Genomic DNA, 71,298 nt, shown 5'->3' with positions numbered 1-71,298 from the left:
AATTCCTTTTTATGGCTGAATAATCCATTGTTTATATACCACTCTTTTCTTCATCTGTGGATGGATACTTGGGGTGCTATCATCTCTGGGCAAGTGTAAATAATGCCACTATGAACACGGGTATGAAAATATCTGAGTCCCTGCTTTCATTTCTTTTGGTTATGTAACTAGAAGTGAGATTGCTGGGTCACTGGTAGCTCTGTAATTTGAGGAACTGCCAGTTGCCTTCCACAGCGGCTGTACCGTTTTACATTCCCACCAGCAATGAATTAATTTGTTTCTATTTCCACTCAATAAATATCTTTTAGATTTCCTTTTTTCTAATAGTAGCTATTCTAATGGGTATGAAATGGTATATCATTATGCTTTTGATTTGCATTTTCCTAATGGCTGATGTTAAATATCATGTGGTTTTTTTTTTAAGTTTTTTTTTTAAGATTTATTTATTTCTCTTCCCTTCCCTCCTCCCCCCCACCCCGGTTGTCTGTTCTCTGTGTTTGTTCTCTGTGTCTGTTTGCTGTGTCTTCATTGTCTGCTTCTGTTGTTGTCAGCAGCACGGGAATCTGTGTTTCTTTGTGTTGTGTCATCTTGTTGTGTCAGCTCTCCGTGTGTGCAGCACCGTTCCTGGGCAGGCTGTACTTTCTTTCATGCTGGGAGGCTCTCCTTACAGGGTGCACTCCTTGTGCGCGTCAGCACTGTGCATGGGTCAGCTGCACACGGGTCAAGGAGGCCTGGGGTTTGAACCGCGGACCTCCCATGTGGTAGGTGGATGTCCTAACCACTGGGCTAATTCCACCGCCCCTCATGTGCTTTTTGATCACTTGTATATTTTCTTGGAGAAATGTCTATTCAAGTATTTTGCCAATTTTTAAAACTGTCTTTTTTGAGTTGTAGGATTTCTTTATATATTCTAGATATTAAATACTTGTTGAATATGTGGATTCTAAATATTTTATTCCCTTGATTAGTTTATATTTTTACTTTTTATGATAAAATCCTTTGTACAAAAACTAATTTTGAAGTCCCATCCATTTGTCTTTTATTACTTGTACTTTGGGTGTAAAGTCTAAGAAACCTTCATCTGACACAAAGTCCTGCAGATGCTTCCTTATGTTTCCTTCTAGGGGTTCTATAGTTCTGGCTCTTATATTAGGTCTATGGTCCATTTTGAGTTTTTTTTTTGTATATGGTATGAGGTATAGGGGTGAACTTTCATTCTCTTACACATGGACATCCTGGTTTCCCAGAATCATTTGTTGAAGAGGCTCTTCTTTCCCCATTGACAGGACTTGGCATCCTTGTCAAATTAGTTGATCATAGATGTGAGGGTTAATTTCTGAACTGGGTTAGATTCCATAGTCTTTGTTCTTGTAAGTACCATGCTGCTTTGATGACTGTAGCTTTGTAATAAGTTTTAAAATTGGGAACTGAGAATCCTCCAATTTGGTGGTTCTTCAAGATGGTTTTGTCTATTCAGGGGCCTTTACTCTTGTATATAAATTTGGTGATTGGCCTTTCCATGTCTACAAAGAAGTCTGTTGAAATTGACCGGGGTTGCCTTGAATCTGTAAATTTCTTTGTGTAAAATTGACATATTAATGACATCTAGTCTTCGAATGCATGAACACAGAATGCCCTTCCATTGACCATCTTGGATTTTTTAGCAATGTCTTATAGTTTTCTGTGTAAGTCCTTTACATCCTTGGTTAGATGTTTTTTTCCCTTTCCCATAGATATTTGATTCTTGTGGCTGCCGTTGAATGATTGTTCATTACTAGTGTATATAATCACTACTGCCTTTTGCATATTGATCTTGCACCCTACTACTTTGCTGAATTCATTTATTAGTTCCAGTAGCTCTATGGTTCTTCCCTCCCCTGCTCCCTCCATTTTTTTTTTATTTTTATATAGGATAATGCAATCTACAAATCAGGAAAGTTAATTTTTCCTTCTCAACTTAGATGGCTTTTCTTTCTAAGGCCTAATTGCACTAGCTAAAATTTCCAGTACAATGTTGAATTAACAGGGGGGAAAGTGGACATCCTTGTCAGGTTCCTGATCTTAGAGGGGAAAAAGCTTTCAGTCTTCCACCATTAATTATATTAGCTGTGAGTTTTTCATAGATGCCTCCTTTTGTGTCGCAGTTTCCTTCTGTTCCTAATTTTGAGTGTGCTTATGAAGTAGGAGTACTGGATTTTACCAAATGCCTTTTCTGCATCAATTAAGATGATCACTTAGCTTTTCCCCCTTCATTCTGTTAATGTGGTATATTCAATTAATTTTCTTACGTTGACCCACCTTTCATACCTGGTAGGAATCCCACTTGGTCGTGGTGTATAATTGTTTTAATATGCTGTTGGATTCATCTTGGTAGTATTTTGAGGATTTCTGCATGAGTATTAATAAGGGATATTGGTCTATAGTTTTCTCTTGCAGTGTCTTTATCTGGTTTTGGTATGAGGATGATACTGGCTTCCTATGCGTTAGGGAGTGTTCCTTCCTCTTCAGTTTTTTTTGGGGGGTGGGGAAGTGTTTGAGCAGGTTTGGTGTTCATTGTTCTGGAACACTGGTAAAATTCCCCTGAAGCCACCTGCTCCTAGGCTCTTTGGGAGACACTTACTGATCTGATTTCTTTACTAGTTATTGGTTCACTGCTATCTATTTCTTCTTGAGTCAGTGTAGGTATTTTGTGTTTCTAGGACTTTGTTCATTTCATCTAGGTTTTCCTATTCATTTCCGTGGGCTAGTGGTATTCTTTTTTCATTTCAGATTTTCTTCCTCTCTTTCCCTCTTTCTACCACTTTCTGCCCCCTTACCATCCCCCTTCTAGATAAATGTTTTTTTTGGTTTTTGTTTTTTTTTTTTCAGAGAACCAACTTCTGGATGATTTGTATTTAATTCTCATTTACTCCACTCTCATGTCTATTTCCTTCCTTCTGCTTGTTTTGAGATTAGTTGTTTTTCTAGATCTCGAGTTTTGAGGTAAGGTCCCTGATTTAAGACCTTTCTTCATATTTAAACATTTAGAGCTAAACATTTCCCTCAGCCCTGACTTTGCATCCCTTAAGTTTTTTTTTTTTTAAGATTTATTTTTTATTTATTTCTCTCCCCTTGCCCCCTCCCCCCCGTTGTCTGTTCTCTGTGTCTATCGCCTGTGTGTTCTTCTTTGTCCACTTCTGTTGTTGTCAGCAGCACGGGAATCTGTGTTTCTTTTTGTGTGTCATCTTGTTGTGTTAGCTCTCCATGTGTGTGGCACCGTTCCTGGGCAGGCTCTACTTTCTTCCGCGCTGGGCGGCTCTCCTTTCAGGGCACACTCCTTGCGCATGGGGCTCCCCTACGTGGGGGACACTCCTGGTGGAATGGCACTCCTTGAGCACATCAGCACTGTGCATGGGCCAGTTGTACACGGGTCAAGGAGGCCTGGGGTTTGAACTGCAGACCTCCCATGTGGTAGACGAACGCCCTAACCACTGGGCCAAGTTCGCTTCCCTTAAGTTTTTGTATGTTGTGTGTTTTATTTCAGTCACTTCAAAATACTTCCTAACTTTCCTTGTGACTTCTTTAACCCATTGGTTGCTTAATTTCCACATTCATGAATTTTCCATTTCTCCCTTGGTATTTTTAGTTTCATTCCATTAGGTTCGGAGAAGATACCTTGTGTGACTTGAATATTTTTGAATGAGACTTCTTTTATGACCTAAGATATGGCATGCCCTGGAGAATAATCCATTTGTATTTGAGAAGAATGTATATTCTGATGTTGGATGAAGTGTTCTGTTTATGTGTGTTAGGTCTAGTTGGTGGAGAGTATAGTTCAATTCTTCTCTTTCCTTATTGGTCTTCCATCTAGATGTTCTAGACATTATTGAAAGTGGTATATTGAAATTTCCTAATGTAGAAATATTTATTTTGTTTATTTCTCCCTTCAAATCTGTCAATATTTGCTGAATATATTGTAGGAGTCTGCTAAGTGCACGTATGTATTTATAACCGTCTAGTTGCGTTGACCCCTTTACCAGTTTCTAATGACCATCTTTGTCCCTCATAACTGCTTTTGACTTAAGGTCTATTTTATGTTATTAGTATAGCTATACCAGCTCTGTTGTTTGTTTTGTTTTGTTTTGTTTTGTTTTAGGTATCAGAGTTTGAACCCAGGACCTTGTATGTGGGAAGCTGGTGTTCAACCACTGAGCTTCATAGGCTGTCCTGAGTTGACTTTTAGTTTTGATTGTGTTTTTGTTTGTTTTAAGAGGTACTGGGTACTGAACCTGGGGCCTCCCATGAGAGAAGCAGGTGGTCAACCACTTGAACCACGTACATTTCCCTCCCTCCCCCTTTTTTATATTACTACTTGCATGGCATATTTTTTTCCTCTGTCATTTTACTTTCAACCTACTTATGCCTTTTGAATTTAAGGTGAGTCTTTTGTAGACAGCATATAATTAGGTGATACTTTATCCACTTTTGCCAATCTCTGCCTTTTGACTGTGGAGTTGAATCTATTACATTTAAAGTAACTGCTGATAATGCAGTACTTTCTTTTGCCATTTTCCTATTTTGAATTTGCAAGTTATATATATATATATATTTGACCCTCAATTGTTTTAATTCCTACTCTCATATTTGGCTTTTGGTACTATGCCATTTTGAAAAACATTTCTTTGAAGTTATTTTTCATGTGTTTACTTGGTGATTACCCATGGAGCTGAAATTTAACATCTTAACCCTAACAGTCATTTAATTTGGTACCTGCTTCAATAGCATCCACGTATACAATTCCTGTGTCTATCTTCTAGATCTCTGCCCTTTTTTTTTAAAGATGTATTTATTTATTTATTTCTGTCCCCTTCCCCCCCACCCCACCCCCACCCTGGCTGTCTGTTCTCTGTGTCTATTTGCTGTGTCATCTTCTTTGTCCGCTTCTGTTGTCAGTGGCACGGGAATCTGTGTTTTTGTTAACTCATCTTGTTGTATCAGCTCTCTGTGTGGGTTTTGCCATTCTGAGGCAGGCTGCATTTTCTGAGCTAATGGGCATCTCTTCTTATGGGGCGAACGCCTTGCGCGTCGGGCTCCCCTATGCGGGGGACACCCCTGCGTGGCACAGCACTCCCTGCGCGCATTAGCACTGCTCATGAGGTAGCTCCACATGGGTCAAGTAGGCCCGGGGTTTGAACCGTGGTCCTCGCATGTGGTAGGCAGACGCCCTAACTACTGGGCCAAATCTGATTCCCACTCTGTCCTTATTAATTTGCATTTTAGCTGCTGCGGTAAGAATTAGAATTGCGTACCATAAAACACGACAGCACTGGAGTAACTGCCCCTATGGTTACCTCTACCAGGAGTCTCTGTTTCTCTGTGTGTTTGAACCACTGTCTACTGTCCTTCCCTTTTACTCTAAATAGCTCCCTTTAGCATCACCTGTAGGGCAGCTCTAGTGGGGGTGAATTCCCTCAGCCTTTGTTTATCTGGAAATGTCTTATTTTCTCCCTCATTGTTAAAAGGAACTCTCACTGGATTTAAAATTCTTGGTTGGCATTTGTCATCTTGCAGCACGCTAAGTATTTCAACATACTGCCTCCTGGCCTCCACCATTTCTGGTGAGCTGCGCACTTAATCTAATTGGGACTCCATTGCACATAACATTGCTTTCCTCAGGCAGCTTCAGAACATTCTCCTTGTCCTTTGCTTTCCCCAGTTTGATCAGGATGTGACAGGGTGTATTTCTTCAACTTTATCCTGTTTGGTGTTCTCTGGGCTTCTTGGATGTTCATATTAACATCTCTTGCTGAGTTTAGGAAGTTGTTGTTGCTTTGAACATTCCTTCTCCCCTCTTCTTCTGGGAGCCCCAGAATGCAAATATTGGTATGTCTGGTGGTATCCCAGAGGTCTCTTGGACTATTTTTGCTTTCTTGAATTCTTCTCCACCTGGCTCACTTGTCTTGTGTTTAGGTTCAGTGATTCATTCTTCATCCAGCTCTGATCTGCTGTTGAAAGCCTCCTGGGAATTTTTCATATGCATTATTGTGGTCTTCAGCAGTTCTGTTTGGTTCCTTTTTAAAACTTCTAGCTCTTTGAGACTCCCATGTTCATTTTATTATTATTTTTTTTAATCCCCGAAAGCGTTTCATTCCTCCCCCCCCCCCCCAACTTCATCTCCTTGAGCAAATTGAAGATCACTTTAAGTCTGTCTAGTACATCCACAGTCAGGTCACCTTCATTGTCCTCTGGATTTGTATCTCTTTTCTTTGAATGCACCATTGTTTCCAGTTTCTTTGATTTCTCATAGCATACTATACATACTCATATATCAATGGTAGCTCAGACTTATTCCTTGACCTGTTTCTTGAGTTTGTACCCAGCTCATGATAGGACAGGTTCTCTTGTGTGTCAGGAGCTAAGAAAACCAAATAAACCTTAGCAGAAACCCTTTCAGCAGTTTGCAGATTGGATATGCATTGGCTGGACTTTCTGCAGGGGTGAGCCTTCTTATCAGGGAGGTTAGCCCGTGGTGAATGCAAAGTGCAGGGGCCTCCCTGTCTCTTCTGGCCTGTGTCTTGTGCTGGGCTTGTGCTTGCTAGTGGTGTTAGGAGTTCCCTGTTTATGGAGTTTGAAAGCACCCCGTCCTCTACTTCTCAGGCCACAGACAACCTCCCTCTCCCTGGTGTACCCCTGCAGGGGGTAAAGCAGGCCAGCCTTGGCAGCCTTTGACCCAGGGCACTGGCCTCCATGGTTTCTCTCACTGCCTTTGTAGTCTCCAGTTGCTTTTCCCTCGGGGGCACATTCTGGGAAGAGGTAGGAGGTACACTAGAGAGGAATTTCCTAAGTTGGTCTTTCCCAGCTGGAGCAAGGCATGGGCCCCACAAAGGGAGCACTGGCTGCCTCCAAACTGCCCTGAGGGGGCTGCCAGGCTGGGTGCTTAGAGTTGCTTCTATGGCTCCCCAAAGCTGTGCTTTCTTGATTTGGCATTTGCCTACCAAATGCGTCCCGTCCACTGTCCTCCAGCAGCTCTGAAGAGGAATGTCATCTTTTAAGTCTCTTCTACTGCTTCTGTCCAGCGTGGGTTAGAACATTGGCAACTCTCAGCACTGGGTGCCTAGCTGTTTGAAGTAGCTAATCCAAAGGAGCATTTGGACCATTCTCTTCCTCCCACCCCCTGGATCTTGGAACTAGCTTTTGTCCCCTTCTGGCATCAGCAAATTATGCCAAGGGCTGGACCCCAGTGCTGCCTGGCACGAGATTCGGGGTAGGGTGGTTATAACAGCTGTGCGGCAAGTGTGATTCACTGGCATTTATTTCCATGTACCAGAATTTTCTCCCCATTGTTCCCTGAAAGCTGTACGGTATTCTACTGGACTCCAGAGTGTGAAATAGTTGATTCAGATAGTTACTGTCTAATAGTTCCTGGAGCTTCCTGCTTTGCCATCTTCCCACAAATTTTGGCTGCCCTTTATTTGACTAAAGGTTCCTGACTCTGGTTAGAGTTCTGTCCAGCTTATCCAAAGAGGGTGGCTATGTAAGGTTTTCAGGATCCTGGTCAGTTACCCTAACTGGAGACCCGGTGCCAGCTGATATGACACATTGGACTGAATGCTGGTGTGCAGAAGGGCCTAAGATTTGGGAGGCAGTTTGCAGAGTAGATTATCTGGGAAGTAGAATCCTGGTGCTGGCAAGGATGGGCATTTATTGTGGGAGGCTGGGGGTAAAAACAGGTAGTACAAAATCAACGTCCCTGGAAGGCAAAGTCCTTAAAGTATATAAGAATTTGCTGATCATGGGGATGGAGATTGACTTGTGTGGCCAGAGCAGGTTCACTTGGGGACTGAATTGGCAAGGATGTGTGCTGATAGAGGGACTAGAGCTGTGTGTAGCCACAGCATGTGGTTTTGCTAGAGATGGGGATTAAAAAAGTCCAGGAGAGGCTCATGTAGAACTGGTGGAGTTTCAGGATGGAGGATTTTGCCATGTAGGGGTTGGGTATTGCTGGGTGGTAAAGGTGTTTGCTGCCTCACTTTGTTTATTCTTTGTCACTCATGGCTATGACATGGGTATTTCTTGTCATTCAAGAGTGTGAATTTTGTTCAGAATTATCTGTGATATTGTTGAGGCTGTGTTTCTGGAAAAGGGCCACTTGGGAAGTGGATGTGGCCCAAGCGACTGAGCTCCCGCCTACCACATGGGAGGTCTGTAGTTCACCATAGAAGACAACGAAATGGTGTGATGGATAGGCGGGGCAAGCTGACACAACAAGATGATGCAACAAGAGATACAAGAAGAAAAAATCATAATAAGAGACAAAACAATATCTTAGACCAGAGGTTCCCAGTGCCTCCTAAAGAAAATGAGCAAGATAACAAGATGACGTGACTGGCAGGCACAGCAAGCTGATGCAATGAGATGATGCAACAAGATACACAAGAAGAAAAAACATTAAGAGAGACAAAGCAGGGAACGGAGGTGGCTCAAGCGAGTAGGCACCGCCTCTCCATACCGGAGGTCCCGGGTCCAGTTCCTGTGTGCCTCCTAAAGACACAGCACACAGCAAGCACAAACAGTGTGCGGGTGGGGAGAAAAAGATCTTAAAAAAATAAATAATGCCATTCAGTTCTGGATGAGATGCCATGAGAGCTGGGGGGCACATATGGATGAAGTGGAACTGTCACAGGGACCTGGGTATGGCATAGTCAAACATTCAAGTGTTGGCATGTCACAGGAGCTTCCTTGGAAAGCTGCTGAGAGAAGGCTGCTCTGTGGGTGCTGGAGTCCCACTAACCCCCTCCTCAGGTTGTGATCATCGGTGCATAAAACTGATCACTAGGGAAACTTCCTTTAATATTAAAGCTCTGAAATGAGATGGCCTAGATAGTTGGGATAAACTTATTAGCACCCTGGAAACACCCTGAAACCTCCTTGTCTCTCCTATTCCCCAGGTAGGAGCTACTTGTGACAGGAAAATTTCCCCCACTGAAGCTGCCCTAGGCTTCTGCTTGGGGAGCATCTCATCTGCTCCAGCGTTCCCTCAGGGCAGGGCTTCTTAACAAGGGGCCCGAGAACTTGAAACTCAAATGTTCCTGTGGGGATATGTCAGTGTGGGTGTGATGTATTTATTAAATAATACATAGTATAGTGTGGATTCTCCAGGCTGGGGCCACTGAGCAAGCAATGAAACCAGACACCCAAGGGAGACTCTTAAGGCTGAATCTGACTGAGATAAGGAAATGTCAGAGGCTTCTATCTCTTGAACATAAGAGGGAGATTCGCTTTGTTGGAACTCATTTTTCTATGGGGAAAAATTGAAATCATTGTGGAATCTGTTTATGGTATGAAGTTTAGCATGTTGGACAAGAACTCTCACTGGTGTGTGCTGCCCAAGCTTGTCAGTGAGCTGAGCATAATTCAAAAAAGCCAAAAATTCTCTTTCTGATGTCCTGGGCCTGGTGGTTAAGTTGACTCTAGTTAGTCCTCATCCATCCTAGTGGACTTCTAGAGGAAATGTTTCTAGGAGACACTAGGAGAGGCTTTATAAAAGGCATGTCTTGTTTGGTATAGCTGTGGTGTCCAGAACAGATCAGGGACAAAATGGCTCCAAGGGCCATGTTAATGGCAGATCTTTTAATGGCAGGAAAAGGGGGTTATAAAAAGTAGATTATTTTAGGGGCTCTTTTGGTCCTCTTTGTATCACTTCCTTTCTCTTTGGAAAGATTTTTCCCTTTTTTTATTTAATAAAAGGTTTATTTATTTTATTTTATTTCTCTCCCCCTACCCTGTTGTCTGCTCTCTGTATCCATTCACTATGTGTTCTTCTTTGTCCACTTGTGTTCTTGTCAGTGGCACCGGGAACCTCTGTCTCTCTTTGTTGTGTCATCTTGCTGTGTCAGCTCTCCAGGTGTGCAGGGCCACACCTGGGTAGGCTGTGCTTTCTTTGCACAGGGCAACTCTCTTTATGGGTTGCACTCCTTGTGGACATCAGCACTGCACATGGGGCAGCTCACCACAAGGTCAGGAGGCCCTGGGTTTGAACCTTGGACCACCTATGTGGTAGGTGGACACTCTATCCTTTGAGCCAAATATTCTTCCCACTTTTCCCTTTTGGAATGTGTCCTTCAGGCAAATCAGGTGTGGAAGACAGGCCTGGGGCACCTGCTTTGTTGGGGAGACTTGGGGGGAGAGGAACAAAGTGGCAGAGTCCCCCAGCATTGTGAGATCTGGACCGGGACCTCAGGAAGAGACTAAGGCTCTATCAGGCTTGGTGGCCAAACCTCTACTTGTTATGAGGGGTTTGGGGAAGGATCATTTGCATGAATTTCCCTCTGGATGTGTGAAGGCCTGGCTGTGGCCACAATGCCTGGTTCTGGTCTCTGGTTCCTGCTGGACTTTCATGCACCCAAAGCAGGATTGTCAGTTATGAACATGACTTAGATGGGAAGAAAAGTAACTTTACTTTCTGTACCATCCTCAGCTTGTCAATGAGTTCCCTGATAAACCCTCATAATTCAGATGATAGGAACCTCTATCATCTTTAAGGCCCATCATCTTTGAGTAAATAAAGTCAATTAGCATTTGACTGTAATCAGTGAGTTTCTTCATGGTTTCAATATCTGAACTGCCTGATTATGATTTGAGTGACTATCTTTTTAATTGTGGATTCACTTTTCAAGTTGAAATTTCAGAAAATTGAGAAGACTCAGTGATCTTACCACCCTGGTAGAACCAATGACAGAAATACTCTAAATGTTGGTTTTTCCCCTATAGAACAGATTTAAATTTTCTTAGGGTACGTAACATTGTGTCCTGTTTTCTTTTATCTTTGGCATGTCCAGAGGCTACTTATGTAATCTTGCTAACAAATTTTAGTAGTCCACCAAATAGACAGTTCTCTGCTATTTAAATTGTCTTGTTTTCTTCTCAAACATGGCAAATAACTTGTTTTTCAGGATAGATCCTGAGAAGTGGAACTCCTGAGTCGTGGGGTGTAGGTCCGTCCTATGACTTAATGTACGGTACCACCTTCTAATACCAAAAGGCTCCTGACCTCCTCACATCCTAGGCAGCAGCGGGATATATTAAAGTGATGGGACTTTAATGGGTACGAAATGGTAACTTTAAAGTGAAGGATCTATTAGTGAAGCTAAATGTTCTACATTTGTTTAGTTACATTTCTTCTGTCTGCTTTTATCCTTTAGCTGTTTACAATAGCTTTCCTTCTGTTTCACCTTCCCCAAGTATGAAAGTAAAAAGGTCCAGACCTACTGTCTAGAGAAAAATAAGTGCAGTCTTGAAAGTTTTGGAGACTCTGAAATTTTTCGTGATAACTCATTTAATAATTACCCTTTAAATGACCTTGCCTGTGACAAACTTACTGAACTCTATTTTCATCTTAACTTTATAACTTGAAGAAATAAGCTTCAGGGCCTTTAGCCCTTGCAGTGTCCCCCAGCTCCCCTCCCACTCTTTGGGGTTCTCTATCTTCTCTAGGACTTACATCTAATATCTTATTCTATTTTCATCATTTAGGAATAAGGGACTGTTACCTGTCTGGGGAAACTAGCCTTTAACAAGAATAAAAACATAAGCTATAGTGTGTGGAGTGGTACACTTTGACCAATGGGAGTGAGAATTTAGGGCTCTCTAAATAAATACGCAGCCAGGGCTATATGGCACAATTGTGCAAGTTAGACACCCAAGGGCCTTGACCATGGAGACAGTCTTCACTTTTCACAATAACTAACAACGATGCAGGACTTAATGTCTGCTGGGTTTTGTTCACCATGCTTTGTACATGCTAATTTGTTCTCACAACAATCCTATGAAGGAGGTACCACTATCCCTGTCTTACACATGAACAAACTGGAACAGAAATGCTGAAAGACTTGCACAAGGTCACATAGAAAGTGGCAATTCCGGGAAACGGACTTTTGCCCAGTGGTTAGGGTGTCCGTCTACCACATGGGAGGCCCGCGGTTCAAGCCCCGGGCCTCCTTGACCCGTGTGTAGCTGGCCCATGCGCAGTGCTGATGCACACAAGGAGTGCCGCGCCACGCAGGGTGTCCCCCGCATAGGGGAGCCCCACGCGCAAGGAGTGCACCCATAAGGAGAGCCGCCCAGCGCGAAGGAGGGAGCAGCCTGCCGAGGAATGGTGCCGCCCACACTTCCCATGCTGCTGACGACAACAGAAGCGGACAAAGAAACAAGAAACAAGACGTGGCAGAAAGACACAGAAAGCAGACAGCCGGGGGAGGGGAGGGGAATTGGATGAATAAAAATAAATCTTTAAAAAAAAAAAAAAAATGAAAGTGGCAATTCCTTTGATAATAGCTACCCCCTGTTTAAAATTCCAAATGCATCATCTGTGGTAATACCTACAGTTGCCTTAAATTTTACATTCCCTCCAGCTTTACTTGTAATGCGGGATTTTTGGTTTTCTATCTATTGGATTTGGGCCTTTGTCTTCATTGTGGTCAGTGAATAGAAACAGAAAAGAATGGCAGAAAGATTGGGGAGAGCCAGCTTTCTTCATTAGAGAAGAAATGGTGCTGCCCATGGAAGAAATGAAGGCAGGAGGAAGGCTAGGGTTTCCTGATGGTATAAGACTAAGTTGGTTAAAGATTTGGAAACTTTCTCAAGGTGTTGGAAGTGGGAGTTCTTTTGACATGTGTGTCACTGGGTCTCAGGGCAAGGACAAGGAGGCCCCTACTGACGTCATACGCCCTAAGTGGGATCTGTGAAATGAGACCAGTCTGCTGGTTCTAGGCTACTGAGGGGCACTGGGGAACTAAGAGAACCAGAGTCCTGGGAACAAAATGCTCTGGTCTTTTGTTCGGAGGCATTAGCCCTAAGGCTCAACACTGACTCCAAGAGTAACAACTCCGGAATATAGTTAAGTCCTGCTGGGCAAGTCATCACTGGAAAAGGTTCTGAAACCTTTCTGTAACTTCCATGGGACTGGGAGGGAGGAACTAATAATGACAGCCTGGATCCCACTCCCATGCCATGAGAGACTTTTGTATCATCAAGCCTGAATACAGTTCTAGCTATAGCCCTTAACATTTAGAGCTTCCATGAGGGTGACAATTGGAATCTGTGGGTCCTTACTCCCGCTCCCCTGTCCCTGAGCCTCTTGGTTTTTCTCCGATATGGCTGGAGTTATAGTTGCTCATTGCCTCACTTTAATCAGTAATTGGACCATAAGAACTTGGTGTACCACTTTATTTGCATGACAATGCTGGGGAGTAGGATAGGAGGAGGGCAGGCACTGTTACCCCTTTCTCCTTATGCCATAAAGTCACTGGGACTGAGTCTGGAGCTTCAGGCTCTGGACTTGCTATTCTTTCCACAGGCCTCACCACAGAGATGGTTGAATGTTCATTTATCTGGAGGGTGGCGTCTCTAGGACATCTAGACTTAGAATTAGCCACTGTCTGGTTTGAAAGCACTGTCTTGCCTCTTATTAGAGAAGTTGTAGGCTTACATCCTGCTGAAGAGTTCCCATATACTACCCCCCATTAACACTTCTAGCCTTCTTAACCTTAAATTGAGTTCCCTCAAATGCAGACTCTGAGACAGAGCTTTAAGTAGTAGTTATTACGTGAAGCACCAACAGGGCAGAGGGAGGAAAAGCCCGTCAAGGATGTATACCTGAGCAGGCTACTGCTGTGGGCAACTCTGGGAGGCACTGTGGAATGTGCCCCAGCGTTGTCCCCTCAGCACTCAGGGATGAGGAAGCCAGGTGTATACTAAGCCTGACCATCATTGAACTTGGCCAGATCCCAGGGCATGTGGCTTCCTCCAGCACTTCTGGCCTGCCCTGGGGGAAGGCCAGCCAGAGTAGTGCCTTGTCACCCTCATATCTAGGCAAGATTAGCTACTACTGTGAAACCAATCACAATCTTAGTAACTTAAAACAATGTGTTTTATCTCAGTTTCTGTAGGTTAGGAGTCCATTTGAGCAGTCTAGCTACATCCTCTGTTCTGAGGTCTGTCACAAGGCAAAATTCAAGGTGTCAGTCATAGCTGGGGTCTCATCTAAAGGCTTGACTGGAGTTGTTACTGGGAAAACTCACTTCCTCTAGGACCCTTTGGCTGAGGGCCTCTGTTTCCAGCTGTCTGTTGGCTGGAAATCACCCTCTGTTCCTTGCCACATCGGCCTTTCCAATATGACCACTGGCCTAACCAAAGCATGCAAACCAACGAGGCTCTAGAGTGTGACAGGATGATGAATTTTATGTAACCTACACAGAATTGACATTCCATTCCCTCTGCTATGTTCTATGGGTTAGCAGCAAATCACAGGTCCTGCTGGCATCTCGGGAGGGATTCTGTAAGGATGTGAAGACCAGGAGGTGGGGGCCACTAAGCCACCTTAGAAAGCACCTAGCATTTGTGCTGCTGGAGTTTCCCATACTTCCACCTACTCTCCACAAGTGACTGAGGGCTAGAAGCACTTGTCACAAAGACTTGGTGGTTTAAAATCTTGCAAATCAGTCTACTGTAACACTAAAATCCTGACCTGGCCTTGGTGGCTAGCCAAATGTGAGTTTTGGGGTCTGACATTGAGTCTCCTGTGCCTGCTGTCCCTCGTTGAAGGCCAGGCCTCTCACGCTTTCTGCTGTAGGAGCTGTGAATCTTCATGGTCTCACAGGGATAGACTGTGGGGCCAAATAGTTAATGGTTCTCATTGAATTTCAAGGTGAGTTTGGATTTGGGTGGGTGGGTGGAAGGGTATGAGATCTTCAGGAAGAATTTCTGACAGGTTATTCATGCAGAAACTAACAAAGAAGAAAGAAGTCTGTTTCTTGTCAGACACTTGAAAAATTCCTAAGGACATGGACTTGTGCCACTTTCTCAGCACCTCTAATCAGGTGGTGCCTGGGAGGAGCTGGACACTTTAAAACTTTGTGCCATTTCATATAACACTTCCCATCTGAACCACTTCTGTGTATATAACTTGCAGGTAGTAACTACACAGTGTGCTGCTGCCACCACCATCCATTGCCAAAACTTCCCTCCCCCTAACCAGCAGCTGTGTGCTAGGGATTAGCAACCCATTCCCCACTCCCGCCTCTGGTAGCCTGTCATTGTTCCATGTGAATGTGTAGTCTAGTTATTTTGGGAGCTACTGTACGGTATGTTCTCTTGTGTCTGGCTTGTTTTACTCAACATGTCTTTGGTGTTCACACATTTTATGTATGTATTAGAGCTTCATTTGGATGCACTTTTTTTTTTTTAAGATTTTTCCATTTCCATTTTTCCATCTGTTTCCATTTGCTGTGTGATTCTCTGTCTCTATTTCTCTTTGTTATCTTCTCATCTTTCTCTAGGATTCAGAAGGATTCGATCCTGGGGACCTGTGCTGTGGAGAGAGGTTCCCTGTCAATTGTGCCACCTCAGTACCTGGTCTCTGCTGCAATTTACTTTGACACTCCCTTTGATCTTTCTCTTATTGCATCATCTTGCTGCGAGACCCAGTGGCGTGTGCACTTGGCTGACAGCAGGCACGCTTTCTCTTTTCACCAGGAGGTCCCAGGGGGTGAACCTGGGTCCTCCCGTGTGGTAGGCAGGGGTCTTATCACTTGAGCCACATTGGCCTCACTGGATGCACCTTTTTTTAGACCTGGTTCTGTTAGAGGACAGTCACTCCCACCCCCATCCATCCCCCCCTTTTTTTTTTCTTATTTTCCTTTTCAGAAGAGTACAGTGTGGCCAGTGTGTTATATTAGTTGCTTTTTAAAAAAAAATCACATTTAATAAAATCTTAGGGTAGCAACCTTAAATCTGAAACACAGCAGCATGTGGGAATGGGATAACCTAGAGCAGCTTTGCTCTTGTCTCTGGGAGGTCATGCCATGGAATGCTCTGGAACCAGGGCCCCTGAGTGGAATCCTGGCTGGGCCACCCTATAGTGTGACCTTGGGTGAGTTACCAAACCTCTGTCCACAGATTCTTCACCTGAAAAATGGGAATAATAGTACCACCCTCAGAGCTCTTGTGTGGGTTAAATGAGTAGAAATGCAGGGAAATCCTCAGAATAATGCCAGGAGCCACCAGCGGCTTGTGACTTGAGACCTGCATGCACCAGGGAGGGCATCTGAAGGTGTGTGGCCATGCAGTCTCAGACCTGGTATTTCTAGACTAAATGAAAACTCCTCATTTAGGGGCTCATTTTTTTTTTGGTCTTCACTTACCTGTGATGCCAGGGCCCTGCCTTCCCCCTGTTGTTGCTCGCTGGCACTAACAGTACCACAGCCCCCCGAAGGGTCTCAGACATGTGACCTCGTAGCTTGCACAGACGGGCTCCTCAGGGGAGCTGCGTTTGCCCTGACTCTTCTAGCAGGTTTTGACAGGAGAATGGACAAGGGCTTGTGGACTCGGTGCTTCTGGAGAAGAAATGGGAATGAGTGGGAAGCCCTGGGTGGGGGGAGAAGGTGCAGGAGTGGACGTGAGGACGCTAGAGCAGGAAGGAGCTTTCCCTGGCACTGGCCAGGGACCACCTGCTGTTGGTTCTAGGGCCCTTGTGGTGGGTTCTCTTGGTCAGTGTGCAAAGGGGTCACGTGGGCTGCTTGTTTCCAAACTTCAGTTCCTGGGCTCACTCCAGAGACTGAGCTCGGGCAGGCCCCATGGTGGGGTCTGAGGGCTGTGGTGGTTCAGATCCTTGGGGGGCAACGATCTGGGGGCCGTGATGGGGATTTGCCCTGCAGACACAGCCTTCCAGCCACTTAGAGGGAATGCTGACTGAGGGGAATATGAGGAGCTGGTAGAGAGCCTGGGGGTCTAACACCCAAGGTACCCACTGATGTCCTGCTCCTCGAGGGCACTCTTGAGAAACACTGCCAGCAAGTATTAGACGCTGAAGCTGCCTTTTTAGGTACACTGTCATTTTCCGGTTGAAGATGAGACCCAGAGAGGTCCTGGCTTTATCAAGGGCACACAGCGAATTAATGGCAGGACTCAGACTGCAACCAGATGTCCTGGCTCCGCATCCAGTTTCCTCCTCACTACACACCTTTTCCTGAGGAGTGGGAGGTCACCGAGGATGAAGGGGTGAGGCGAGTTAGTAACTAGAATTTAGGGAGCTGGACAACACCCATAACCCCAGAGGTCTCAGCAAGACAAAGATTATTGTCCTAGTTGAAAATGGAATCGGAATTAGTATAGGGGTAATCTTGGCTTTGAACTTAAATGGTCCAACAGTTTCTATTAAAATCACTAACAGCGTTACTTCTAAGCCCAGGATGTACCTACTTCCTGGACAAAAACATTCTAAGTGAGGCTTCATTTTTCACCCCAGGGAGGATTCAGATTTCCCGCTGGTAAGTTACTGCTATTAGCTCTCGGCTGCTGTGAGGGCTCCCTAGTGGGTGAAGGTGGGCGTGAGAGCAGGGGAGCTGCCCGCGGGGGCCCGGGACTGCGGCAGCGCGGGGCGGGCACTGCAGCCCCCGCCCTCCCGGCGCCCGCCCCGCGGCCGCTAGAGGGGGCTGTGCGGGCGCCGGGGCGCGGGCTGTCGTCAGCGCGCACGGGGAGGAGCGCCTTTCCTCGCAGCCCGGGGTGGGAGATGGATTTAGTTCTGATGGCAGCGCTGGAAGGGAGGCGCTGGAAGGAAACCTTTGTCAAGGAGCAGCAGCCTCTGTTGTCTGTGATCCCCACTGACCCGAAGAAGCAGCGAATGGCTGGGGGATTTCAGGCAGATGTGGGTAGAGAAACCCTTTCGGCCGCTCTGACCAGCGCGGGACTGCAGGAGGGGTAGGAAATATCTTCCTGCAGGTTAGCTGGGTGGATTTATTCAGCTGACTTAGAGGAGAATCCTACAGGGAAGACCAGAGATGGATGCGATGCCGCGCAGGAGGTAAGAACCTTAGGCTTGCCTTGGTTTCGCTAATTTTCATGGAATTTTCGAGCTTCCCAGCATCCCTCCCCTTCCCAGCGCTGCGGGGTGCAGATAGAGGAGTGCCCTGTCTGTTTTTGTAGGCATCTGTGCTGCAGCCCTTCCTAGTGGCTGGGTATGTATTTCACACCTACCGATTTCTGTTGGTGTAACATTGGAGGCCTTTTCGGAAATCGGGGCTGCCAGGCACTGGTCTCCGCATGGGGGGCTGTGCGCCGGTTTGTCAGGAGAACGACGTCTGCCTGGTGGGGCTTTCCTCTGGGTTCCCTGCCTTCCCTCTTGGCCGTCGCCCTGGGCGCGCTCCCTTGGGGCCGGGTGGGCATCCGCAGCGTGGTTGTAGCTGCAGATGAGCAGGTGTGAGGTCTGCAGCCGCCAGCATTTTGTTAAAGGGAGCTGGCAGGTGACCTGGCCTGGGTGGGTTTGAATTTTTGTGCAACTCAACCACTTTGGAGGGAAACAAAAAACCCCACGGTCCGTGAGGAGGTCTTGACAGTCTGTTGATCTCAGCTTCCATCTCCTTTCCTCACTTTCCCTGCCTGCCTCCCCTCCTCCATCCAGGGAGGCAGCGGGGAGTCCGGGTCCACGTCTACTGGTTTTGATAACCAGACTGCAGAGTACCTGGTGTTGGGGGTGGGGGCAGGAGGGGGATGGGAAGGGCAGGCAGCTTTAGGGTGCTCAGCAGGCGCTCTGGTCTGGCCTACTGTCTTGCCTTTTTTCTTCTTGCCCCTAATCTCCATCCCCTAAAAATGAAAAAAGCTCCAGCCCACATCCTATCCAATTCTTCCAAAAACTCTCGTTTATCTACAACATGACTATTACCCATCTGTTTCTTTACACCCACTCCTCCCTCTTGTTGCAGTTTGTCGTCTAAGATTTAACTGACTCAAATGAGTCTAATAAATAAGAGAAACCAAATTTCAGTTTTATAAATGGACGTTCTGTGTCTTCTGACTACCCCTAAGAGCGCTGGTCTGGCCTCCCGACAGAAGCAAATGCACTGTGGGTGGACTCAGCTCTTCTCAGGTTGGAGGATATGAAATGTTTAACTTGTGCAGCGTGAGGTGTTCTCATTATGGGATTTTGAAATTGTTTTAAGGGAAAGTATTTGGTCGACATTTGAAGTGATATAAAGAAACTAATTGTGGAATTTCAGACTTGCAAGTATCTCTTCCCACTAGCATATAAATAATGAATACTAGAGATTTTTTAAAGGGGTGTAAGTTATTCGTTAATAGTTTTACTTTATGATGCCTTGCCTTCGTTTTTGTAATGTGAGCAGACTCTTCTCAATGCTTGACCAGGATCTTGCCCAGCCCTCCTCACTGCCCCCAGTCTCCATTCCCCCTCCAAATAGGGCACAAGTAAAAGCAAAGTGTCTATTAGGATGTCTACATATTTGGAAAACCTCTGAAGAGAGACCATCTCTGGTCCAAAACCCATAAATCTACGTTGGTTCTTAGGTACTAGGTTGCCTAGCTCTCTCAGAAAGGGCTTGTCACATACACAATACACACAAATGACTGAAATGACACACCACATGTAGTTTCTAGGCTTGGAGCAAATTTGCTGTAAGAGGGTGGAGGACTTGGCCCAGTGGTTAGGGCGTCCGTTTACCACATGGGAGGTCCGCTGTTCAAACCCCAGGGCCTCCTTGACCCGTGTGGAGCTGGCCCATGCACAGTGCTGAAGCGGGCAAAGAGTGCCCTGCCATGCAGGGGTGTCCCCCACATAGGGGAGCCCGACACGCAAGGAGTGCACCCCGGAAGGAGAGCCGCCCAGCACGAAAGAAAGTACAGCCTGCCCAGGAATGGTGCCCCACAGATGGAGAGCTGACACAACAAAAAGAAACACAGAAGCGAACAAAGAAGACGCAGCAAATAGACACAGAGAACACACAACGGGGGGGGAGGGGGAAATAAATAAATAAATATATCTTTAAAAAAAAATTTGTTGTAAGAATTACCATAGTACTGGAACTAGCAAACCTCAACTATTTTTTTTGTAAAGATTTTGTTTATTTCTTTTTCTCCCCTTCTCCCCCCCTCCCCCCAGTTGTCTGCTCTCTGTGTCCATTCCCTGTGTGTTCTTCTGTGACCACTTCTATCGTTACCATCGCCACCGCGAGTCTGTGTTCCTTTTGGTTGTGTCATCTTGCTGTGTCAGCTCTCCATGTGTGCAGCACCATTCTTGGGCAGGCTGTGCTTTGTTTTGCACTGGGCGGCTCTCCTTACGGGGTGCACTCCTTGCATGTGGGGCTCCCCTACACGAAGGCCACCCTTGTGTGGCACGGCACTCCTTGTGGGCATCAGCACTGCGTGTGCGCCAGCTCACCACATGGGTCAGGAGGCCTGGGTTTGAACCTTGGACCTCCTGTGTGGTGGTTGGACACCCTATCCGTTGGGCCAAATCCACTTCCCCTTCTCGACTCCTAGACCCAGGTTTTTTGTTTTTGTTTTTTTTTAAGCAGTATATGCTTTTGCTTTCCAGAATTATTTTTGACATATTTATGTTTCATAACTGTATTATCAGCTGCTATTTAGACTGAGTTTTATATGGGCTACAGCACTCAATCCATATCCGATGCTTAATCTTTTTTTTTTTTTTTACTAATTCCTTGATTAATTGCATTTTTTTTTTCAGGAAAAGCAGGACATTTTCTTAGTTCTTGCATGTGTATAAGCTTTATATTATTCTCACACAGTAATACCATTATCTTGAGACATATAATTCTTCATCTAAACCTTTGCATCTTCAATTTTTTTTTCCTCTTCTGGCATTTTGTATTACAGAAAAGAAGTTTGTTGGCAATAGCTGTAAAATCAGTATACAAAAGTCCACAAAAGATTTTTCCCTTCTAATGCCTATTTTCTTTTAAAAATTTAAAAATATATAGCAATATACATAGAAAAATGCACAAAACATGTATAGCTCAGAGTATTACAAGGTGAAACACTAGACTACCTTTTTGTCTTTTTTTGTGGTAACTTGTAATATAAATTTTGCCATTTTAAGGCCATTTTTACTGCATTAAGTACATCATACATTTTTAGGTGTATAATTCAGTGGCATTAATTATATTTACAGTATCATACCCCCATATCTACCAACATTTCCAAAACCTTTTCATCAGCCCAAACAAATTCTTTACCCATTAGTAGTAATTCCCATTGCCCCTTCCCCTTAGCTCCTGGTAACCTTTAATTAACTTTGTCTCTATGCATTCGCTTATTCCAGATATTTCATTTAAATGGAATCATGCAATATCTGTCCTTTTGTGCCTGGCCTATTTCAGTGAGCGTAATGATTTCAAGGTTCATTCACGTTGTGGCATGTGGCAGCTCCACTACTTCTTATGGTTGAATAATAGCTTGTAGGGCTGTAGCTCGGGTCCCTGTTCATCTTTGGACACTGGCTCCCCCTGTTGGCTGTGGTGAATAATGCCGCTGTGAACATGGGCGTGCATGTATCTCAGTTCCTGTTTTCAAGTCTCCACCTGCCTGCCTTTTATGGTCATCATTTCCTTGCATTTGTAGTTTTGTACTCTGTAGATCAGACTTGTTTCTTTAAAACTTCATGAAACCGGAATTGTAGTTTGTCTTGCTCAGGGTTATGACTTTAACTGCTCCATGATGACTACTTTTATCAAATTCATCATAAGCATTCGGAGCCCTTTGCTGGTTCCCTAAGCTCAGCTGGTCTGACTGTGGCTGATGCAGCAGCACAGCTGAGGGAAAGAGGTTGTGCAGGACAGTGGCCAGTTTTAGACAAGCTTGAGGCGGGGATGGCTGGTAGAGAGCAGCTCCAGAGCAGACCAGTTCTCCTGCCTGCTTCTAGCCTGACCTCCCTCCCTCCAGAGTGGTCTTCCTGAAACAAAAATCTAATCTGTCCCTCCCCTCCTCTACGGATAAAACTCCAGCTCCTCACCCACCTCTCCTGCGTTACCTCTTCCTTCACGCTCTGTCCTGGGCACAGACTGAGGCTCATTGTCCTTCCTGACCGTGTGCAGCCAGCCTCCAGCCTACCTCAAGTACCTTCTGCTGTCTCATGTGCTTTCTCCCCACTTTTTGTCCTCCAAGTTGCTTCTTTTGGAAAACCAATAAAATAGAGAAACTTCTGGCAAACGTGTTTAAGACAAAAAAGAAAAAAATCAATATTGGAAATGGCATGCAGAGTGAAGGGGAGCAGAGACCTGAAACTGTAACACCATGCATTATCATATCCTAGCATGTGTGAAAAGCTTGAAAAATGGCCAGTGTTCACTGAAAATATAAAGTGCCAGTATTTACTCAAGAAATAGAATACGTTCCTGGGTGGGAAAATCCGATGTTGCAGTTGTCGATTCTCACAGTTTCTCTCACGTGGATGCTGCCCTCCTGATAACAAGAAGTGAGGCAAGTTTATTCCTACCTCTATATTCCTTTGGCAATTTTCTGTGGAATTTTGGAAGGGGTAGTTAAATGCTTGTGCTCAAATTCAAATCATCTTAAGGAAAAGTCAATAGAATTACATTTGTCACTGAAGTATTTTTCTTGAACAAGTGAGCTTATTAAACATTTTAAAAAACATTAATTTATTTAATGGGTATTTTTTTGTCTTTATTTTTTTAATACTACATTAAAAAAATATGAGGTCCCCATATACCCCCACTGCCCTCACCCCACTCCTTCCCCCATAACAACAACCTCCTCCATCATCATGAGACATTCATTGCACTTGGTGAGTACATCTCTGAGCACCGCTGCACCTTGTGGTCAATGGTCCACACCATAGCCTATTAAACTTTGAAATGCATGGGGACTTTATGAAGATAGAACTTCATTGAACAGCAGGCATGATTTTCTGTCCATGTTACTTTATCGAGTATGAGTTCTGTCATGTTTGCTTTCTCTACACGGCAAGGAGCTCACATAAGAATCTCTTGACTTTTACTCTTCAAAATCCATGGTGAAAAGACACAGGAAAAGTGATGGTGGGTTCAGTTCTTTCTTCCTTTTCTTGTGTTAGATGGCAGAGCATCTGTACCAATTGTCTCAGTATTCCTTTATTTAGAATTTATTTTCCTTCCCACTTACCACCACCTTTCTCTTAGATCCTTCCAACACCCTCATTTGTGTCCTAAATTATCTCCATCTGTTACCATAGTTATGCAGTGTCCAGCTTAACCTGTTTCATGCTGTCCCTACCGTACTGTGAGATTTCCTTTCTTTTATTGCTTAAAAGATGGCATTTTCTTCTCCTGTCCCCCAATTTTTATTTTTAGGTTAATGCATGTGCACAGTTCATCAATAGGACTGAACAATTCTAATGACAACAACCCCTGCCCCACCTCAATCCCTTATTTTTTTTTCTTACAGATTTATTTTTATTTATTTAATTCCCCTCCCCTCCCCCGGTTGTCTGTTTTCTGTGTCTTTTTGCTGCATCTTGTTTCTTTGTCTGCTTCTGTTGTCGTCAGCTGCACGGGAAGTGTGGGCAGCGCCATTCCTGGGCAGGCTGCACTTTCTTTCACGCTGGGCGGCTCTCCTTACAGGGCACACTCCTTGCGCATGGGGCTCCCCTACAAGGGCGACACCCCTGCGTGGCGCGGCACTCCTTGCGCACATCAGCACTACGCATGGGCCAGCTCCACATGGGTCAAGGAGGCCCGGGGTTTGAACCGCGGACCTCCCATGTGGTAGACGGACGCCCTAACCACTGGGCCAAGTCCGCTTCCCCCAATCCCTTATTTACAGGCATCCTATTTTAGCTATGTTTTTCATTCTGCTATAGTTACCTCTATATCTCAAAATAATATGCAAATACTGCAGTTTCTGAGTTTAACTTTGATCCATCTCCTTGCCTGCTTGTTCCTTCCTGCTAGCTGTACATTTATTTCTTTTCCATCATCAGAGTTGTGGTGTTCACTCTGTTTCATAAGCACGGCTGTGTTTCTGTGCTTTGTCTGTGGGTGATTCTAAAAGCTGAAAACAGTTCATTATCTGACTGGGTTGAAACTGTTCACTGCCTGATAAATAACGTGCTTGCTAGGATTTCATATCCTTCTCAGGGGCTCCAGTCTCTCAGTCCTTCAGTCACTAAGTGGAAAGCTTTATGGGGTCAAGTTCAAATGGGTTTTAGACTCGGGTGCCCTGAGTGACTGACTGAGAAGGGCTTTAGGCTGGGGCACCATCGCCAGCCGAGCTGCTCTGGTTCTCCCCCTGCAGTGTGTGCTGCTTCTCTAGAGAAGATCACTCAGCCAGTGCCTAACTGTAGGCCCCTGGAGTGGGAGGGGGTGTGACAGGGGGCTGGTCTGTTTCCTAGGACACCTGAAGTTCCAGATATTTTCAGGGCTCTGCCAGACAGATCAACTGCCTCCTTGGCTCAGTATCCTTTGTCTGAAATCTAGACTGAGGTTGCTCAAACATTGGTCACCAGCCTACCATCTGCTTTTCACCCTCCAGAAACATCTCCTTTAGTGATGATCCAATTCTTCATTGTTATCGCAGGATTATATATTTCTATATCCTTATGACCAGTTTTGTGGGGTCTAGGGTCAGAAGACGTAAGGGATTGGTGGAATAGGCCTGCCATCTTGAATTGGAAGCCAGGGGCATTAATTTTTAATCGAGCCATGCATAGCGATAAAGCAGACCTTTGGCATGGCCATGATTTAAATTCAAGGCCTAGCAGAAGTTAACTTTTCTCTGTTATGAATGTCTTCTAATCGCAGCAGTACCTGTCAAGTCAGCTCCAGCACGTTCTCTGATCTGGAATAGTCTAGACACTTTGACCCACCTTCTTCAACCTTCCACTCAAAGGTTAATGATATTTGGTTTACATAAAACTCTTAACAAGTTCAATTATTTCTCTTCAGAGACTCCAGCAAAGTAGAAGGGGGCAAAGTAAAAATAAGTTTGGCTAGTCCTCTAACAGGGAATAGGGTAAAAATGAGCAATGAGAAACTAAAAACTTCTCCTGGGAGCCTAGATGGTAGCTGTTGCCCGAGTGCTATGGAAGATATTGGTCAGGGTTTCCAACACTTGATTTAGACCAGGAGACTAAGGAATTGTCTCAGTGAACTCACATATGATGGGGAGTGGCAGCTGCCTGTTTTCACCTGGACTAGAAGGGATGTGTGTTCAGAAAGTAAGTCTGGAGTTTCTATGCATGAGGAACTACGGTTGTCTCTGTTTCCAGCTAGGTTGCCAAATTTTTCAACTTTAGCAATGATCACTAAGACCAAAGATGGACTTTGGGATCCTGATATATATATATATATATTTAAAATTGTTTAAGTTATAGACTGTCAAACTCTTGTTTTGAAGCTTGAATTTATATTTGGTTCTGAATTGAAGACATCAAGATTAAGGATGTCAAAGAATTAAAATCCTTTTAAAAAGTATTTATAGATGAAAATGAAATGTCTAGGATTTGTTTCAAAAAAATACTTTTTGGGGGAGTGATGAATTAGAGATGAATTATCATCTAAACTGGCACACTCCAACCAGTCTGAAACTGGATGATTGGTACTTGGGGATTCATTATAGTATTCTCTCTAATTTTTCATAGGTTCAAAAGTTTCCATAATTAAAAATTTTCCATAATGAAAGAAAATCCATGGAGCTGCAAAAAAGTCTGTTTTGCATTGTCTGTGTCTTATTGAAACGGGAGACTTTCATCCTGAACCATGATGTTAAAAATTAACTTAAAGCACAAAATGAAAATACCTAGATAATATTGCTAAAGGACAAATCTATTTAGTCAATTTATAATGGGACAAAAATCTATGGGCCCTGCAAGTGGGACATGCAGGAAGTAGTAATTAACTTGACAATGTTATGAAACAGATCTTTAGCTCCAGTTTATGCAAAAGAGCTTTTTCTTTAGTGTTGCAAATTGGGTTCATAGTTTATTTGAAAGATTTATTTCTTTCTCCCTGCTCCCTCCATTGTCTGCTCTCCCGGTCCATTCGCTGTGGTTCTTCTGTGTCTGTTTGTATTCTCATTAGGCGGCTCCAGGAACCAATCGTGGAGCCTTCTGGAGTGGGAGAGAGGCGATTATTCTCTTGCACCACCTCAGCTCCCTGGTCTACTAAGTCTCTTAGTGTCTCTCCTCTGTGTCTCTTTTTGTTGCGTCATGTTGCTGCATCAGCTTTCCACATTGGCTGGCACTCCTGCACAGGCCAGCTCTCTCTATGGGCCAACTCAGCACAAGGGCCAGCTTGCCTTCACTAGGAGGCCCTGGGTATCGAACCCTGGACCTCCTATTATGGTAGATGGGAGCCCAATTGCATGAGCCACTTCCGCTTACCACAGAGATTTTATGCACAGGTGGATGTAAGCCCAGAAAAAGCATGTTATCATTTTGTTCGTTCCTGGGGCAAAAAAATCCAGACTGCTTTTCTATTTGCTTACTTATGTAAGGCAAGCTTATTGAGATATATATACAGTACAATCCACTTTTTTTTAGATGTATAGTCTTATTGATTTTGACAAACACAGTCATATGACCTCCACCAATGTTAAGACATAGAACAGTTCCCCTGTGCCCCTTTGTTGTGGATCCTCTCGCTCCACCCCCAGCCCCGGGCAGCCACCGGTCCCTATAGTTTCCTCTATAGTTTCCAGAAAGGCATATAATGGAATCATACAGTGTTTGCTTTTGTGTCTGTCTGCTTTCACTGAGGACAATGCTTGAGATTCATCCAGATTACTATGGATGTTCTAAAATAACTATTGGATATACTACATATATACAATGGATCCATATGTATGGATTACGGATGGATACACTACAGTTTATTTAACCACTCATCACTGAAGGACATTTGGACTTGTTTCCAGTGGTTAACAATTATCAATAGAGCCACAGTGTAAATTGGCATAAAGACTTGTGTGTGAGATTCCAGTTCCCTTGGATAAATACCTAGGAATGGGATTGCAGCATGGTGTCTTTTGTGTATGTGTAACTTCACAAGGCACTGCCAAACTCTTTCCAAAATGTACCATTTTGTGTCACCGTCAGCAATGTATGAGAATTCTAGTTGTTTTTGTCTTTTAAAAATTAAATCACATTGGTGTGGAGCAGTATGTCATTTTTAATTTGCATTTCCCTATGCCAAATGATGCTGAGCATCTTTTCATGGGCTTCATTCCACAATCTCTCTTCTTTATTGTCTGTTGGTGTTTTAAGTGGCAGCAGACAGGGGAAGGGTGTTTGTTTCCTTAGTCTGAGAATAGGAGCAGGTGCAGCCCTGTAGGCCATCATGGGGGAGTGGAGGAGAGAGGCCAAAGGAAAGGCAATGTTCAGGGGATGAAGGCGGGATCTGGGGGATCTGAGTCCTGCTCAGGCTGCTTCTGGAGTTCTTCTCTGGAGGATTCTGTGGTTTGAATAATGAGGGGGCTATTTCCTAGGGAGAGAGGGAAGAGGGAGAGAGGGAGGGAGGAAGGGAAATGAGCTATAATATTGATTCCTTTTTTTTTTTTTTTTTTGCTTATTCTGATTTGTGAACTTTATACCTTTAGTAAATTTTGTGTTGTTGTTGTTTTTTTTTTTTTCTGTAAATTTTGGGCCAGGGATTAGACCTCAGACCTCACATGTGGAAAGCTCTTGGTCATCCACTGAGCCACATTGTCTCCCCCGAGTTGTTTTTTTTTTTCCATTTGTTATGCTTGTTGTTTATTTTTGTATCTTACAGGAGGCACTGGGAGCCCCAGGACCTCCCATGTGAGAGGCAGGGGCTCAAGTGCCTGAGCCACATCTGCTCCCACTGTAAATTTTTTTTTCTTTTGAGGGATGGTTTTATTTATATATTTTTTTAAAATATTTTTATTGTCTTTTTTTAAATGGAGAAATAGATCACACAAAATGTTACATTAAAAAGCATGAGGTTCCCATATATCCCACTCCCCACCCCCCACTCCTGCTCCCCCCACATCAACATCCCCTTTCATCAGTAAGGCACATTCGTTGCATTTGGTGAATACACCCTGGAGTGCTGCCACAGCTCATGGACCATAGTTTGCATTGTAGTTCACACTCTCCCCCAGTTCATCCAGTGGGTCATGGCAGGATAAATAGTGTCCTGCATCTTTCCCTGCAATATCATTCAGAACAACTTCAAGTCCCAAAAATGCCCCATATCACACCTCTTCCTGCCTCTCCCTGCCCTTAGCAACTCCCGTGGCCACCGTCTCCACATCAATGGTACAATTTCTTCCATTGCTAGCGTTACTACAGTTCTATAGTAGAATACCTGCAAGTCCACTCTAATCCGATTCTTCCATCTTGTGGACCCTGGGATGGTGATGTCCATTCCACCTCCAAATCGAGAGGAGACTTAGATCCCACATGGCTGATGGATGTGATTCTCCTCCTTGCAGTTGTAGACACTCTCAGTTTCATGGTGTTGTGGTTGACCATTCTCACCTCCCCATCAGCTGACCTAGGTGCATCCAATGAACTGGAGAGTAGCTGTTGCAACTCTGCTGAGGCTCAGGGCCCAGTTGGCACATGGACAGTTCAGAGATTCAAGTCTCCTGCATATACATAAACCCCAGCACCAGTCACAGGTTCAGTAAAAGTGACAAATGAGGCATGTGTAGAGAGGACACATCTGAGTCCAACTCCATCACAATCAGGAGCACAAATTGCAGAGTAGGACCCACTGGCAAGGCAGTGAACTCTATAGAGTCATTTGTTATGACATAGAACCAGTGTGTTTCATAGTTCTCAGGAGCACCACTACCTGGGGTTGTATCTTCATTGACTGTCTCTGGGATCCTGCTCAGATGTGCATAAGCGTGACCCCTCTGATGACCTCCTGACTAATTTTGAAGTCTCTTAGCCATATAAACTCATTTCTCTTTACAATTTCCCCCTTTTAGTCAAGGTCTTTCTCTAGTTGGATCACCAGCTGGTGATGGTAGTAATCCCTTGGTGCCAGGGAGGCTCATCCCCAGGAGTCCTGTCCCACACTTGGGGGAAGGTCATGCCTTTACATACTGAGTTTGGCTTAGAGAGTGGACACATTTGAGCAACATGGAAGCTCTCAGGAGGTAACTCTTAGGTACCCTGCAGCTCTAGGCCTAGTTGAAATTTCAAGCACACAGGCTCATAAGCATAGTCATCAGTATCAAGGGCCCATCACTGGACCATTCTTCTTCATTGTCTTTGTCCTTGCACTTGGGGGATTGTTGCTCTTCCACAGGGGAATGTGACCTAGCTCCCCAGGATGGAAACTCAGCAGTCCCTTGTTGTCATGTGTAATTCTATCCACTATGACAAGACCCAGTGAACATCTGAACATATCTAAACCCTATATACATGCCCTGAAGAACTCCCTCCCACCCATGCATCCCCCATCAATGACAACCCACTTCAGTGCTCCTCCTGTGCCACAGTTGAACCCCTCTGTAATCAAAAACTTCCTAAAAATGAAGCCTAATATTGCCAAATTCAATTACCAGGAAAATTAAATAGTATTGACAGGTTTAATTTAGAAATAGAATACATAATAATTTAGAAAAACTGAAAGTAAAAAATAAGTTGGGGTATTTAAAAATGAAGAATATCATGAAATCATTGCTGAGAAAGTAGGTAAAAGGTTTGATGTGTGGTGTTTGGGTGTTCCCTATATTGTATATGTGACTTTACTGTGATCTAAAACTTTTTAGAAGTCAAATTAAAAAAAAAAGGATGTAGACACTGAGGAAGGAATGGATGAGATTGCCTTGCCACTGTACGTGCAGGGCAACACCTATTACTGTGCTGAAAGGCAAAATGTCAAAAACAAAGTTTATGTAAATATTTCTTTAACAAAGATAAAGTTGGCCCAGATAGAAACCCTACAGTTAATTCTCCTGGGAAGGGTAAAGAAAGATCCCATAAAATATATCCATAATAAAAATTGAGATATACTAGCAACAATGAGTAAAGTATCACGTATAGCGGGCACTTCTGTATGGTTTAACCAGACATCTTCCTAAACATCCCCTATGTGCAGTTACTGTTCCCAGTGGTGGTGGCAGGGGCAGTGTTGGATGCCAGGAGCAGGCAGGCAGATGCTACTTGTGCAAACACAGCAACATGCTAATCACTGACCCCTGTTAAAAAGAAATATTCAGGTAACATGAAGGAGTGATTACAGGAGGGTGCTTTAGCAGGGTGGCCAGGGAAGGCCTCTCTGGGGAGGTAGCATTGAGTTGACTCAGGTGGGTTGGTGGGATTGGGTCAGAGGATTAGGTAGTGTGGCCAACTGCAGCCATTTTCATGATGTGATTTGAGATGATATCATGGGCTGAGTGGGGATAAGGAGGGTGATGAGATTTGAGGAGGAGGTGAGAAGGTGGAAAATGGTCCTCCTGAAGCGTCTATACCAGGGAAGGGCAGATTGTCTGGCAATGAGAAATCCTCTGAAGTGGATAGAGGTAATTTTGAAGTGAGTCAGGCAGCCCAGTTGTATGCAAGTGCCAACTGCTCAGATGCAGACAGGGAGCAAGGTGATGTTGGGTTAACCAAGCTGAGGACTCTGTGGGGTGGGAAGAGTGGAGGGAGAGAGGAGAGAGGAATTAGAGGTGTTTTACAAGGACTGCTTGATTTAAGTTAGATGAGGAGGGATGCAAAGAGTGGAGATTATGGGGAGAGAAGGAAAAGAGTAGGAAGTTTCTCAGACATCGGAGAATTGCTGCAGTGGAGCAGCCAGAGTACATGGGCTGGAAGGGGTTGGTCAGGGAAAGTAGGATGTCAAAATCCAGACTTTGGAAGTGGTGATCTTGGTGATGCGAGATCTGGGTAATATGACCACGGGGAGGCGTGGCTGAGGCTGCTGTCAAAGGAGGGGTGATGGGAGATCAAGTTTGAGGATAGATGCTTCCAAGGTGATGAGGGTTTTTGAAGGAGAAGAGGATGGAGGTGGCTGTAAGGCCCAAGGAGGTTATGTACCCTTGTCCAGGACCTGGGGCATGTGGGATGTGGGAGGTGAGCCAGCTGCCACAGGACAGTGCTTGTAGGGGACAGTGTGCCAGGGTGAGCCTGGCCAGAGAGGCTTGAATTTTGGATCACGTAAATGGGCTTTACATAGCCGGATTAGGGGGTGCTGCACAACATTATATGATTGTTCAATGAGATTGGTTTCCAAGCAGAAATGAAGGTAACCAAGGAGGCATTATTGAGTTTGGGGTCATTCAAAACTCTATTAAAAGCAATTAACAGTTTCTGGTATTGTTTCCGAAGTTTCAGTCTCATGAAAAACCTCCTAGCAGTTCTTGTGAACTGTAAGAAGAGGAGAAAAACTCCCTCTCTTGAGGCATCTGTTCTCATGTCACTAATTCCTGTATCCTTCCAGCCCCAGCCATAAATCTCATGGCGATGACAGAAGGTGTCTATCCTTTCTCATCATGATCTTGCTGTGGCTCCAAGATGACTCCCTTGTCCAGCTGTGTTCTCATGGTGACCTTGAATGTAATAAAATACTGATAAGAATAATGAGGATAGATGGGGAGATGCTGTATTTTCTAGTGATTGTGGATGTATGCCTTGGAACAGAACACTTCTTGAGGAATGAAACATGATAGAGGATAACATGGATTGAAAAATAATATCCATGCCCAGAATCTGAATACCCCACACTACCTGGCTTTTTGAGGTTCACTTTCACACTCTCCAAAAGGACTAATCCCTCTTTTCCAAATCTCTTTCCCTCCCCATTTCCTCTCTCCCTGCTGATGTCATTGCCTTTGACATGATTAAGAAATATTAAAGCAATGAGCCAGGTGCTCCCTTATCTTCTTACTGCTAAATCTACCAGCCTCCCTGCATCTGTACCTACTTTCCCACCTCTTGCTTTGTGTCAGATGACCTTCCTTCTATCAGAGGCCATCCTTCCCCCTAGGCTCTGGGCTCCTTCTTTGTCACCTTCTCAAATACTACTCCACAAATTGGTCCTGCTCCTTCCTGCATCAGTTCCATTCTTTCTCTTGTCCTCCCTCTTCCCATCCCCCTCTCTCTCTCACAATTTTCTCATTGGCATTCAGCCATATTCTAATATTGCTTACCTAAATAATTCCAGCTACGGTCCCACTTCTCTATCTTCCCAACACAAGTCCTTGAAAGAGTTGCCCTTGTTCACTGTCTGATTTGCTCTTCCTGCTATCTGCTCTTGGGCTTCTATCCCCTGCTCTTGCTAAGGTCATTGATGACCCCTACATTGCCATGTCTAATGATGACTTCTCTGTTCTTACCTTACTCAAGCCATCAGCAGCATTTGACATAATTGACCACTTCTTGAAACATTTATTTCTCTTACCTTCTGGGGTACCTCATTCTCCTGGTTTTCCCTGGCCTCACTGGCTGTTGACCATCTTTGTGGTTCCCTTCTCTTTCTCTAGACCTGTAAGGTGTGGGAAGACCAATGGCTCTGCCTAGGGTCACTTACTTTTACTACATGTTTTGTCTGGGAGAGCTCATTTAAGCTCTGGCATTAGACTCCCTTTGTATGCTAGTAGCCCACGATCTATCTCCCCAGAACTCTAGTCCATGGGTTCTCAAGTTTTAATAGGGAAGTTTTAATGTGGGAGGAATAAAGATTTTGCTGGTTTGGGACAGGGCTTGAAATTCTGCATTTCTAAGAAGATCCCAGTTGCTGCTGCTGATCCTTAGCTCCTACTTTGAGTTTGTGAGGCTGCAGACTTTTATATCCAACTGCCTCCTTTACATATTCGCATGGATGTCTTGTCGGCATCTCAGAATCAGATGAACAAGGCCCAGTTAGAGCTCCTGGCTTCTTTCTTCATAGCTCCTTCTCTCTGCATTTTCCTTATCTCAGCATCCCAGTCACTCAAGCCAAAAATCTTGGTGTTGTCCTTGGTTTCTCTCTTTCCTTCACTCTACCATCCAATCCATCAGTAAGTTTTGTTGTCTCAGTGACCCAAACATACCCCTGGTGTTTCCACTTGCTCCATAATCACAGCAGTGGCAGATGTTGATTACTTCCTGTACGTTCAGCTGTTTGCTAATGATAGATTTTTAAAATTTATATACATTTAAAGTCTAATAATAAAAACTCCATGAACTAGATGCTATTATTAATCCCACTCTTTTGTGTGAGAAACATGGACACATAGCCAATAAATATTTGTGGGTTGTATAAAGAATAAACTTATAACTAGATAACACCTACTTATGGTGTATGACTTAACCCCCATTCATTTTTTGGTTTGTTTTTCGCTTTTGTTAAAAATAAAATAGTCACTAGTGTTATTGATATACTTCGAGATTAGGGAGACAGTATCAAATTTTAAGTTGTCTGTGTCCTTGCTAAATGCAAATTACATTGAAAATGCCCACAGGCAAATATCCAAATGGTGTGCCTGTTAGAATTTATACTCACTGTGGCTTCCTCAAACCTTTTTTTGACAAAGTCTGTATGCATTTAAGACATCAAAAGTATTTATGTCTAATTATAGTATTGTAATGCACCCTACTAAGACTCTGTCTACTTGCAAAAAAGCAGTGATTCTTTTACTTCTCATTACATCACTGCATATTCTGTAACTTGTGGGATCTACTGAGAAATGACATTCAAGCTCCAATATTGTTTTCCTCTTCTATCATAATTTTCTTTTGTGTTCAGCCATTCTGAAACTATTGTGCTCTTTGTAAGTCATCATGCTTGTAAAGGTGATGAGAAAAGCCAGGGGCTCAGGAATAAGCATCCTAAATGGTCAAGCAGGTAGAAACTAGTTCATATGAAGAAAGTTTAAAGAAACTTGGATTTAAGTTGGAGAAGGGCAAGTTAAGGAAATACTTGATGCTGTTTACTTCAAAGGAAATCTTTAGTAAATTTGTTCTTAAAGACATCTTTTATAATGTGAATAATTTACCTAATTCTATATGTAAGTTTCTCTTAAGGGTAAGAGAGAGTTACATTCATTTTTGTCTTAGTAATTTCTATTACAGCCCTATCTAAAGAAACAGTCCTCTCATTTAGAACTCTCAATGCACCAAGGCACAGGGCTCTGACCCTAGGCCAGGCAGGTAACTAATGCCAAATGCAGGGTTTCTGAAAAGTGCCTCTTCACGGCTTTTCTTTTTAATGTCAACTTCTTGCTTGTTTAATGTCAGAATTCAAGATGTTATTTGCTTTCAAGGTAAAGAGAAGGAAATAATAAGATATGGCAGAGAAGATAGGTAGGGAAGAGACAGGCTCTCTGGGTAACCAGACCTTGGTGCTGACCCTAAGTTCTCATCCCTGGAGCTGGAAAAAGTTAAAATGATTTTAATAGTCTGCGATCAGTTTTACATTAAAACTTTTACTAAGAACTTATGCTTATGTCCTACAAAGGCATGTTGTTTCACTGGGCCCAGGAGAGAGAGCTGGAGAAAGCACCTGAAACACTGTTCCCTAAAGTACATTTGGTAGGACACTGGTCACAAGAAAGGTAATGTGAAATAAAAGCTTCCATAGTCAGAAATCAGGCGACACTGTACCTTCCTCTTGGACTGTCATTGAGCATCTCAGATAAAAAGGCTTGCAGAGGTCCTCTAATGAAGATTTGTGTTTACTCCATTATAATTGCCAAACATATTGAACAGGGTAATTTTTGTCTAACATTCTATGTTGGTTAAAGATTGCATCCAGCTACCTGAAGCAGAAACCCAACCACAGTGACTTAGCCAAATGTGGGTTTATTTCCCTCACCTAGGAAGGCCAGAGGGCAGCAGCCTGGGGCCTGGGCAGTGGCTCGTGATGGAAGCAACCTTCCAAGCTCCTTCTGTCTCCACTCTGCCACACTTAGCAGGTGGTGTCCCTTCTCATGGAAGTTTGCAAACCAGATACTCCTTTTCCAGCCTCTCATCCACCTTGTAGACAGGGAGCAGAAGGAAGAAGTGGTGAAGGAGAAGGGGCAGAATTGTTATCAGGAAAATGGCCTTTCTTAGACATTCCCAGCAGATATCCGCTTACACTTTATTTACCAAGACTGTGTCAAATGTCTGTAACTTCAGGGAAGGCTGGGAAATGTAGTTTTTCAGATGGGCACCTTGTACTTCTAATGAACCTGGGGTTCTATTAGGAAAGAAGGGTAGAAAACTATTGTCTGGGCAGCTAGCGGGTGACTGGGAATTCACCCTTGTTAAACATTTGTCTTGTCCTTCACAAGGGTGCTTCCTATAGATTTCCAGGTTTTTAGCATCAGCCTCCAAATTTAATCTCACCAAACATTTTAGCTGAGTACAGCTCAAGCCATTCATTCAAGTGCCTTTACTTGTATGGCTACGCTAAGTGTCTTTTAAATTATTTAATGGCTTGATGTGTGTTTACACTCCTAAGTTCATTTTCTTTAATGTGCTCCACTGGAATTTGAAACTGTCCTTTCTACACCCCTCAAGCCCCCTAAAGACATAACTACCATGTTTAAAGTACTATTCTTGGAATGCTCTTTCTTCTGGTCAACATTTAGAACAGTCAAAAGACAGAGGCTTCCACCTTCTCAGAGGTTTCCTGACAATGCTACTCGATCATATTTGTGCTCACGATGGTGCTGGACAGAGCCCCAAATATGATCAATCTGAATTCTTCCTGACAGTTGAAATAGCTTCTTTTTTTTTTTTTTTAAATAAACATTGAGAGCCTGCAGTATGTCAGGTGTGTTGTTAGGTCTGGGAATAGATAGATGAATAGGACAGATGTGGTCCCTGCCTGCATGGAATGTAGTCGGGAGACACATTGAGCAGACAACTAACAATGTGATGGATGATGCAAGGAGGATGAAGGACTAACACGCTAGTGTAGAAGTGGGTGAGGAATAGGCAAGTCACAGGCAAGGAAATCCCGTGGTCAACAAACACGTGAAAAGATGTTCGACCTCACTAGTGGTGAGGGATTTGTAAAGAAAATGAACAGTCAGACACCATTTCTTACTCAGCAGATTGTCCAAAATGAAAGAGTAACAATACCCTGTGCTGGATGTGGAAAGAGGGCCGGTGGCAACGGGAATGTTGTTGCCTTTTTGGAAAGTAATTAAGCAATTGCTCCTACTTAAAAAACACACACACACGCTTGTTGATCCAGCAGCCTCATTGCTGGGAATAATTCAAGTTTGTTTTGTGTTATTGTTTATGGTAGTCAGTAGTGCTTCTTTAACAGACTTTTCTGAACAGGAGGAAAGAGTAGTCTAAAAGCAAAGAAGACATTCTCACCTCCATGTGGAAAATGAGAATAATTTTGGCAAAAATGGTACCAAATGTATGTTTGTCCTGATGTGGATAGCACATGATGCTGATCTTCCTAAGAAAACAGCTGCATCCATGGAGCACTTCTGATGTTATGAAGGGAACACTTTGGTGGGAAGCTTACAGAGCTCTAGAACATTGACCTAATTGAATTTTATTTTATTTTTTAAAGATTTATTTTATTTCTTCCTCTCCCCTTCCCCCCACCCCCTCGTTGTCTGCTGTCTTTGTCCATTCACTGTGTGTTCTTCTGCATCTGCTTGCATTATCCTCTGGCACTTGGAAACTGTGTCTCTTTTTGTTGCATCATCTTGTTGCATCAGCTCTCTGTGTGTATGGTGCCACTCCTGGGTAGGCTGCACTTTTTTTGCGTGGGTCAGCTCTCCTTGAGAGGCGCATTCCCTTGCGTGGGGCTCCCCTACGAGGGGACATCCTGTGTGGCACGGCACTCCTTGCACACATCAGCACTTTGTGTGGGCCAGCTGACCACATGGGTCAGGAGGCCCTGGGTTTGAACCTTGGACCTCCCATATGGTAGGCAGATGCTCTATCAGTTGAATCAAATCTGCTTCCCAGGGTGTTAGTTCTTGCTACCTGCTTAATTCTCCCTTTCTTAGCTTTAAATGAAAAAAAAAAAGTATCATTTAAAGTCCCTACTAGGGGAACTCTTTTTTAAAATGGCACCTGCTTCGAGGTCTTCTCATTTCCCTCTCAACCAGCTAGGAAGAAATAGAAAAAGGCAAAGCTGGGAAGTGGATATGGCTCAACTAGTTGGGCTCTCGCCTACCATATGGGAGGCCTTGGGTTCATGTCCGTCAGGGCCTCCGTGTGAGGGCGAGCTGGCCTGTGCAACGGAGTGCTGCCTGCCTGGGGCCTGCAGAGAGCTGGGGCAGCAAGAGGAGCAGCAGAGGGAGACAAGCAGATACAGAAAAAACAAAAGACGCGCAGGGAATGGCCACAGAGAGGAGACAGCAAAAGAATGGAACAAACCGCAAGGGAGGGGGTAATAAATAAATAAAAATCTTAAAAAAAAAAACAAAACCAAAAACACGGTTTCCTGCACTTAACGTAAGCTGCCCAATTTTCCCTGAGGCCGGCCTCTCTTCTGCCCCAGCAGGGCAGGGGCTGTGGGGGGCGGGCCCGGCCTCGCACTCAGCCATGGACGCTGCGCCTGAGCCGTCAGGGCCCAGCCCGGCGCCGCCACCTTCCTGTACGCCCTGGAGGCCGAGGTGCTGCAGGACGTGCTGCGGGAGCAGTTTGGGCCACACCCAGCTGGCTGCCACCTGCCGGCTCAGGCGTCTGCCCTCGGCGACTACTCGGAGACCCGGGACGTGCAGTTGGCGCTGGAGCGGCGGCGCGGGACCAAGGCCAAGGAGCGCGGGCGTCCAGGGCCATCGCTGCTCCGCCGCCTCCGACCCCTTCCCGCGGGCGGGCTGGCCCTGCCCTCTCAGCCTACCCGGGGCGGCCTCCCTCGCTGCGGCTTTGGACCTCCTGAGGTCCCCCTCATGCGCCTGGTTGGCGGGGCAGTGATGGTGGCTTTGGTGCCCCTACCATCGCCTGGCTGCTTTTTGCGCGCCGCGCGGGTGGCCTCCTCACCACCTGGGCTTGCGCGGGAATCAGTTCCTGGATGGGGACAGCTGAGGCTCGCGACGGCTGCTAAAATGTCTCCTGCGGACAGGTGCTTTTAAAGAGCTCATTAGTGCATGTACGCGAAGCCTCAGTTTCCCGGCCGTGTTTGCTGGTCCAGTGCTCAGGTCCCAAAGGACGCCCCCTTCCACCTTTTCTCCGCATCTCAGTCTCAAAGCAAATCCCAGTGGGAGGAGAGCCGCGGGCGGTTCTTTTGAGTAAGGAGCGCACGCGCCTGCGTGCACCAGGCTCCCCTCCACCACCTGTGGGTGCTCGCGGTCTTGACTGAACGCAGTGCTCCATGGGCTGCTGTTGAGCGGCATCTACTGGTAGCTTTTATTGTCGCGTCTTTCTCCTCGAGTGCCAACTGGGTCTGGTTTACCCTCGCTGGCAGGTCAAATCTGGTCTCATTCCCGCCTCTGCAGTCTTTGGGTTTGGTGCTGCAGGGGCGCATCCCGGTGGCGCAGGGAGGGGTGCGTGCCTTTGGGGCCGGGCTTGGAGAAGTTCTGCTGGGAGCTGTTCCTGAAGACCCCAGGCCCTTTAGAAACGTGGCCTGGGAGGAAGCAGGAGCTTGCCTTTGGGAAAAGGTGTGAGGAGAAAGGCTTGTGAAAGATGAGCAGACTTGAGGGGAAGTGGAGAAAATTGCAGGGCTGGGGCCGCCTGCTTTGACCACACACTAGCCCTTGATGAAAAGAATCCTGTTATCTGATCTGGTACCTCTAAAACGAGATTCAGATCTAATATTTTGTTTTAAGTGGGCCTTATCACTCTGAAGAAATTTTCTTCAGAAACCCAGCCCTGGTTTTAGCCATGGCTTTTAAATTAGTGACATTTATTCTTTATAACAAAATTAAATCACCTGGAAAGTATGGACATGGCTAAAGAGGGACCTGAGACACATAACCCAGATGGAACTACCCAAACATTTCTGTGTATCCTTCTAGTCTTTTTCCCTCTAGTTGTGTGTAAAAGTGTAATATCCCATACATCTTTCACTTTTTTGCACATAAGATTATAGAGAGCATTTCTTCATTCTTAAGGTTTTCCTTCAAAGAACAGCTTTTGATTGCATACTCTGTCATATAGATGGACTGTACCTTATCCAGTACCTTGCTGGGGATATGTGTCACCTGCAGCTCTTTACTGAACATCCACGTGTGCATGTTAGATTGCTGCCTTAGAATAAAATGCTAGAAGTGAAAAATTACTGAGACATGGAACATGTACGCTCATCTGATTTATTTTTTTTGATACAAGTTTCCCAATTGCTTTCTAGAAAGAAATAACAATTGATATTCCCTCTTATGGGAAGAAGACTGTTCCCTTTTCGTTCTCTCCCCAATGTTGGGTATGATTTAAAAAATGTTGCTAGCTTTTTTTAGTTTGTAGTTCTTTCATTTAACTTAAATATTTTCATATATCCATGAACATGCGGTCCTTGTGTTCTGTTAGTTGACTATACCCACTGCCCACTTTACCACTCTGGAATGGAAGGGGGCTCAATATAAATACGGATCTTGGCTGCATGGTTCCCAGGGGGAGCCAGTTCTTCTAGGGCCTGTGTCCTCCAGGGGCAAGGTCTTCAGAGTTCCAGGACTTTAGAGCTGGGAAACAGGGGCGCGAGGTGTCACACTCCAGAGAAATGAGGTGCTGGTAGCCCAGGGCCTCTGGCCTGTCTGACAAAAAAATGAGGCACCTCACTCTATGTTTCAAGTGTCATCAACTAGAGATTCTTTGGCCACTGTAACATTAGCTCATCTAGAAAAGTTTGAAGGGTTGGTGGCACAGTGCTTGAGTAGACAAGTGTGTGTCCATTTTAGTCATCAGTACCATTTACTGATGACTTTCTAAGTGTGCCACGCTTGGTGAGGTATTTTTACCTGTCAATACATTATTCACTAGAAAAAGCTACAAGGTTGGTATTCTCTTTGCAGATAAACCTGAGGCTGGGTGATTTAAACACCCTAGAGGCTTTATAAAGTTAGTGAATGGGGGAGGGGGTTTTCCATCTGGGTGTAGTTGACTTGGAGTTTTTAACAAAGACTTCCTAGTGCTTCTCTGCTACAGTGCAGTGGGTGCCGTCTCCAGTGGGTGGGGGACGGTCAAGGGACAATGTAGACGTACCCCCTGGTTCACCCACAGTGCTGAGTTTTGCTGCTCCTTTTGCCCTGAAAGTCTCTGCCAGTGGAACTACTGCTCTTCAGAATATGCCTGCTTAGATTCGCCAGCCAGATAAAAGGGCTGTAGACATGAGCTTCACAGCCCCGTTCCATGATTTGGTGTGTCCCCAGCCGCTGCCATTTCTCTGAGCCCCTCCCTGGCAGGCCAGAGGTCAACTTGTTGCTCTTCTGGCCTGAAGAATAAACAGGGTCAGGCCGAGAAACCTGGAACACACACCCAATCTCCAGAGCGTTTCCCTTGGGGATGACACCCTGGTAAGAGGAAGGGTGTGAATTGTAAACTTGATGGACCTGGTTTTAAATCGCAGCTGCCCACCTCAGGGTCCTGGGACTCGCTCACTCTCCACCCTTAGCAGGTTTCCCTGAACACACTTTATTCTGAAGCTAGAGCTGCAGGCCCGGCCCATCTCACAACCCAGGGGGCATTGTGACCTCCAGCAGGGAGGCTCTAGGACTGACACTCTGAGGCAGAGGCTCTTTCTCAGGATCCAGGGACCCCGTGCCGGGGTGTGGGGGTGGTGGCAGCCCCACAGGTGTGAGCTTGCTGTGGGCAGGACCCGTGAAGCAGCTTTGCTCCTGTTTGTTCGTTTCCTCCATCCTTCCTTCCGACAGGCTTGCAGAACTCCTCTTCTGTGGGTCCCCCCGCCCCCGCCATCCTCCTCCATTTCTGGGTGCTGTGCTCCCAGCTGGACTACCTGGCTGTGTGATGCCACAATGCCCCAGGTGCCCCTCTCATCTCAGATGCTCCTTTTTCTTCTCCAGAATCCCTGTGTGAGAAGCACGGCCGTTGTTCTCACCCACAGGACAGACAGGGAGACTGAGGGGGCAGGAGCACGGAGCACACGCTCGTCCTGGACACTGGCTTCTCCCACAGGGACGGGCCCCGCGGCAGTGGTTTCTGTGGCCCCAAGATGAGGAGGCAAGTTGAGGCCACGCTGGTGTTGACGGTGGTGGCCGTGCTCTCCCCCCTCATAGCTCTCCTTGTTGTGGGTGAGCCCCTCGCACATCTGAACCCCAATGGCTCTTCCTCCTCGTCCTGCACAAAGCCCTCTAGGGACCCCGAATGCACCCAGAGGGGCACTCCACCTCCAGCCCCAGGTCTGGGCCAGATGCTCCCTGGGAGCAGACAGAGGCCACCATCCAAGGGGGGAGGCTCCTCTCCAGAACCAAAGCTCATGAGGGAAGACCCTGAGAGGGGCTTGGAGCCAACTCCCCCCTTCTGGAATCCAACCGCTAGTGGGTGTGTGCACCCTGTCCCCAGGCCCTGGTGAGAGGTGGTGTTGACCCAGGAGTGGGGTCTTTCAGTTCAACAACCTCGGGCAGATCCCTCATTCCAGGAGTTTCAGTCCCACCTGGGAGATACCACCTGGCCGCCACCTGTGGAACCAGACAGTGAGTAGCCACAGTGGAGGGAGGGAGGGCCGGAAGGGAGCCGGTGTCGGGAGGCCCAGAACCCAGGACAAGCCTCTCCCCTGCCATCCCCAGGCCCCTCAGTGGGTCTGACCTCTTGAGAGGAGGGCATAATCTTTTTTCTTTCAATGTAGTTATATTAAGCGTAATGTGTATCACAAAGTGCACATAAAGTGCACAACCTGTTTTGATACGTGTACACCCATGAAACCATCACCACAGTCAAGATGCTGAACATATTTACCACCTGCCCTCCCCCTGCCAAAGTTTTAACCCTTTGTAATCCCTCTACTCCATTTTCCATTTTCCCCAGGTAACTATGGCTCTACTTTCTGTCTCTGTGTATTAGTTTGCATTTTCTCCTTATAGACATATAAGGGATTGACAGAACATACTGTTTATTTCTCCTCTGGCTTCTTCCACTCAGCATAACTATCCTGAGTTTCACCCATGCCGTGGCGTGCACAGAACTTCATTCCTTCTCATTGCTGAGCAGTGTTCCATTTTATGGCTATGCCACGACTTACCCACTTAGCTGTTGATGGAATTTGGATTGTTTCCAGTTTTTGATTTCAAAGAAAGCTGCTGTGGACATTCATCTATAAGTCCTTTCATAGAATAAGCTTTATTTTATCATGGGTAAACATCTAGGAGTAGAATGGCTGGGTCATAGGGTATGTGCACGTTTAACTTTTTAAGGAACTGCCAAGTTGCAAAGTGGTTGTAGGATTTATAGTCCCAACCACGGAGATGAGAGTCCCTTCTCCTTCACATCCTTTTCAACACCTGGGATGATGAGTCTTTTTCATTTCAGCCAGGCTAATAAGTGGGTATGTAGTGATATCTCATAGTGGTTTTAGTTTGCATTTCTCCAATTAGTAATGATTTTGAGCATTTTATTTCATGTAGTTAAATACTTCATCGAAAAAAGATTTATCTGTTCAAACTCTTGTCTAATTAAAAAATGGGTGTCTTCTTGTTGAATATTGAGAGTTCTTTATGTATTCTAGACACCAGTCCATCATCAAATGTGTGATTTGCAAATTTCTTCTCTCAGTCTGCTTGCCTTACCCAAGGTCATGAAGATATTCTCCCATTTTATTCCAGAAATTTTAAAGTTTAGGTCAGTGTTTCATTTTGAGTTAATGTTTGTGTAAAGGTGTGAGGTTTGGAGTGAAGTTAATTTTTTTTTAAAGATCTATTTATTTACTTCCCCTTCCCCCCACCCCCCCTCACCTCCCCAGTTCTCTGTCTCTGTGTCCATTCACTGCGTGTTCTTCTCTGACCGGTTCTGTCCTTATCAGCGGCACTGGGAATCTGTGTTTCTTTTTGTTGCATCATCTTGTTGTGTCAGCTCTCTGTGTGTGGGTGGCACCACTCCAGGATAGGCTGCACTTTCTTTCATACTGCGTGGCTCTCTTTACAGGGTGCACCCCTTACGCGTGGGGCTAACCTACGGGGCACGGCACTCGTTGAGGGCATCAGCACTGCGCATGGGCCAGCTCCACATGGGTCAAGGAGGCCCAGGGTTTGAACCGCAAACCTCCTGTGTGGTAGGTGGACACCCTATCTGTTGGGCCAAGACCATTTCCCTGAAGTTCATTTTTATTTGTTTGGATATTACTATTCAATTGTTCCAGGGCCATCTGCTGAAAGGATTATGCTTTCTCCACTGAATTGCCTTTGCTTTTTTGTTGAAGATCAACCTGAACTTCCTTTCTGTTCTTCTCACACCGCCAAAGGCCAGGTGGTCTCCCACTTCCCCTAGCCAGGGCTTGAGGAATAGGGCAGGGGTCCTGAGGGGAGGATGGAACCAGGCAGTGACCATGGATGTGTGAAATTGAGTCCTCGCTCATGAGGATAGCCAAGGGTGATGGCAAGACCAGGGGCAGTGGCAGGTGGGCTTGCTGGGAAAGACCCTGCAGAGGAAAGGGCTGCAGTTTCCTTGAACGGTCCTGATGGCCAAGATCTCTCACTCAGGGCTCTCATATCCCCAAATTGCTCTGAAGGGACTCTTGTCCTCTGTTTTCTGTAGGGTGCACAGCCCTTTCAGAGGCGATTTCAGCTCAGAGGCCCCAGGTGACCTGAAGGTGTGGCACCCGTCCATCATAGCACTGTGGATTGAACAGGGGCCTTCTGCCAGGAGCACCTCTTTTGTTCCTATATTTTCCCCCCCTGGAATTCGTAATCAGAAAATTTATGTTTGTGGTCTCCATGGTTTTATGGAATAACAATGATGCATAAAGAGGCTCAATGATTGGTGTACAAATATAGCTCAGGACAAAACATGGGCATTATTCATATCTTCTTTTCTTCAGTGACTCTTTTAATGGTGAAATTTCTGTGGGATTAAACTTCCACAGCTCTAAATTGTATAATGAGTTATTTTCAAGTTCAATTACAATGGCAAAAGAATCCAAGTCTCACCAGCATGACTTTGGGGTATGTGTGGGGTAGCTAGTTTATAGTAAGCAAGAATTTCAATTCTTTGGATCTGTTAGTTCATGTGTGATGGCTAATTAGGTCTTTGGCTATTGTTTGGTCCAAGGTCAGATGGCCACAGGCCATTAAGGGTGCCCTCAGGACTATGGTGTGGCATCTCCCCACAGAAATCTTCAGAACACGCTGGTAGATCTTTATGCTTCCCCATGAAATGGGCCTCTTTGGCCAACCTCTCCATTTCTTCCCCTGCAGATTCCGACCGTTTTGGCATAGTGGCCAAGATAAGGAAGCTCTCCAGCTGTTTAAAGAACATTCTAGCACCTGGGCTGTGGAGATGCAGATGCTGAAGTACAAGGTGGACAATGTCTGTTCTCAGATCCAGATGCTCAGCGGCCACCTGGAAAACACCAGTGCTGACATCCGGATGGTCAAAGGAGTTCTAGAGGATGCTGGCACCTGCCATATCCAGACCCAGATGTTAAGAAATTCCTTGGAGGGGGCTGTTGCTGAGATCCAGGGCCTAAGGAGAGCTCTGGAAAAGGCAAACACATTGAATTCCCAGACCCAAGATTTCTTACAAAGCAGTTCAGAAAACACCAGCTTTGCACTCCACATGTTAAGCCAAGACCTAGAAGATGCCAACGCTGAAATTCAGCTGTTAAAGGTAGGTTTACACTTGGCAAATATGAGCTTGCAGAATACCAGTGTTCAGACCCAACTTTTGAAAGGCAGTCTGGGGAGTGTCAAAGTTTTAAGGACCCAGCACCAGGTGTTAAGCAGCAGTTTGGAAGGAACCAATACTGAGACCCAGAGGCTCTGGGGAGCTCTGGGAAATGCAAGTGCTTTCAATTCGCAGACGCAGCCCTGTATAAAAGGCAGTGTAGACAACAGCACTTTTGAGATCCAGTTATTAAGAGGTCAGTTGGACAGGGCTGATGAAGTGATTCCGTTGTTAAAAAGAGATTTGCAAACTGCCATTGCCCAGACCCAAATGACAAAGGGCGGTATGGAGCAGACAAAAGCTGAGCTCCCAGGAGTAAGAACAGAGTTGGAAAATGCTAGGAGAGTTTTAGAGACCCTAAAACAATGAATGAAGGGTGCTGCCTTTAATCCCAGACCCAGATGTTAGAAAAGAGACTGAAGGACGCAGAGGATGAGATCCAGAGGCTAAAAGTTAATGTGAGTAATACCAACTCACTAAGCATGAAAATCCAGGAGCAGGAGAGCAGTCTGGAGACCCTCCGCGCAGCCTGTGCTTCACAGGAGCAGCTACAAAGGACCCAAAGTAAGTGGTAGGGAGGGTCCACCTTGGGGAGGTCAGAGTTGTTGGGATGTTTCTGCCCCTTTAGCCTCAAGCATGTGTCCCTTCTGGGAAATAGCAAGGGTGGTGGAGAGAGGACAAATCCAATAAACGTGGCTCCTCTGTGCCCAGGCAGTAGCACAGAAGATGTGAGAATCTATGTCCTTGCTCTCAGGTGGCTTATAATCTCTCCACCAAATTTCTCCTTTGGCAAAGCATATCTTTGTGATGAAGGTGTATGGTAATGGCAGAGTATGCTTGTGGGGCCAGACAACTTGTTTGTGACTTCCAGCTATCACAAACAGTGTGAACCTGAACAAGTTGCTTACCTTCTCTGAGCTTCACCTGCACAATGGGGGCAATAGGATTTGCTTCACAGGGAGGATCAAATGAATCAACATAGGTAACACACTTAACCTTGTAGCCAGCATTCGAGCATGTGTCTGGCAAAACTTTCATGAACATCTCCCATGTGTCAGGGGGTTAAAGATGAATAAGACATGACGCCTGCTCTTGAGAAGGTTACAAGATGCAAGATGGAGACAAACCTGTAAGCAAAGTCATAATAATTGGTGAAAGAGGTGTTAAGTTAGAAGCAAGTACTGGGAACTGAGGGGGGGGGTGACTAAAAGAAAGGTGAGAAGGGACCTTTTGTGGAAGGGGGGGAAGGAAATCTACTTATCTGTCATCTATCTAATCATCTATGTAATCTATCTGTGCAAGTTTCAAAAACCTTTACTGCATGAACTCACTCTGACATTTTATATTCTATTCTTTAAAAAAAAAGAGCAAAGCTTGTCAAAACTGATAAACCAAATTTATGACCCACTAATGGGTCAGTGATTGCAGTTTGAAAAACATTGGGCTAGAGGGATGGGCAGGGCTGGAGAGACACATGCTAGATGGGAAGGCTTCTGAGTGAGCTTGGCCTTTATCCTCCAGAAAATGAGGAGCCACTGAAGGGTTTTAGGGAGAACCCCGAGGTTCTGACTTGGGTTGACAAATGAAGGGGTCCCCAAATGAGGAATAAAGGAGGAAGAGGAGTGGCAAGATTTGGACATGCTGGCTGTGGTGCTCTGGGGGACAGCCAAGTGGATGTCACCTGCAGGCTGTCTGGAGTTGAGGAGAGAGGTCAGGGCTGCAGACATAGGCTTGGGTGCCCCTGGCATGTGGATTCTGGTTGCAGCAGTGGGTGTGAGGGTTTGCATGAGACAAAATGCAGAAGAGGGCTGAGGGTGGGGCCAAGAATCAACCTTCAGGAGGCAAGAAGTGAAAGATGTGTGATTGAACCAACTGAGGACAGGGGAATTTGGAATTGTGCATGTGGGAAAGCCAAAAGAGGAGAGAAATTCCAAACGGGAGCGGTCAGTTCTGGCACATGCTAGAGAGGCCATGTAAAAGATTCCAAAAGCGTCCACTGAGGCTGAGCAATTAATAAGTCATAGAATGAAGTTTCAGTGGAAGCCAGATCACTGTTGGGCATGAATCAATCAGGTATATGAGTCTGTCAAGGAACGTAGCTGAGAGGGAAGGAGAGACAAGGGAAAGAGTGAAAAACAATGCACATCATCTATTTCTCCATTACAACATGTTTCTATTAATTGTAAAGTGTGGCAAATATTGAAAAATTACAAGATGAGAAAACAAACACCTGTATTGCCGTGAAAATTTGTGAGACTTCCACGTGAACCCCTGCTAATATTTTGGTGAACTTGAGAGAGTGTTTCTAGAATCGCATACGCTTCAGCTGAGGTTTACAGAAAGGAAACAGCAAAGAGGTGGAGGTTGAAGATAGGGGAGGATAGGGAGGGGAGAGTCAAATGCAGGATGAATGACTTGCCTTGAAGGAGTTTGGGATGGTACTTGAATCTCTGAGGCTGGGAGGGGAGCAGGTATGGAAGTCGGTGTCTACCCTACTGTGCAGATGTGGGAACATGAGACTGCGAGAGCTAGTGTTAACCACATCTGTTTCTGGGTTGCAAAGGAGGTCACTTACTAAGGAGGAGGATGCCTGTAGGGAGCTGGGGGAGAGAAGGGGTGGTTGGGAGAAGCTGCTGGAGAGATGGGGGCTGACAAATGAGGACTTGGCAGGCAGTGCCGAGCCCCTGCTCTTTCCCCTGTTTCCAGTCGAGTCTAAGGAATCACTGGCCATGTGGACCAGTGCCTGGAAGTCTTTCCTCCTTCCTGCCTCTCCTCGAGCCCCACTGCTGCCCTCCTGCTTTAGTATGGACTGAGAGGTGCTCCATCCTGGCTGTGCATTGGAGTCACCCAAGCACATGCCTGGGGCTCATGTACAAAATCTTATGGATTTTGGTCTGGAATGCAGCCTCAGCACCACAAAGTTTTAAAACATGGGCAGTCAGGGTGCAGTATCATTATTTTAACTTACTTAAAGGGCCAAATAGTAAAATTGAGACATGTGGGCCACAGTCTCTGTCAGGGCTCCTCAGTGCTGTCATCTTGCTCTGCTGAATCAGCCAAAGAGAACGTGTAAATGAATCCTGGCTGCTCCAATGACACTATTTATAAAAAGAGGCAGCTGTTGGGCCATAATTGAGCCTCCCTGGACTTAGACGACTGGTTCTGAGGCTTCAGAGAGCATAAGAATCACACGCGGCCTTGTTAAAACACAGACTGTTCAGATACAATTTCTGGAAAAGCAGGGCTGCACTGGGCCTGAGAAGGGGCATTTCTGCCAAGTTCCCATGAGGCGCGATGCTGCTCATTCAGGGAACACACTTTAGGAACGCCTGGTCCATGCTGCCTGTCTCTTCCTGAGATCTTTGCAGTTGGGTTCTGATGGATGTTTCTGGTCCAAGCAGGGTGGTCTTTTTTCCCTGTTGTATCTTCACATTGCACCACATTGAAATATTTACAGTGCAAATCTGCACCATCCATAAAACCCTTCAGAGCCTCCCATTGCTCACAGGGAAAAAACCAAATTCCTTGTCATGGGCATAAGATCTAGTGCTAGAAGCCTCTCCAGGCTCTTCCCCCACCCCTTGCATGCCGGCCATACCCGAGGTTTTGCACAGATCAGCTCGTGCCATGCCATTTCATGCCTGCCTGCCTTTGCACCTGCCATTCCCTGTCTGGAAGGCTTTTCTTGGACCTGATCCCCTGGCAAATGCTTCCTCAGTATTTTTGTGTTTTTTTTTTTTAGTGTTTTTCTGATTAAAAATTTTAAAAAATGTTAGAGCTGTTATAGGTTTACAGAAAAATCCTGCAGAAGGTAGAGAGCTTTGCCCATGATTAATTTTTTTCCCTTAGTGGATACATTTGTTACAATTGATGAACCAATATTATTATAATCATATGATTAACTATAGTCCATAGTTTAGAGTAGGCTTCACTCTTTGTATTGTACAGTTCTATGTTTTCTTCAAAAATTTTTTATTGTGGTAACATATATATAACATAAAAGCTCCCATTTTAACTGTTTCAGTATATACATTCACAACATTATGCTACCATCATCATCTTTTCTGGCTGGAAGCTTTCCTTGCCCCAAACTGAAACTTTACCAAATAAGTATTAATTCCCCATTCCTCACCCCTCAGTTTTTTTTATGACTCATCTCAAGGAATATCTCATCCAGATTCCCTTGCTAAGCACCCCCTCCCAGCCCAGGTGACATAGACAACACCCTCTTTCATGCCTCTATTCTAACCTGCATGTGGCATTTAATTAGTGCATCTTCCATCCTCTTCTTACATCTGTCTCATTTCACAAGACTGTAAATTCCTTGAGGGCATGAATCGTGTCTTATTGGTCTTTTTATAACAGTCCCTGGCTCACAGAAGCTGAGGAATGTCGAACAATGAATGTATGAATGTTGAAGATATGAATGAAGAAATGAGTGTTGTGGCTTCATTTCAATAGCTGTGGTAGAGATGATACTAAAGAGTAGGATGTGTTGACAAGGAGGGAGGAAAGAGCTGAGACTTGGGGCTCCTGGTGACAAGATGAGCTCTTAGTGTGTGACACCTGTGAGGGCAGGTAGAGCAGGTGATGAGGAAGTCCTGGGATAGTCCTGGGTGTGGGCAGCCAGAGTGGATGGAGATCAAGTCAAGGAAGTAAGGGAGACTCTGGATGGATGGACAACTTCCTCTAGAGATGGCGGGAATTGAGATGGTAGGACTGTACAGTGGCAGCACTGAGATGGGAAATAAAGTGACAGAAAGCACATGTCTCAGCAGAGAGTTTTTCTGGGTAGCAGAGCCGAGTTTGCCAGGAGTATTGAGCCAGGCATCTTGAGCTGCTGCTCCCTGGGGAATTGGGTAGTAGGATGGGGGGCGTGGTCTCAGCAGCACTTGCCCTTGGGGAACCGAGCCTCAAGGACGTGGGCCTCAGTGGCCAGCTGCTGGCGGGTTCAGGAAGGCCAGCTCTGGGACATCCACCATCAGCCCCTGGTTCCCTCTCTTCCCACCTCTGCTGCAGCTCAGTATGTCCAGTTTCTCCAGGATTGCTGTAAGTTCTACTGTCGGTGCTTGCATTACTTTTCTGATGTCAAGAAGTGTTCGGAGGGGGCTGAGCAGTTCTGTGCATCCCAAGGAGCTCACCTGGCATCGGTGTCCTCTGAGGAAGAGCAGGTCAGAGCTGGGGGCTTGGGGAGGTTCTGGCAGGGTTGGTGTGTGACAAGGGCCTTTGGTGCTTTGACCTTCCTCCTCTAGGGGAGGGCACAGCCCATAACCTTCATGTCTCCTGTCAGGCAGGGAACAATATTGAATTCCTCTGAGCACCTTGCACTGGAGATGGAAACCTGGACAACAAACCCCACTGTCCTCAATGAGTGGGGAGATTCCCGGAGGTGGACAGATGCCAGCAGCAGGGCAGGGCAGAGGCGGGTGGTGGGGCGGGCACCCTGAGAGGGTGAGGGAGCATGCTTTTCCCTCAGCTCCTCAGGTCCCTTTGGGCTTCCTCTCCAGTCATCAGGCTTGATTTTTTTTAATCCCCCCTCCCCCTTGAGGCTTGCTTGCCATCTGCTCTCTGTCCATTTGCAGTGCATTCTTCTGTGTCTCTGTAATCATTCATTTTAAAATTTATCCCACTCCCCCCTTGAGGCTTCTTTGCCGTCTGCTCTCTGTGTCCATTTGCTGTGTGTACTTCTGGGTCTCTGTATTCATTTATTTTAAAGTTTGTCCCCCCCCTCCTTGAGGCTTGCTTGTGGTCTGCTCTCTGTGTCCATTTGCTGCGTGCTTTTCTGTGTTTCTACTTGCCTCCCTTTTTGCTGTGTCACCTTGCTGAGTCGGCTCTCCTTAGTGCTTGCAGGCCAGCAGCTCTCTGTGAGGTGTGGGCAAGCCTGCCTTCACAAAGAGGCCCTGGGACACGAACCCAGGGCCTCCCATATGGTAGATGGAAGCTCAACTGATTGAGCCACAGCCACTTCCACAATCTTTGTAGCCTAAGTCACAGGGTGCTGTGAAAAAAGTAACCAGTATTATGTTTATCTGCAATTATTTCAAAGTTTATTTCAGTAGCATAGCTGCAACATGTAGCTTTTCCATTGAAATTACTACAAGGTGACATTTTTAAACCTCTATCCACCATAATTTAAAATAACTATTCTGGATTAAGTTGCTTCAGATTAGATTATTTTCATTCCTAAATACATTTTACGTATTTCTCAAATGCTGATTCACTCCTTCATTGGACGATTTCTGAAGGTTTACTCAGTGTCTTCTTGATTAGCCAACCACCTGGGTAACAAGATTTGTTGACAAGTCCTGGATTTTCTGCAACAACTTCATAAATTTCTGTTGCTTCTCCTGATAGAGGAGAATAGAGTTCACTATTAGCTTTTGTACTTTATGAAGCACCCTGCTCATCTCGTTTGTTCAGTTTTGTCCCAACTTTGAGAAGACTAGAGCAAACAACATATCCCAAAGCTTCCTGTGCAAAATTGCCGAGTCCCGCATTCCAGCACTGTTTTCTGCTCTTATCTGTTCATTCTTGCCTGGGAATTTCTGCACTGAGAGCAGAGCAGGCCGGTATGCAACGTCTGGGTGACACCGGCACCCCCCCACAGACCCTAGTCCACAGGTGCAGATCAATCTCAATTTTATTGTCCATCAATCCCATGGCCGTGAAAGGTGCGTGAGCAGGAGACCTAGGCTTCCTGGGAAGGCCAGGCACTCACATTCGATTTGAGGAGCACCAAGGCCATCGAGGCCCAGGGTGGCCATCTGGTGGGGGTCGGCCTCAGGACATGTCAAGGTTATTAACAAAAGACCTCACTAGCTCTGGTCACTTCAGTTGACATGACCGCCCAGCCCACAGTGCGCTCCTGAGAATGTTCTGTGGGTGTGAAAAAGGCCGTGCTGCTTTGTGAAGTGTCCTGAGAAGCTCTGGCCACATGTAGTCCCAGGACAGCACACCTCGTATCCAGGGCTGCTACTAGGTATGGACAGTCACGTGACAGGAAGCTGGGCCTCCCCAAGGGGCTCTGGCAGCTGCTTAGACCCTGGACACACCAGGGAAGGTGCAGGGAGGGGTCCAGCTCTGCAGGGAAGTGCGAATTCTGGGGTGGAAGTTGAAAGGCCCTTCCCTCTCCTGTCCCCAACTTGCCGCCTCACAGACACCCTCCCCATCCTTGGATCATCAGTGACTCAGGATGTCCTCAATGGAACCAGGCCTGCAGGGCATCGCAGCTCTGTCCCTGTTCTGGGGCTGTAAGGGGACTGGCGAGCTGTGTCACTTTAGCTCCATGTGCCCCAGCAGAGACAAGGACCAATGCCTGTGTCTAGCTGAATAACGTCCCTCTATTTCCAGGTTTTTGAGCAAGGAGCAGCTGGACAACTGGCAGCACAGGAACGGGCCCACGGAGGACTGTGTCCATACTCAGCAGATGTGCAGTGACATATACTGTGATGCCACCTACCAGTGGGTCTGCAAGAAATCCGGGGGCCACAACGTGGCCTGAGTGTTGAGCAGAGCTGAGGGGTCCCTCCCGGCTGCCAGCTCTAGTCCTCCTCCATGCTGCCTGCGAGCCTCTGGCCTCTGCTTGCTCTCTGGGGCTTCCACTTGGCCTCTTGGGTGTCCTGCCTTGAACTGTTGTTTAACCCTTTGGAGGTGGGATAGAATAGGGACCTAAGGAGGAAGGGGCAGAAAAACCTAATAAGCCTGGCAAGAGAAACTGAGGCATTGGCCTGCTGGCTAGCATGAATGTGCTGAGCACAGGGGCAAATTAGGAAGGGGCAGCTAACAAGCACACACCCAGCGGCTCTGTGATCAGGAGGCAACCTCATTACATGGCGGAAAAGAGGGACAGGGCGAGGGGGGCAGCACCCCCACCCCCACCCACTTTCAGGTTACCTCTTGCCTCGTGGACAGTGACCAGAGGCCGATCACCGGTGATCAGCACACCATGCAGAGCTCGTGGACAGCAGCCAGAAGCCAATCACCACCCACCAGCATCCCCTAACCCAGCCCCTAACCCGCTAAGGGAATCAGATCACCCAGTAGAGTTCCCCTGCTGTCTCAAGTATGCCAATCAGGGCACACCTGGAGTCCTGTACCCCCATATATCAGGGGGCCCCAGGGCAGAACTTTGCATTTGCCCCCTTGCCTGCATCCCTGTAGGTGCACTTTCCTTCTCTTGCTTCACCCCAAAAAATTCTTTGTTTGCCTGATTAATTTGTGGCTCATCCTTGAATTCTTTCTCGAGAAGAAGCTGAGAACCTAGATAATGGCTCTGATCATACTTCAAGACGTTGACCCCACATAAGCAGGGGGACCAATGGTGTGCCCTGGTGTGCTCCTCAGTGTCCACCTCCACAACCAGCACAGGCTGTCACACAGCAGGTCCTCAGTAAACACTTGATGAATGACTGAAGGCCCTTTGCGTGTTTCTCTCTTATAACCACCCCCCCACACACACACTCTCCTGCCCTCAGGGTGCATCTGTCCTGCTATAAGCACACTTTCATTTTTTATTTCAAGGCTTTGCAGCTAGTTAGTGCATTGAAAAACAGCAGAGGTTTTTCAGTAGGGACTTTGTAGGGTTTCCAAATCCCCAGGAACTCCTAGCCATCCCTCTGGTTCCCTGGATTTCCTTTGTGTGCATATGGGGCTGGGGCTGGATTTTACTAGCTCTTTTGCCAACTCCAAAGACCTTTTTTTGTATTCTTTGGACTTGCCTCATCTCTATCAGAGCCTTATCTTTGGCTTCGGCCTCTTCCGGAGATCCCCATTCCCCCTTCTAGGGACTCTGCTCTCTGCCAGCTGGGCAAGACATACTACATAGCCTGTGCATAAATTCAAACTTATTTTATACCCAAATGTGTCTAGAAAGCCAGTTGAGAAGTATAAACTCCGTAGGCTTTGGATACTCAGGGAGGATGCCAGCCAAATGTGTCAAGCCCACCTGGAAGGTGGGGGATATTAGTTAACTCAAGCTGACCTGGAGGAAATAATCTAATACTCAGATAAGACACTTAAAGAAACTAAGAAAGAGTCCTGTTGCGTACAAGCACTGTTTGACTCCCACTCATAGCCTCTGAATAAAAGGGACCCAAAAATTCTATTCAGGGCTCCGTCTTTATCAGGACAAGAGTCCACCGAGTCTGGCCAGTCAAAACAAATCATCTTCCTTCTCAGAATTCTCGCGTCCTGGCCATGGATACCACCTACACCTGACTTCTCTCTGCTACCACAATACAATGAGGATTTCTAGAACATTCTTTGCTGGGTCTGAGGTCTACCATTCTGTGCATGCACAGGGAACCCTATGCAGATTTCTGGTGCTCTGCCTCTGCAAAGTTCCTCCTCTGTATTCTCTGGCCCCAACTTCCACTGCTCTCGGTCTCCTGAAGCTCCCATCCCACTTGGCCCTTGCCTCAGCTCAGCGAGACTCTCATGCCCCATTTGGAAACCCCCTTCTCACAGGACCTCATCTGGAAAGAACATCCAGGAAGAAACCCAGGGCACTGTAGGGCTTCCTGGTCACAGTTTTGCTTTCCCTGCTTGATGTGGGCTATGGGTGGGAGGCTGTTCATCTCTTCCTGGATAACCTAAGCTGTGTGTCCTGACTTGTGGGTGTGGGACAGTGAGAAGCTGCAGCCTTGCCCTTGGTAACCATGGCAACAACTCCAATCCTGGGAGGTAATTTACCATTGCAAACTCTATACATACCAGTTAGTCCAGGGAGACTCTGATGGTGGTGATGCCGAAGCTTAAGGAGACTTGGACTTGCCCTTGAATGGGAAACATAATATAGCCTCTGCATAAATTCAAAATTATCTAATTCTGTATCCAAGTATGCCTAGCCTCTAGAAATCCAGTTAAGAGATATACACCGTATAGGCTGTGAATGTTGAGAAAGGACGTAAGACTAAATGTGTTTTCAAAGTTGCATCCAGAGGGAATGTAGGAGAGATGCTAATTCAAGCTCACCTGAAATGTGGGAGATATGATAATTCAAAACCTATCTGGTACTCAGGCAAACACTTAACTAACAAGTTCATTTTCTTTCATAAAAGCACCATTTGACTCCCACCCTGTATAAAAGGAACTTGAAAATCTTGTTCAGGGCTTGGGTTTGAAACAGAAATTTTCCCAATCAGGCAGGCCTTCAATAAATCAGTTTTCCTTCTCAAAATCATTCCTGAGTCCTGGCCTTTTTATACCCAAATAATTGAACCTCTCTTGACAGGGGAAGAAGGGAAGTCAGAGAATGAGGAGGGTGGGGGTGGGGGTGATGTCCCAGGAATACATGGAGGCAGTGCAGGGGGAGTCTGATCAGCTGGATCAAAGTCAAGGTTTTGGGGGGATTTGGGAGGCAGAAAGGAGGAAGAAGAAAGCTTTTGAAGAGTTTTTTGATGTAAAAGAAGAACAGGATACAGGATGAGAGAAGGCCTGAGCGTAAGGAATCTTGCATGTCTGCCACTGGTCTGGATAAAGTTCTTTAAGTGTGGGAGAACTTGGGAATTAAAATGCATTGATTTTTATTGTCCAATTGGTAGTGTTGTAGAAGTTGAGAGGGTCAAGTATTTGCATATAGAAAGACCAGGACTCAGGAATAATTTTTGGGAAGGAAAAATGATTATTTACAACCACCCAGGCTCGGAGCTTCTCTTTCCAAAATCCGAGCCAGAAGAAGATTTTTGAGTTCCTTTCATACAGGGGAAGGGCCAATGATTCTTTGTTTCAGTGCTCAGTAGGCTTGAATTAGCATATATCTTTCACATCCTAGGTAAGCTTTTAACATGAACTTTATACATTCCAGATAATCTTAGCATATTTGGTTTACATTTCCCCTGAATATTTAAAGTTTATAGAGTTAGCATTGCTAAACTCTTTCTCTGGGACTGGAGTTGTTGTCATAGTTACCAAGGGCAGGGCTGCAGTTCTTACTGTTCCAAAGGCACCGCTCAGAAAACATACCGCTCAGGTGATCTATGAAAATATGAACAGCCTCCGCCCAGAGCCTACATCAATATTGCGGCCACACAGAGGTCGAATAGAAAATGAGCTTTTTAGGTCTGATGTCTCCTTTCGGGTACAGAGTTTTACGTTTATGAAGGAGACAGCCCAGAGGTGTGGTTTTGGTGGGAGGCGAACTTGAATTCCCCATTTTAGGTGGCCTGGGTGAGACTAGGGATCTCTAGAATGGGGGAGATTCTGAGAGAGACAGGTGTCCCCAAGAATCAGTCAGATATCTACAAGGAAATGGGAAAATGCTCTTGCAGCCAGACATCCCTGGCGCCAAGGGGTTTCTTCCCACAAGGACGCAGGCATACCGCCTGGCGTGGCCCTTGGGGAATGGTGAGGATCCTGACCTCACGCTAGGTTTTCCCAGTGGGTTGTCCTGGACAATGAGAAAGGAGAGAGAGACAGCAGGATCCTCCAGTGGAGAAATCCCTAACTCACCCAGCTGAGATTCAATGTCCGGTGTTAGATGGGCATTCAGCCGTGGAGGAGGGGAGACCCCTCACCAGTCAATCAGTTTCAACAGGACCCCAGCCCCGGGCTTTTGGCACCATATGCTGGAGAAAAATGGTGTTCACTGGGACACGTAGACTGACTGAGCATAAGCAAAGAATTTATTGAGACGTTCTCACAACAGAGGGGGTCTGAAGAGAGACCTCAGCCCCCTCATGGAAGGTACAGATGTGAATTTATACAGCACATCAGTAGGCGGGGAAATGTTGGTTCAGGGGGAGGGGGTTAGGGTCCGAGTACAGCCTTGGGTCAATAAAGGGCTGTAAGAGTGAGTTCTTATGTATGGCTTGGGGTGGTGGGCTAGGAAGTAGGGTTTTCTTGGAGTGCAGGAGAGTTTGATGGCCTGGAAGGGAGGAAGGTCCTGTCTGCTCCATTCTTAGAGTGATATGGCTCATTCTTGGGGGGAGAGACACAGTCTTCCACATTTAGGCAGCTTGCTCAGTCAATTGGAATGGAGCCACAGCCTTATGACCTGGTAATCATTGCAAATGTCTAACACCATGATTGTTCTTTTCTGGAATTTACTCCTCTTACTTTTTTGTTGCTATTGTATTGGTAAAGCTTCCAGAACAATGTTGCCTGGAAGCAGTGATAGCAGACATCCTTGTCTTGTTCCTTACATTAATGTGACTATTTCTAGTTTTGCAGTATTGCTTATTGATTTTGGATAATTACCCTTTATAAAGTAAAGGAAATTCCCTTCAGTTCCAAATCAACAAGAGGTATTTTTAAAATTACGATTGAATGTTGAATTTCACCAAATGGTTTTTCAATGTCTATCAAAATAATAATATTTATCCTTTATTCTGTTAACATAGTGCATCACATTAAAAATCTCATGATGAATTATCTTTGCATTTCTTGAATAGCAACCTATTTGGTTAGGGTATAGTATTTTCTTACTATGTTGTTGGATTTGACTTCCTGATAGTTTATTCATTGTTTTCTTATTTTTTTTTTCATTTATTCCTGTGAGATGCACTTATTGATTTCTTGGCCTGTATTTCTTTCCTTTGTTTTAGGGTTTTCTTGTTTTGCATCATTAGAAGCCAGTATTCAATAACATGTCCTACGTTTTTGGAATTTACTGAGATTTTGTTTGTGGTTAGTGCATGTTCATTTTCTAAAATTGCTCCTTAGCCTAAATATTTATTAGATTAGGATTGTAATTTTTTATTATTCAAATAGTCTACAATAAAACTTATGTTTTGTCTACTCAACCTGTGGATTTCTCTGATGTTATTTTTGACTCTCTTAGTATGATGATCATTTTGCCACTTTTTCCTTATATTTTTAATACCTTTTGCTGTATATATTTCAGTGTTACTATTTAATATGTAAAGATTGATAACCACTAAATCTAAAGACTTCTTTATTTTTGTTAGGAGGTACCAGGGATTGAACCCAGGACATCGTATCTGAGAACCACGAGTTCAACCACTAAGCTAAATCTGCACTCAGGAATTTTACTTTTTAAGCAATATTCACTCATCCAAGGAATATTTATTGTACCCCTACTATGTAGCAAACACTCTTCTAGGTTTTAGGGATTCATCAGTGAACCAAACAGATAAAAAGCCCCACCCCAATGAAGCCCGTGTTTCATAAGGAGGCGAGGTAGTGAGCAGCTCAAGTCCCTCCTCAGAGCTGCAGGAAGGAGTCCTGTGGAGCTGGAAATCTGGGGGTGTGACAGTCTGGAGGAGCAGACAGCTGTTCATCATTAATCCAGCCCCCCTTAGCCTGGGGCTCTCCAAAGATACCAGGAGAGGTGGTGGACAGAGGCAGGCTGCCCTGAGGGGATGCCCACCCCACCCCCAACCTGCTAACACTCATGGCCACTTTTCAGGCCTGGACTGGCCCCTTCCCTCCTTCTGAAGAATGCTGAAAATTCCCCAAGAGGATGTCAGAAAGGCAGAATTAAGTTCTCTGTAGCCTGGCTGGAGCCTTCTGAGGAGACAATGACTACTCAGTTGACCTGGAGGGAAGTCGTCAGTTTGTCGCTGTGGAATGCCTATTCCGCCTGCCTCCTCTGTGGGAAGCCTGCACAGATGTCACCCTCCATGACTCTGGATTCCTGGATGGACAATGGCCACCACTGTGGTGTACACAGCCCTTTTTCCCAGACCTATGTTTTCCAGTCTTTCTGGGAGTGATGACCCAGCCTGCAGGTTGGGGTCCCACACATTGTGATTTAGGGGAGAGCCCAACCCTCATGTGGGGGAAGGAAGGCATAGACTTATGGTTGCCAAGAAATGGCCTCTCGGGCCTGGCTTTCTAGGGCTGGGAAGTACTTTACAAGGAAAAAAAGTAAACACACTCTAGAGAAAGATATAACAGCATTTTAGGGATGAGGAAAATTACTTGCTTAGAGGAAAATCTGCACATGCTTATATTCAGCCACTACGAGTATCTTCTGTCAAGTAATGCCCCAGCTCTCCAGTGCTCTAAAATTCTTACAGCACTGATACCCACCCTTGGACCTGAGCAAATTCCAGGCAGCCAAGGTAAGTGGCACACCTATCCTTTTTGTAGGTCTTGCACTCACTTAAAACAGTCAAGTCGCTCTATCTCTACTGCTAGCAATTCTTGCTGTAGTTCAAAGCCAAGCAACCCCAGAGAACCTACTCCATGGCAAGTCCCAGGTCCTGGTGAGAATCACAGAAGCCTGAGGAGGCCTGGGATACTCTTGAGGTATGAGGGCCCATGTGATTTAGGACAGAGGAGGGTCCTGCCAGCTGGGTCTCACATGAGGCCATGCCAGCCTCCTTCTGCAGGACAAGGCCCCAAGCAGCAGCGTGTCTACAGCAAGGCTCTGTCTCTTAACTCCCCCCTGTCCTCCCCAAAGCAACCTGTAACCCACTAACTCAAATCTGCCCCCAAAGCCCTGTTTTTGTTGCAATCCTTCCCTTTTTAGATTTGACAAGCCTTTCCCAATCCCAGTTGTGTAGGTTCCGGGGCTGGGAGGCAAGGCCCTTTTCAAGGTGGCTCTGTTTCTTCTATGGGGGCTATTGGAACTGAACCCTGCACCTCAGTGTCCCCTTAACCAGCTCTGATGTCCTCTAGGATTTCTCAGTACAATAGATGAGTTTCTGGGCTTTCTATGTGGCTGATTAACCCTCATTACCATTGTGCCGTCACTTACAATATGGCGGGAGTTCTGTGAGCAGGGGAGGTGGATGGTTGTGGACCCAGGCTCCGTGGTTGGTCTGTTTGTGTCCAGTCCCAGCTTTGTCTCTTACTGGCTGGGAAAGTCAGTCATTTGACCTGCCTACCTCAGTTTTCTCTTCTTCAAAGTGAGGATAATCATAGTTCCTCCCTCATGGGGGCTGTTGCAAAGATTAAGAAAGGTAATTTATATGATGAGTCTGTCACAGAGCCTGGCACATGCATCCCCTGAATAAGCATTAGCTGTTTTCATTCCATGGCTTAATTGACTCTGCTACAACTCTCTGCGGAAAGTTCTATTAGAACCCCATTTTACAGATGGGAAGCTGAGGCCAAAAATCTGAATGTCTTGCTCAAAGTGCATATGAACCCCTGTGCTGCAAACGCTCTTTCCCCTCTGACTGTGAAGGGGTCTGCCCTCTGCCTGTAGCCCCCAGACCCTGCTTAAGCGTCTGCTCTTCTGCTAGGCCATGCAGGCACCAGGCTGTAAGCAGCCCCTGCCCCTCCCCGGGGTAACCAGGTAGCTTTCTGCACCCTGGCAGGGCTGGAGGCCTACTGGCTGCTGCGGCAACAGGAAGGTCTTGACCTGAGGGTCTCTGTGGGGACTGAGCTTTTCTTGGTTTCCTGGGACAATGGCCTATGGGAGCGCCTGCAAGTCTGCTGTTCTTCTCTGGTCTTTGGCGAGAGGCACGTTTGACCTCTGGTTGACTCTGCTGGTGCCACCAAGACAATAACCCTGGCTCATCCCATGGGGGTGGGGTGGGAGGGGAAGTGAAATATGGAGCCTGGCAAGCAGGACCACCTGCAGGGCTGGTGGGACCAGGAATGTGTGGTTGGGGGAGCCGTCTTCGGGGGAGGCCCCTCACACCCCCTGGGCAAAGAATCGCAGTGGAGGCACAGACCTGAGTTCTAGACCTAGATGGGTAGTCTGGACAGAGTGTTTTTTTTTTTTTAATTTATAAAAATATTGTTGCCCCATCGTTTTTTGCTGTGTCACTTTGCTGCACAGGGGCCTGTGCCTCTCTGCAGAGGTCTGGGAAGCCTTTATTTTTTTCAATCGGGAGGTCCTGGGATAAAAGCCCAGTCCTCCCCATGGTAAACGGGAGCTCTACTGCTTGAGCCACAGCCGCTCCCCTCGATCCTTTCTTTACATCACTCTTTGACTTCTCTTACTAAGTCTGCTTTGTGGAAACTCTTTCATGCCTTCCCTGATAAGAGGAGAGAACCAAATCTGTGTCTGAGCCAAACCTGATCAGTGGGAGGGGTGGTCCCTGAGGGGGTTGGTCATCTCAGCTGGGTCCCAGGGCAACAGATGGAGGAAAGACACATGCGGTGGATCTGCTGAGGCATGCGCAGGAGAGAGGGCAATTCTGCTGAGTCTCCAAGAGGAGAATGATGTGGCTTGGGCCCCTTAGCCTCATCCAGGGTGTCTTTCTCCACTTCAGAGGCAGGAAGGCCCAGCTTCATTTCCCAGAATCCCTTGTGTCCAGGATTCCTGACACCAGTCAAGATGATTTAAGTAGAAGCAGTTGTGTGAGACTGAGGAGGTGGTGGAATCCAGGCAGGACTCATCTTCCTGCCTTTTTGTCTATTTTCTGTCGACCAGCAAGGTGGTGGAGATGTGAAGTTTGCTGTATCCACTCACTAGCTTTGTGGGTGTCAGGTGGCAGCTGTAGTGGCAGAAGCTTCCTGAACCCGGAGCGCAGCGTTAGTGGTATGTCCTTGAGCTCAGAGCTCCAGTGACAGCCTCACAGACAGGTGCTCCAGGGCAGGTCAGTTGGCTGGTGCTGTGCGGCTGATCAGAGAGCTGGGTCTTGCAGGAGCCGGCGCCTCCACCCTCCCCATGACTGAGCACAGAAAGCCCTTGGAAAGCTCTTGGATTCTGCTTGGAAAAGCCAGACTTGGTTGTGATCCTGCACTGACTCTCAGCTGGGATGAGTGGCTGAAGCCTTTGCTGTTGTGTGGCAGGAGACCCTCTAGGGGGACAGCTCCAGTTTTGGAAATGGCCCCCAATCACCTCATGGTCATCTCAACCCCTTCCCAAAGTGCTGGTGAGGTGGGGACAACCGGGGTAGGGGCTCCAGTTTGATGAAGGAGGTGGGGCCTGTTAAGGAGGCTCTGCCTCAAAGAAAACAAAACCCTGGGATAATCTCCCTCTGCTCGACATGGTCACCCCATTCCTGGGATTCGGGATAGAGTCCATTGTCCCTTATGTACAAATAAAATAGCCTATAACTTTAAAAATTTATTTTTATGTAACTGTGAAAAATTACTCAGTTTACACAAGATAGCTGCAATAAGAGTACATCCGGTTTTGTCAGTGGTTCCCCCATCAGCCCTTTTTGTTCATTACTCAGTCATTTTTTTAACTTGATTTTTTAAAAAGATATATTTTTATTTCTCCCCTCTGCCCCCACCTGTCCCCCGCCCCCCCCCCATTGTCTACTCTGTGTATTCTTTTGCTGTGAGTTTTCTGCATCTGCTTGTGTTCTCATTAGGTGGCTCTGGGACCTTCCAGAGTGGGAGAGAGCTGTTTACTCTCTTGTGCCACCTCATGTCACTATTCTGCTTCATCTTCTTATTTTCTCTCCTCTCTGTCTCTTGTTGCATCATCTTGCTGCATCAGCTCTGCATGTCAGCTGGCACTCCTGTGTGGGGCCACAATCCCACATTGGCCGGCACTCCACAGGGCCAGCTTTCCTTCACCAGGAGGCCCTGGGCATTGAACCCAGGACCTCCTATATGGTAGATGGGAGCCCAATTGGTTGAGGCACATATGTTTCTCCATTTCTCAGTCTTGAGGGATTTGGGATGATGTCCACTCTGACTGATTAGAGGCCACAATTCTTGAAAGCCTAAGGGAAACAGAAATACAAAACTAAATCACCAAAATCCAATTTCTCCAAATCCAGGTGTTCAGTTCCCCAATTGTTCAAAGCTTCTACTTCTCTCACCTGATGGAAACCTCTACCAAGAGCACTAGTCCTCCTTCCGGGTAGAGAGTGGGGAGGTGTGAGGAGTGCCAGTTATTTGTTCCTGAGTAGGGGAGCAGGCCTGACCTTCCTTTAAATGTCCACAGGCCCATCTGGCAGGAGAAATAATGGCAATGACAACATTTTTTAGTGCCTACCATGTGCCAAGTCCCAGTGCATCTCACCCCCGGAGAGGCCGGGTGTTACTTCTTGCTGCCTGCATAACTCTCCCTTTTTTAGCTTAAAGTTGAAAAAAAAAATGTCTCATGGAAAGTGCCTACTAGGGGCACTCTGTTTGAAATGGCACCTGCTTCGAGGTCTTCTCATTTCCCTCTCAAGTAGCTAGGAAGACAGAGGAAAAGACAAAGCTGGCAGCAGCAGTGGAAACTCACACAGGAGTGACTCCATTGCTGGAGAAGTTGTACCCCTACCTACCATACCCCAGGAGCAGGCCTGAGAAGCATGATGTGGAACAAGTGGACACCCTGCTTTTTGAAACAGAGCAACTCTGTCCAATAAGAAATAGGTAAAAGTTTAGGCCACAGCTTCCCACCCTTGCCCCCTTTGCTCAGAGACCCAGCACCTGCACCATCAGCCAGGTAGGCAGCCCTTCCTTCTCTGCAACAGCACCGTACACTGACATAGCTGTGTGGTCCTGTCCTTATCCTAAGGACTGACTCTAGCAAGCTGGCATTTAACCAGACAGCAAGGAATTTAGGACTCAGAGAATAAAATGGCAGTACTTGAGGATGGCATAAATGTGGATCCAAAAGGAAGGGCTGGAGGCAGGAGCAAACCTAATGAAAGCAATGTATTCTGAGGTGCAGAGGTGCTCAAGTACATCAGGCAGTCTGGAAAGGAGAAAAGCCTTGGTAGGCCATTAGATCAGTGCGAGATGAGTGCAACTGGAATAGGAGCTGTGTACCTCAACCAAGTGATATCATCAGTCTAGAAGAGGATACTTATCCACCAGTATTCTATAGATATGTCTAATTCACTCATCTACCTAATCATTCTTTCATTCATTTACTCAACAAATACATACTATGGGGGCAGGTATTTATGGCAAAAAAAGTGAAAGATTTTGCCTGAATAAGCAGGTTTTGTTTCCACATGTTTCACTGCAAGCGTCATATATTCATGCTTTCTCGTTCATTGTCCCACAAATTTCTGTGGAGCAGGTTATATTTTTCAGAAGAGGAAGTTGAGGTTCAGTGAGAGTATGTGACTTGCCCAAGGTCACATGGCTAGTGTCAGACTCCTGTGTCTGAGTTCTTTTTTTTTTATTGATTTTGTAAAAATATTACATTAAAAATAATATGAGGTCCCATTCGACCCCACCACCCCCACCGCACCCCCCCCCCCAGCAACACTCACTCCCATCATCATGACACATCCATTGCATTTGGTAAGTACATCTCTCGGTATCTCTGCACCTCATGGTCATTGGTCCACATCATGGCCCACACTCTCCCCCATTCCATCCAGTGAGCCCTGGGAGGATTAACAATGTCTGGTGATTGCCCCTGAAGCACCATCCAGGGCAACTCCAAGTCCCAAAGGTGCCTCCACATCTCATCTCTTCCTGCCATTCCCCATACCCATCAGCCACCATGTCCACTTTTCCCACTCCAATGCCACCTTTTCTCTAAGTTCCTTGGATTGGTTGTGTCCGTTGCACCTCTATGTCAAGAGGAGGCTCAGATTCAACATGGTTACTGGATGCAATCCTCCTGCTTTCAGTTGTAGGCACTCTAGGCTCCATGGTGTGGTGGTTGTCCTTCTTCAACTCCATCTTAGCTGAGTGAGGTGAGTCCAAGAAATCAGATTTAGGAGCTGGAGTCTGTTGAGGCTCAGGGCCTGGTTATCATATTGTCAGTAAAAAGATTCAATCCCCTAAATATGTCTGAAACCCCAATACCAACTACAATTCCAGTAAAGTAGCATGATAGTCTTATGAAAAGAGATCCCCTCTGGGTCCAGTTTCACCACACAGAAACACCAGCTCCAAAGAAGGGCCATCTGTCATGGCAATGAACTCTATCTGCCATGACCATAGAACCCGTGGGTCCCTTTAGCCCTCAAAGGAACCAATACCTGGGGATTGTATCTACTTCATCTGTCTCTTAGATTCTGCTCAGTTGTGCATAAGGGCAATCCTTCTGACAGCCTCCAGACTCTTTTTTAGAGACTCGTAGCCATATAAACTCATTTCTCCTTTCCATTTCCCCCTTACTTTAGGTCAAACAGCATTTTAAAGTCATGTTATTATATGTAGATAGGGATATTCTGCTTGATCCACATTGAACCTTCAATTCAAGGTCATTTTCCAGTTGCATCATCAGTTGGTACTTGATAGTGATTCCTCAGTGCCAGGGAGGCTCATCCCCGGGTGTCATGTCCCACGCTGGGGGGAAGGCATTGCATTTAGATGCTGAGTTAGGCTTCAAGACTGGCCACATTTGAGTAACATAAAGGCTGTCAGGAGGAAATTCCCAGGCACAGTGCTACTCTAGGCCTTGTTCTTATTTCAGGCATATAGGCTCACAAGCATAGTCATTAGTATCAGGGGCTCACTGTTGGACCCTCATTCCTTCTTGGTCCTTGCCGCTGCACTTAGGGGGACTGCCACTGCTCCCCTAGGGACCACGGCACAGCACCCCCAGCCAGGGACCCAGTACCCCCCCAGCTTTAGTTTTTAATTGTTGCCACTATGAGTATATCCAAACATTACCATGCACCCTGGACATATGCCCTGTATAGCTCCCTGTCAGCCATATATTCCCTGTCAATAGTATCCTATACCAGTATTCCTCCACTGCCATTGTTGGGCCACTCTGGGATCCAGAACTTCCTGAATATTGAGGCCCCAATATCATGTCAGGATCTCTTACTAGCAAAATGGGATATAGCGATGGGTTTAAAGGTTAGATATAGAATATGTGTTGACTTGGAAAAATTCTACATCTTATCTTTTTCTTTTCCTATTTTTTTCCCCTACTTATTGATCTTCTCTTCACAAGAGCCCTAGACCACAGCAATTCATGTATGCAATATACAGCACTCCCACACATCCACCACAAAACCTTTTCCCTTCCACAGCGATACTCTAACAGCCTATTCACAACATATTTACTTAAAGTGATGTACAGAGTCTGAGACAATAGCTTTCAAACCAGGTGACACTGTGCTTACATTGTGGTGCATACTTTAGGACACGCAGTTTTCTAACATTTTTAGTTATCCTATGTTTTACATTATGGTTTACATTATCATTTTGCCATCCCCTATATGTTTATGATGTAATATTACATATTTTATATCCATCCTTGTGTACTCTCACGAAACTCCTCTCTTACCCCACCTTTATCTTGGTTACACACATTTAACATCCGTTTTCCCATCCCCTTGGTGCCCACAGTGACAGCCAACCTCCGTTTCCTGAGGAGCCACGTCCAGAGATACTTGCAACAGTGTTCAGGTCCTAAATTGCTCAGCTGCCCCAATGCCCTGGGAGCCACCCTTTCTCTCGAGAGATACAGTTCCCTCTATTTGATGGCATTAGTCCTCCCCAGGATGTGGGTCCACCCCCACTCTCACTACTTGGGTCTCTACCCAATGGTATCACCCACTCTGGCAAAATGAGCATTCAGACATTCCCCAGGAGCCCGTCCCGTATCGGACCATCCCTTCCGAGCATCCTAAACAGGTAACCCTCCTAATTATATTTTGATACGATTTTCTCAGCATTTTACTCTCAACCAACACCTAACACTCTCCTGTGTTCGTATGCAACCCCTCCCTCCCCCCACTTTTTGGGCAATATTACCCATCCGCCCATCCCCAGCCCCCCTCAGAACCGCAAAGCCCCACCCAAAGGCAACCCCTTGCCCCCATTTTATCTCTTCTTTGTGTTCATACTTACCGCCAGCTCATCATAAATTCCACCCCTGCAGACGTCGGCTCACATCCTTCCTCCACTCCCTGATTTCCTGTAAGCCTATCGTTCAGTCTCTAGCTCTCTGAGGCAGCTCATTTATTTCATATCATTGAGGTCATGTAGTATTTGTCCTTCAATGCCTGGGTTGCTTCACTCAACATAAGTTTCTCAAGATTCATCCATGTTATCACGTGTGTTTGTAGTGTATTTGTTCTTACAGTCACGTAGTATTCCATTGTGTGTATATACCACATTTTATTGATCCACTCATCTGTTGATGGGCATTTGGGTTGATTCCAACTTTTGGCGATAGTGAACAATGCTGCTATGAACATTGGTGTACATATATCGGTTTGTGTCCTTGCTTTCAGTTCTGCTGGGTATATACCCAGCAGTGGTATTGCTGGATCATATGGCAAATCTATGGTTAGCTTTTTGAGAAACCGCCAAACTGTCCTCCAGAATGGTTGGATCCTTCTGCATTCCCACCAGCAGTGGATGAGTGTTCCCCTTTCTTCACATCCTCTCCAGCATTTGTATTCTCCTGTTTTTTTTAAATCTGCCAATCTTATGGGAGTAAGATGGTATCTCATTGTAGTTTTGATTTGCATTTCCCTGATAGCTAGAGATTTGGAGCATTTTTTCACGTGCTTTTTAGCCACTTGTATTTCTTCTTTGGAGAAGTGTCTGTTTAAATCTTTTTCCCATTTTTTAAATGGGTTGTTTATCTTTTTATTTTCAAGATACATGAGTTCTTTATATATGCAAGTTATAAGTCTCTTATCAGATATATGGTTGCCAAATATTTTCTCCCATTGTGTGGGTTCCCCTTTTACTTTCTTGACAAACTCCTTTGAGGTGCAGAAGGCTTTAATTTTGAGGAAGTCCCATTTATCTATTTGTTCTTTTGCTGCTCGTGCTTTTGGTGTGATAGTCATGAAGCCATTTCCTATTACAAGGTCCTGTAGATGTTTCCCTACACTGCTTTCCAAGGTTTTTATGGTCTTGGCTCTTATATTTAGGTCTTTGATCCATCTTGAGTTGATCTTTGTATAAGGTGTGAGATGGTAATCCTCTTTCATTCTTCTACATATGGCTATCCAGTTCTCCAGGCACCATTTGTTGAATAGGCCACTCTCTCCCAGTTGAGAGGGTTTGGTGGCTTTATCGAATAATATATGGCTACATATGTGAGGTTCTATATCAGAGCTTTCAATTCGATTCCATTGGTCTGTGTGTCTCTCCTTATGCCAATACCATGCTGTTTTCACTACTGTAGCTTTGTAGTATGTTTTGAAGTCAGGTAGTGTGATTCCTCCAATTTCGTTTTTCTTTTTCAGTATGTCTTTGGCTATTCGGGGTCTCTTTCCTTTCCAAATAAAATAAATTTCATAGTTAGTTTTTCTAGTTCCTTAAAGAAGGCTGTGTTGATTTTTATTGGGATTGCATTGAATGTGTAGATCAGTTTTGGTAGGATAGACATCTTGATAATATTCAGTCTTCCTATCCATGAACAAGGAATATTCTTCCATTTATTTAGGTCTTCTTTAATTTCCTTGAACAGTCTTGTATAGTTCTCGGTGTATAAGTTTTTTACCTCTTTAGTTAAATTTATTCCTAAGTATTTGATTTTTTTATTTACTATTGTGAATGGTATTTGTTTCTTGATTTCCTCCTGATCTTGCTCATTATTGGTGTACAGAAATGCTACTGATTTTTGCACATTGATCTTATAACCTGCAACTTTACTAAACTCATTTATGAGTTCTAGAAGCTTTGTTGTAGATCTCTCAGGGTTTTCTATGTATAGGATCATGTCATCTGCAAATAATGAAATTTTGACTTCTTCCTTTCCAATTCGAATGCCTTTTATATCTGGTTCTTGCCTCAGTGCTCAAGCAAGTACTTCTAAGACTAAATGTTAAATAGGAGCGGAGACAATGGGCATCCTTGTCTTGTTCCTGAGTTTAGAGGGAAGGATTTTAGGATTTCTCCATTGTATACAATGTTGGCTGTAGGTTTTTCATATATACTCTTTATCATGTTCAAAAAATTTCCTTGTATTCCAATCTTTTGGAGTGTTTTTATCAAGAAAGGGTGCTGTATTTTGTCAAATGCTTTTTCTGCATCTATAGATATAATCATGTGATTTTTTTCCTTCAATCTGTTTATATGGTGTATTATGTTGATTGATTTTCTTATGTTGAACCATCCTTGCATACCTGGAATAAATCCCACTTGGTCGTGGTGTATAATTCATTTAATGTGTTGTTGAATACGATTAGCAAGTATTTTGTTAAGTATTTTTGCATCTAGGTTCATTAGAGAAATTGGTCTGTAATTTTCCTTTTTTGTGGTGTCTTTGTTTGGCTTTGGTACTAGGGTAATGTTGGCGTCATAGAAGGAGTTCGGCAATGTTCCATCTGTTTCGATTTTTTGGAATAGTTTCAGCAGGATTGGTGTTAGTTCTTTCTGGAATGTTTTGTAGAATTCACCTGTGAAGCCATCTGGCCTGGGCTCTTCTTAGTTGAAAGATTTTTAATGACTGATTCTATCTCTCTGCTTGTGATTGGTTTGTTAAGATCATCAATTTCTTCTTTCGTCAATATGGGTTGCTTATGTGTTTCTAGGAATTTGTCCATTTCCTCTAAATTGTCATTTTTGTTGAAATATAGTTTTTCAAAGTATCCTCTTATGATAATCTTTATTTCTGTGGGGTCAGTGGTGATATCGCCTTTCTCATTTCTTATTTTGTGTATTTGCATCTTCTCTCTTTTTTTCTTTGTTAGTCTCGCTAAAGGTTTGTCAATTTTGTTGATCTCAAAAAACCAGCTCTTGGTCTTGTTTATCTTTTCAAGTGCTTTCTTATTTTCTATTTCATTTAGTTCTGCTCTTATCTTTGTTATTTCCTTCCTTTTTCTTCCTGTTGGGTCACTTTGTTGTTGTTTTTCTAATTCCTTCAAATGTGCAGTTAATTCTTCAATTTTTGCTCTTTCTTCTTTTTTGATATATGAATTTATGGCTATAAATTTCCCTCTCAGTACTGCTTTTGCTGTATCCCATAAATTTTGGTATGTTGTGTTATCATTATCATTTGTTTCAAGGTAGTCATTGATTTCTTTTGAGATTTCCTCTTTGACCCACTGTTTTTCTAAGAGTGTGCTGTTTAGTTTCCAAATCGTGGTGTGAAACCTGGGCCTCTGTCCCTTGCAAATTTCCAGCTTGACTCCACTGTGGTCAGAGATATTGTTTTGTATGATTTCAATCTTTCTGAATTCATTCAGCCTTTCTTTGTGGCCTAGCATATGGTCTATCTTGGAGAATGATCCATGTGCGCTTGAGAAGAATGTATATCCTGCTGTGTTTGGGTGTAATCATCTATATATGTCTATTAGTTCCAGCTCCTCTAATATACTGTTCAAATGTTTTATTTCTTTAGTGATTCTCTTTTGAGATGTTCTGTCCAAGGTAGATAGTGGTGTATTAAAATCCCCCACTATGATTGTAGATGCATCTATTGTTTCACTTAGTTTTTCCAGCGTTTGTCTCACGTACTTAGAGGCACCCTTGTTAGGAGCATAAATATTTATGATTGTTTGATCTTCTTGACAGATTTTCCCTTTCACTAAAATGTAGTATCCTTCTTTGTCTCTCACAATTGTTTCACATTTAAAGTCTATTTTGTCTGATATTAATATAGCTACTCCTGCCTTTTTTTGGTTATTGTTTGCTTGTATGATTGTTTTCCAGCCATTCACTTTCAATCTCCATGTGTCTCTGGGTCTAAGATGTGTCTCTTGTAGACAGCATACAGATGGGTCATATTTGCTTATCCAATGTCCCAGTCTGAATCTTTTGATAGGTGAGTTTAATCCATTGACATTCTGAGGGACGAAACAGGGTCCCTGTTATGGGACGAGCGGGGTCCCTGTTGCGGGATGAGTGGGGTCCCGTTGTGGGACGAGAGGGGTCCCTGGTGTGGGGAAGAAAGCCTCGTATGGCTGCTGAGGCTTCCCTCGGGGGCTCCGAAGGCGTGGAGGGCGCACGACCCAGGAAGGAGTCGCGGAGACAGGCTGATGGCACAAGTCTGGTTTATTCTGGAAGGGTACACACTTTTTTATAGGGCTTAGGGTGGCGTAGAGGGTTCTGATTGGCTTAAGCTAAAGGCGACTTGTGGTTGGTTGCCATAAGCAGTTACTAGGGATGGGGGCAGATATCAGGTTAGCTCTGCTATCTATAGGGACAGGGATTGGTTGGGGACTGCATGGAGAGATTTGATAGGTGCAGGCGGGTACTGCTTCCTGATAGGTGAATGTAAGCGGTTGCTAGGCAGAGGGAGGTTCAGAATAGGGGAGGGGAAAGGGCAAGTGAGAGCTGACCGGATGCTAGGCTAGGCGGGAGATAGCGGGAGGCGACCGTTATTGATGTATCTTGCCCGGGTAGGCTGAGGGTGCTTTGCCCGTACCAGGCTGAGGGCGTGGTCTCCCGTTCCAGCCACCCTGAACTGCGGCTTCAGGCTGTGCACATGCCTGTTGCCAGGTGGGCTTAGCAACAGTGGCTCGCACTCCCACATCTCCCCCTCTGTTTTTATTAAGCTCCACTGAAATGCTTGATTCGGGGAGGGAGGGGGACTGTGCCTGTTTTAGGTCGGGATTGTGCCCAGCCGGGCAATGCCCGTGCCACGCATGTGGCCAGTTTTACCCATCATGGGGAAGCGCGGCAGCAAAAGGCCATGTCCCTGTCTTAGGTTGACTGGGGGGCCAATCCCATTGCCCGTCATTGGCTAACCAGTCCGGCGCCTCGATGGGATGCTGGCGGCTTTAGGTAAACAGGGTGGGGGAGGGGAAAGGGTAAGGGTAAGGGATTAGGATGGGCGGTGAGAAGGGCAGGTGTGGGGGGGCTGGGGCTCGGGTGCGTTGAGAGGCAGCCGGCCATCCAGGGAGGATGGCAATTAATGGAGACTCTCGGTGCATCTTTGTCGGTGGTGCGGATTCGCTGGTACTGGACCTGAATGGGTTTACTGAGAACAGTGTTAATTTGATCTTTGATGAGCTGAATAATCTTTTTGATGGCCTATGGCCCTAGAGAGAGCAGCAGGAGAAAGGTAATGAGCGGGCCTAAGAGGGGAAGGAGGTAAGAGAGAAGCCCATTGAATCTCCAGGAAAAGCCTCCTGAGGCTTCTCGCTCTAGCTTTCGTTTTTTAAGGCCCTCTCTGACTTGGGCCAGGTTGTCTCTAA

The 71,298-nt window shown here is 45.6% G+C and overlaps 1 protein-coding gene across 5 annotated transcripts; it reads left to right on the top strand.

Moving 5' to 3' along the window:
* The first annotated feature begins 17,460 nt into the window (after window positions 1-17,460).
* LOC101431146 (C-type lectin domain family 4 member F-like) lies at window positions 17,461-57,204 on the top strand. Of its 5 annotated transcripts, XM_071208888.1 has the most exons (6): window positions 17,526-17,836; window positions 42,728-42,854; window positions 43,996-44,407; window positions 44,860-45,028; window positions 49,484-49,635; window positions 51,815-54,543. In XM_071208888.1, the coding sequence occupies exons 3-6, from the start codon at window positions 44,078-44,080 to the stop codon at window positions 51,899-51,901; spliced, it is 738 nt and encodes a 245-aa protein (XP_071064989.1). In that variant the 5' UTR covers window positions 17,526-17,836; window positions 42,728-42,854; window positions 43,996-44,077; the 3' UTR covers window positions 51,902-54,543. The 5 variants fall into 5 exon arrangements, with proteins under 5 accessions (XP_071064990.1, XP_071064988.1, XP_058134743.2 ...); XM_071208887.1 differs by lacking the exon at window positions 42,728-42,854 and having other exon boundaries at window positions 17,509-17,836; window positions 51,815-56,404; XM_071208889.1 differs by lacking the exons at window positions 42,728-42,854; window positions 44,860-45,028 and having other exon boundaries at window positions 17,461-17,836; window positions 51,815-57,204.
* The last annotated feature ends 14,094 nt before the right edge of the window (window positions 57,205-71,298 follow it).

This window comes from Dasypus novemcinctus, chromosome 17, assembly GCF_030445035.2.
Source record: "Dasypus novemcinctus isolate mDasNov1 chromosome 17, mDasNov1.1.hap2, whole genome shotgun sequence".
In the NCBI taxonomy this organism is placed as follows: Eukaryota; Metazoa; Chordata; class Mammalia; order Cingulata; family Dasypodidae; genus Dasypus; species Dasypus novemcinctus.
Note: the sequence above shows the minus strand (reverse complement) of the source record. Positions and strands in the feature narration are given on the sequence as shown.

Coding starts and splice junctions, on each gene's coding strand:
- LOC101431146 (XM_058278759.2), top strand. CDS start 43,940: ATGCTTCCCCATGAAATGGGCCTCTTTGGCCAACCTCTCCATTTCTTC. Junction 44,408..44,859: donor CTGAAATTCAGCTGTTAAAG/GTAGGTTTACAC, acceptor CTTTAATCCCAG/ACCCAGATGTTAGAAAAGAG. Junction 45,029..49,483: donor GCAGCTACAAAGGACCCAAA/GTAAGTGGTAGG, acceptor CCTCTGCTGCAG/CTCAGTATGTCCAGTTTCTC.